Source organism: Parambassis ranga, unplaced genomic scaffold (genome assembly GCF_900634625.1).
Source record: "Parambassis ranga unplaced genomic scaffold, fParRan2.1 scaffold_24_arrow_ctg1, whole genome shotgun sequence".
In the NCBI taxonomy this organism is placed as follows: Eukaryota; Metazoa; Chordata; class Actinopteri; family Ambassidae; genus Parambassis; species Parambassis ranga.
The window spans coordinates 851623-923711 of NW_021144797.1; the positions used below are offsets into that span (position 1 = coordinate 851623).

General features: G+C 43.3%; 1 long non-coding RNA gene and 5 other non-coding genes across 6 annotated transcripts; 4 read left to right on the top strand and 2 right to left on the bottom strand.

Annotated features, from left to right (window-relative positions):
- Window positions 1-10169: 10169 nt before the first annotated feature.
- Window positions 10170-10240, bottom strand: trnag-gcc (transfer RNA glycine (anticodon GCC)). Its single transcript has one exon. It is a non-coding gene; the product is annotated as a tRNA-Gly (tRNA).
- Window positions 10241-30048: 19808 nt separating this feature from the next.
- trnap-cgg (transfer RNA proline (anticodon CGG)) lies at window positions 30049-30120 on the bottom strand. The gene has a single exon. It is a non-coding gene; the product is annotated as a tRNA-Pro (tRNA).
- Window positions 30121-33322: 3202 nt separating this feature from the next.
- On the top strand, window positions 33323-33414 carry trnar-ucu (transfer RNA arginine (anticodon UCU)). The gene is given in 2 exon segments: window positions 33323-33359; window positions 33379-33414. It is a non-coding gene; the product is annotated as a tRNA-Arg (tRNA).
- A 432-nt stretch (window positions 33415-33846) lies between these two features.
- trnas-gcu (transfer RNA serine (anticodon GCU)) lies at window positions 33847-33928 on the top strand. The gene has a single exon. It is a non-coding gene; the product is annotated as a tRNA-Ser (tRNA).
- Window positions 33929-39446: 5518 nt separating this feature from the next.
- trnat-cgu (transfer RNA threonine (anticodon CGU)) lies at window positions 39447-39518 on the top strand. Its single transcript has one exon. It is a non-coding gene; the product is annotated as a tRNA-Thr (tRNA).
- Window positions 39519-63766: 24248 nt separating this feature from the next.
- Window positions 63767-64222, top strand: LOC114430580 (uncharacterized). Its single transcript, XR_003670003.1, has 3 exons — window positions 63767-63815; window positions 63900-64043; window positions 64165-64222. It is a non-coding gene; the product is annotated as an uncharacterized LOC114430580 (long non-coding RNA).
- Window positions 64223-72089: the final 7867 nt, after the last annotated feature.

Here is a 72089-nt window from a genome sequence, read left to right on the forward strand (position 1 = left end):
TTGGACTCCCTAGATTTGCCATCAATTGGCATAATACAAAACAAACAGATAACTGCAGATATAACAATAGCAGAGCTTAATAAGACTATTTCTAACCTGAAATCAAACAAAGCGGCTGGGGGAGACGGACTACCTACAGAGTGGTACAAGGTTTTTAGGGACCCTTTGACCCCATTGTTATTAAATTGTTTTAATTACGTGCTAAAAGGGGGCGAGACCCCACCATCTTGGAAACAAGCTATAATATCGGTGATTCCGAAACCAGGAAAAGATAAGTTGATGTGCAGCTCGTATAGACCTATTTCTGTGTTAAATGCCGACTATAAAATTTTCACCTCAATTATCGTCAGTAGGCTGGAAAGGATTATCCCCGACCTGATCGATACTGACCAGACGGGATTTATTAAGAACAGACGCACCCAAGATAATGTCAGACGAGCAATACATTTGATAGATATTATTAACCGACGTAATATTAAATCTTTAGCAATCAGCTTCGATGCAGAAAAAGCCTTCGATTCCGTGTGGTGGGAATTTTTATACTTGGTGCTACAACGCTTTGGCTTCAATGATACAGTTATAGGATGTCTTAAATCCATCTATGATTCACCAGTGGCTCGGGTTAAAATAAATGGCAGTCTTTCAGATACAATCTCTTTGGAACGGGGATGCCGTCAGGGCTGCCCATTGAGCCCTATTCTATTTGCTCTATTTATAGAGCCACTTGCTCAAAACATCAGAGACGATCCAGATATTACGGGAATTACATTTAAGGGAAGAGAATATAAGACATGTCTATACGCGGATGATATATTAGTGACTTTGTCCGACCCGGACACTAGTCTCCCGAAACTGATGTCCTGCCTTGACCTATATGGTCTCTATTCAGGATACAAACTGAATATAGAAAAAACTCAGACCCTCTGCTTTAACTACTCACCTCAGGAAAATATACGTAAAACCTTTAAATTTAAATGGAAAACTAAAATTATGAAATACTTAGGTGTTAATATTCCTAAATCCCTTGAAGATTTATATGCTGAAAAGTATGGCATCATCACAAATAAAATTAAAAGTGATTTGGACAGATGGACTCCCCTAACTCTTGATATGTACAACCGAATAGAAACCATAAAGATGATTATTTTACCTCAACTGCTATTTCTTTTCCAATCGCTACCCGTGGTAGTACCATCTAAACAGTTCGACGAATGGAACCGGATTATCTCTCGGTTTATATGGCAGAACAGGAAGCCAAGGGTACGCTATAAGACATTACACCTGCCAAAAGATAAAGGAGGGATGTCACTCCCATGTTTGGAGGACTATTACAAAGCAGCTCAACTGCAGTATGTGGTCTTCTGGTGTAGGGAGGACTATGATGCAGTGTGGAAGGAACTAGAGCTGAACCAGCTAGATATCCCTCTTCAATCTCTCCTGGGAGATAAAACCCTCAAGACTACATACTCAAGTAAATTAAGCGAATTTACTAAAATTCCCCTTAATATCTGGTTCAAAGAGGTCTGTATTTCGCACCTGGAGAGGAAAGCACGATTGTTAAGATGGGTGGAGTATGACAGTGATTTCAAACCGGCTCAGCTTGATTTGAGATTTAATGAACTGACACGGAAAGGTATTACTTCATATTGTGTAATTTCATCTGATACTGGCCTGGACAGCTTTCTTCATCTACAGGAAACCCATGACTTAGACAGGCAAGACTTTTACAGATATTTGCAGCTTAGGCATCATTTCAACAGAAATCTTAAAATCTTAAAATCAGGTAACACAGACCTTATCGATATCCTTATTGATGCATACAAAGGTAAATTCCATAGCAGAGTGGTTTCTAGAATATACCATTGCTTACAACTACATAAAAATATTTCAACATCATATATTAAATGTACTTGGGAGAAAGAAGCAAACATAACCTTGACAGAAGATGACTGGGTAAACATCTGTGAAATAAACTCCTCCGCCACCAGTTCAGGGCAATGGAGGGAATTTGCATGGAAGAATGTTATCAGATTTTTTATCACCCCAAAAAGAAAACATCTACAGGGTGGTGGTGCAGAATCTGGGCACTGCTGGAGACAATGTAATAACGTAATGGCTGACCACTACCACATCTTTTGGGGTTGCCCAGTTATTCAACCTTTCTGGCTGGCCATAGTTAAGGAAATTAATTCAATACTTGGTTTTGTCAGTGAGTATAATTTTCATTCTGTATATCTGTGTAATCTACCGGCTGACCTCAATCCACGAGATAAATATCTTCTTAAGATATTACTGACGGCTGGCAAGAACTCTATTACAAGGAGATGGCTTAAAAAGGAGCCACCGACGGTGGGGGAGTGGTCAGCCACGGTAGAGGAATTATATGAGATGGAGTTGTTGACTTTCTCTCTGAGATTGAACCGTTGTAAAGCCCAGAAGTACTGGTCGAGATGGCTTCTTTGTGTAAAAAAGGACACAATATAGGGATGCTTTTAATTTTAATTTTCTTTTTCTTGTAACCCTCATTATACAGAGCAATACCAGTGTATGTTGTGTATGTGTATGTTCTTTCCTCTCTGATGCACATTTACCCAGTGACCTGATTGTTCAAATTTTTTTGAGACTTTACCTGTTTTTGTAAAACTCTGAAACTGTGTTTAAAAATAAAGTTTAAAAAAAAAAAAAACAATAAAAACTGTGTATGCTGTTTTGTAATATGTTATATCTTACACAACAAACAAAATAACATCTTAGCATTCAGATGAACAGATCAGAAAATGTATATGAATATACAGCATAAATTTAAAACTTTCAGAAACTGTGTGGTTGTGATAACAGAGCAACAGGCAAGTTATTGACTCTACTGTGAAGGTGAGATCTGATCATATGTGGCAGGTCTGGTTTAGGAGCAGCAGACATCAGTAAAATGTCAGGTAGACTAGGTGGGAGTCATTTAGTGCTGATCTCAAAGGGTCTGCAGTGCATGGCAACGAGACGTAAAAACGTGATGACGTGCCTTACGACAGATGCGTACTGAATGACGGAGCCTTTTTGAGAGAAGTGCCGCGTCTCTCTGTACAGCTGACAGTTTAACAACAGAGAACGTTAACAAGCGAAGGGACTGATCTGCTGCTCCAGTAAAACATCACAGTTTATAACAGTCTGCGCACACGGCACAAACGAATTCATGATTTACAAATGTTCGCATTTCTGGGGAGTTGCTTTTATCCAGCCGCCGGTAAAAAGGCCCGAGCAGGCTGCTGGACAGGACGCAGCCTCCCCGTGCAGCAGGGAGCAACGAGCGTCCCTCTCCCTGTCCATCATGTCGCTTTAACTTCTCTAATGGCTCTAGCATCGCTCCCTGCTGCCCGACGCGGGCAGGAGCGGGCAGCAGGGAGCGACACGATGCACAGGGAGAGGGACGCTCCGCTCCACTCCCCTGCGCTCCTGGAGCCCCCCAGTACTCCGGCACGTTCCCCAGAGAGGGACGCTCAATGCTGCACGGGGAGGTTGCTCTCTGGCCGGGCAACCCGCTTCCATGAATTCTAATAGGGCTACTATACTACAACTAATAATAACAATATTTAGTGCGCACGTTATACATAATTCGTGGCCACAATTTATTTCTTTTACCATGTCACAGAGGGGCTCCGTAGTTTTGGAGAACGTCCCTTGTACAGACGCTCTCTGATAGCAGGTTGTATGCAGAAGCATGTTTAGTCTCGTAGTGAATTGTGTCGAAGTTCTGAACCGGTGTTTTGCACCTTCGGAGCCCTCTGCGTAGCTGGAACCAACAACCAAGCCCTGCAGCACCGCGTGACGCACCACGATGCAGAGAGAGGGATAATGTTCTGCTCAGAGAATCATGATGCAAACGTTACACAATGAGTTAAAAACAAAAATAAGAATTGCCTGTTGATTTTGTGTGATTTACTCTGTTTGGCTGGCGGGCCAAAAATAACACATTTTAAGATAGAAGCCGCGGGCCATAGAAAATCCGACCGTGGGCCGCAGTTGGCCCGCGGGCCGTAGTTTGGACACCCCTGGGTTACAGCATCATTTATTAGCTGAGTTTCCCCTCAGGGAAGCTGCTGTTTACAGAGAGAAGCAAGAAAACAACAGTCAGCCTCATCGTCCATAAAAACACATGACAATAACATGTGAGACAGAGAGTTTATGATCAGTGCTCCCCCTGCTGGTTAGGATATATGATGACATTTTAAATGTACCAGTCAAAAGTCACTCAGTGGTTTGTCTTTGTTTTTATGACTTTCTACATTGTAGATTCATCCTGAAGACATCAGAGCTATGAAGGAACACATGTGGAATGATGTAGTGAACAAACAGTGTTAAACCAAGCAGAATATGTTTGATGTTTGACATTCTTCCAAGCAGCCAGCTTTTGCTTTGTTGACAGCTTTGCACACTCTTTGCATTCTCTCAATCTGAACTGAACCACCAATGCTGTGCAATGCTGACATCTAGTGGTGGAATCGCAGGCTGCAGCCTCCTCATTCCAAAATCAATCCCTCCTCCACATAAAGTCAGAAGTTCTAAATGTGAGTCATTAAATGAGAGGTTCCAGCAGAAACGTCCAAACATCTGAAGAGAAGCTGAGAAGCCTGAGATACAGGGGCTGCAAGCTGTGCTTCAACTGTTCCTGTTTAGACAATAAGAACAGATCATCACTGTCTTTTAAAATGTTCTGATCAAATCACATTAGTTTGTATATTTATATTACACACAGAGCTGCTGTTTCAGTCACATTCATTTGTTATGTGTACAGTGGGTGCAGGAAGTATTCAGACCCCCTTAAATGTTTCACTTTGTTATATTGCAGCCATTTGCTAAAATCATTGAAGTTCATTTTTCCTCATTAATGTCCACAGAGCTCCCCATACTGACAGAAACACACAGAGTTGTTGACATGTTTGCAGATGTATTAAAAAGACAAAGTGAAATATGACATGGTCCTAAGTATCAGAGCCTTTGCTGTGACTCTCATATATTGAACTCAGGTGCGTCCATTTCTTCTGATCGTCCTTCAGATGGTTCTACACCTTCATCTGAGTCCAGCTGTCTTTGATGATACTGATTGGACTTGATGAGGACAGACACACACCTGTCTGTATAAGACCTTACAGCTCACAGTGCAGGTCACATACTGGGTGATGACGTCCTCCTGCAGGTGTTACTGTGGAACAACTGCTCTGGATTGGGATGAGTCTGAATAGAACTTTGTTAGCTTTGTAAAGCTGTGTGGTAGTTAGAGAGGAACTGAAAAGAGTCAACAACAAGGAGTTGTCTCCAATGAAATAAAGTTACACATCAGGGCTTGTCCGGGATTTGAACCCAGGACCTCTCGCACCCTAAGCGAGAATCTTACCCCTACACCAATGAGCCATGTGTGCCCTCTGATCTTCATGTGTCAGCAGCTGAAACTGAAATGTAAATGAATAAAAGACTACTGTGTGCTATAGCTGTCTGGAATTAGCGACCTATCTACCACGCGTGTCACATGTGCTCGGAAAGCTCGGAAAGTGTGGACAAGCTGGAGGTGGAAGAGAACCGTCAGGAGAGGGATGAACAGCTGCCATGATATTTGTAATGGGACGTCAGGACTTTGTTTTGGTTTTCTTTCCAGAACAATAAAGGATCTGAAATGAAATGTGTGAAATGTTTGTTCCACCATTTTGAAGACTTGGATTAAATTACGCATTCTGGGAAATTTGTTTACATTTTTTTTTTATTTTAGGTACTTTAGTAATCCCAGAGGGAAATTGTTCAAGGCCCCTAAACAAAAGACAGGTCCTTTGGCCAGTAGGTGGCGCAGTGTCTGTAGCATTTCAGCATATCAATCTGTGCAGAGTCAAATGTTCAGCAAACCCTGTGGGGGTCTCAGCAGGGGTTAATTGTCTAGTTGTTGAATCTAGAATCTTCTAATACGTCAGACAAAAAGACATTTCCTGGGACACATCAGCTGAGTGTGTGTTTGTGCAGTGAAATACACTTGTTGTGAGGACTTGATCCTCAAATGGTCGGACTGTCTTCCGATGTTATCCACCCGCTTCCAGCCCTCTCCGGAGCGGGCTGAAATGTTGCAGATCCCTTCCCTCCCTTCCATCCGGTCCATCTACTGATGTAATTCTGAGATCCGAGGTCCCATGAGCCCAGGGTCTTGTTTTGTGTCCATGCTTAGTGGTAGTGCCAATTTGCCAGCAGCGGCTTTTCCAACTTTTCGGTACAGCAGGACAGCTCCCACGCAATTCAGAAGTATGCCTACTACCAATGTCCAATAGATGAATAGATCCTCCACATCTTCTAGGGTCCCTTCAGGGCAGAGGGGTTCTCCTGGTGATGTCTTTCTTTGTGAGAAAATGTTTTCCAATGCACTGAGCGACCAATTTATTAGCTCCATGTCAAAAAAATTATCCCAAGGATAGCAAAGCAGGGTGTTCAGGGAATAAAAAGTCACAAAAATCACAGGACAGGACAAGAGAGAACAGAGCTGAGCAGAGCAGAGTGGGAGCAGTCAGAAACACGTCTGCACTCCTTGAAGGACAGATAAGAACATGAACATGTAAGAACTAATTAGCTAACCAGGTCTAAATGCATTCACTAGTTAACTAGTGCAATGTTTTGCCATACTAGTGCAAGAAAAAATATTTATATATTAAGAAATGTAACAAATGATGAACTGGCTTTCCATACAACACTGACATGAGGTCCACATTGTCCTGTAATGTATGACTTATGCAACAAATAACAATTTCACTTTGTAGATTAAAGCAACATGTGCTTACACCAGAATCAGTCCCGTCAGGTGATATGAACAGGCCCCCCCCCCTCCTCAGGTTCGGACAATATGTATATAATAAGTCCTCTATAAAAACACATAAATTCAAGTATGTATTCTTTATGTGTATAGGACCACTGTCCTCTGTGGACTAGCAGATACTGATAGAGACTGATACCATCAAGGCCACAGCAACAGTAACTGTAATGTGAGGAACTGGAACCACTTCTTCATCTGAACCATGGGGATGCCAATTTATAACACCTGAAACCACCTCCACTGTCTGCACACACAGGAAGTTCACCCTTAATCAATGCTCTCTGTTTCAGTTAACCTGTCTGCACAGAATTATTCTCTATAACAACATGTGGAGCCCGGATAGCTCAGTCAGTAGTAGCTCAGTTAGTAGTAGTTATCCAAACACAGTTTTCATTTATGTCCAATGTTGAGCTAATATAATGAAACATCAATGTAATATCTGTTGATATATGATAACCACTACACTACATTAAACAATCATTAATCATTAACATCACATTAAAGATTCATTTTCAGAAAATAGCAGCAGCAGCCTGTCCAGTTAGGATCAACACTGATTGTGAATCAGTTTCAGCTGCTGTTGTGCAAATGGAACAGACAACAGGTGGAAATGAGAGGCAGTTATCAAGACAGCCCCTATAAAGGAGAGGTTCTGCTTCTCAGGAGGGTCACACCATAATACAAGACCACTTCCTGTTATGCAACAAATAGACTTTAAGATTCAATGTTGAGCTAATGCCACAGCCACAAAAAGACATTTCTCCCAGCTGCTAGACAGCAAGCCTTATCTAGACATGGAGGACAGTCTCCTCATGGAGGACAGTGATATGCAAAGTGCTCAATCTTTGTTGACACAATTAGAAGAAATCTTTGTTCATATCTTTACCAATGTCAAACTGCTGACAGTCGGCCGTGTGAAGCGCTGTGTGAATTCCTGGGGCTGCTGATCCTGGGCGGCGTGTACTGGTCCAGACACGAGTCCATGAAGAGCCTCTGGGATGAAACAACAGGGAGGGTCATTTTTGCAGCCAAGACGTCCCAAAAAAGTGGTCCTCCTCAGTACAAAACACGGGGAGCCAGTATTCCAGGAGTCTGGTAATTTAAAGCCCCAGATCATCCTGGACTACAGCAAAGCCAAAGGAGCTGTGGACCACCTGGACCAGGTAAGCAACATATCAATTATTACCCAAGTTATTTACTTATGTACATGTTAAGTAAATACATTTGTATGTAGTATTATTATGTATTGTTGTGATTGTCTGATATAGCCATACTATTTATTCAATTGTATTCCATATTTACATATTATTGGAAGATTTCAGACTCTTTTTCATAATAAGAAGGTTGTGTGTAAATGTATTCAAACCATCTGAGCATTTCTTTTTCAGATGTGTGGTACATACTCGTGCCGGCGCAAGACACCGAGAGGGCCAATGTGCATTTTATATCACATGCTGGACATGTCTTAATGGCTTCAATGCTTTTGTACTCTTTGTGGCTGTCGATCCTGCATGGAACAGCCAGAAAACCTGGTCCTTCAAGAAGAAGGAAGAAGGAAAAGAAAAAGAAGAAGAGGAAGAAAAAGAAGGGCCAGGGCCATCTAAAAGCTGCAAGCAGTGCACTTTGTGCTTCCAGCGCAGACGTGTGTGGAGCCACTGTGCCAAATGTGGGGCCCATGTCTGCAAAATGCGTCATGATGTCATCTGCAGTGATTGCCTTAAAATGTTAAAAAATATTTCAAAAGAAGAAAAAAAAATGTTCAATGTCTAATTACGTCTGAAGTTATTTTAAAAACAATTTGATGCAGTGAAATTAAAAAATATTTATATATGACATTGTTATTGTACTTGTGATTTTTTTTTTAAAGTTTATGGGGGACAAGGTTCCCATTGATGATCTGATAGTGAGAGAACTTGATGCTCTCCTTCATATCTGCATCCTTGACTCTTGGTAATGGCAGGTATATGGTTTCACACAAAATATGTGATACAAATTAGATTCATTTTTAACAATGATAAAAAAACATAACACAACACATCCACACCATCTCACTGTATAATGCTAAGCTATTGTTTCCTTGACAGCTATTATGTAGAAGAAGTCGAGCAGTTCAGGATCGTTGACGAGGGAGAAACGTGCGATCTCATGGATGGAAAAATGTGCAGTGGATACAGATCATATGAGCCCCAGTGGCCTAATGGGTAAGGCACTGGCCTCCTAAGCCAGGGATTGTGGGTTCGAGTCTGGGGTTTACAGCAGAGTGTGCTGTGTCCACAGGTCAGTGGACCAAACCAACCTGTGTGAAAATGCATTTCAATGTTTTCCCTAAACTCCATGTGTCAGCAGCTCACTTTTCATGAGCACTATGCTGCACAGTGAACTGATATACACTCTAAAAACAATAAGCAGGCTCTACTCAACGTCTTTGGTGAAACATTTTTACACTTCAAAATATTAAGTAAACATGAAACTAATTATTTAAATATACTATACAGTTAACAACCAGAAAGTGTGTCTGGGCCATGTGCAGGACTAGTTGACGGCCCATCGTTAGAGATTGAATGTGAGTGAAGTCTGCTAGGAAGGGATGAAGGGACAGAGCTGTAAACAGGTGAGAGCTGATGCAGCATCACTTATTACCCGAGTTTCCCCACAGGGAAGCTGCTGTTTACAAGCTGTTTAAAGAGAGAAGCAAGAAAACAACAGCCAACAGAGTGAAGGAGCTCCATGCCATCTGATTCACATGAAATAGGCATATTTTATAAATGCTGTTGCCCAGAACATATACATTGGTTTGTGGTGAAACGGTACCCTAGCTTCTATATCGTATGCTCACTCAGCTGTAGTTCCTCCTCTCAGTTCCATTGCAGTGTATTACTTTGTCTGTCTCCTTCATATTTCATTTCCACTGTGTTTGGGGACTGCCAGGTGAATGCCTGTTTTTTCCATCTGCTGGTGTCGTATGTTACTAACAGTGTTGGGAAGAATACTTTAAACAGCTTGTAAACAGCAGCTTCCCTGAGGGGAAACTCAGCTAATAAATGATGCTGTAACCTCTGGGACTTGATCTGCTGGGTGGGAGTCCACTACATCATCCATCCATCCTCATCCATCCAGCTACACCCTCCCTCTAAAAAAGCAGGCTGGAGCGCTCTACCATTTGAGCTAATCCCCCTTGTATAAAGGGTCAATCGCAAGTCAATCAGGACTCACTGCTCTACATGAAGTGTACTAGTGAAGTATTGGAAGCATCACAAATCTGAGGGTCCAGCAACAGTATAGATGTGAAGGTGAATATATGTCCCCTCACATGTTCCTCGGTTAAAAGGGTCATTGCATTGGCCGGGAATCGAACCCGGGCCTCCCGCGTGGCAGGCGAGAATTCTACCACTGAACCACCAATGCTGTGAAAAGCTGACATCTAGTGGTGCCATCGCAGGTTGCAGCCTCCTCATTCCAAAATCAATCCCTCCTCCACATAAAGTCAAAAGTTATAAATTCACCTCATTACATGAGCGGTTGTGTGTAATGACGCGGCTCACCAGCAGAGGGTGTGTGACGGAGCAACAAGCAGGAAACTACAGGGGAGAAGAGACACAAGCATCCACAGATCAGAACAGACACACTCAGCTCTTCTCTCTAAGACCATGATGATACCGTCACATATCATCACTGCACATGTTTTTTGCTGCACGTCTGGAAATGAGAGGAGACAGAACATTATCATACATGTTGCATAAGTAAAGTCACATGACTTGCACGACTGTAAACAAAGGAAACCACAGAAAAAGTCAAAGGATTCAATCTAGGCCACCTGCATTGCTGCATTAATTTCAGATTGCAGCCTTTCTCCCAGTTTTTGTCTGATGTCAACAGGCATCAAGTAGAAGCAGACATATGAGCTATGTTAATGATGATAATATATGATGATAGATATATTAATGCTGAATCAATCTTGAACCCCTTTTTCTTTCAGATGACAAAGCCAAAGCAGATGCTGACGTGTCCTGTATGTGGTGGGATCTTCTGGTACGTGTCCAGGCACCTGATGAAGGCCCACCACATACTAAACCCACAGGAGCGCACCTTGCTCAATGGCCTGGCCACAGGCCACATAGCAATAGGCTGTGTGCAGTGTCCCGTGGCTGGCTGCACACAGCTGGTGAAAGATGTGAAAACACACCTTTCCAGGCAGCACACGGACAAGATTTCGCTGCATGAAGCCCTGATATACAGGCTGGTGAGGACAAAGGTGTTGGAGAAGGTACTGAGATGCTTGATTCTATTCTTAGTTGTTTTTTTTCATGCCTATTCTGCCATGCATAATACCCCCCCCCCCCCCCCCCCCCCCCCACACACACACACACACACACACACACACACACTTCCCCCGGGATAAATAAAGTTGGCCAGAGACAGGATTCCCTCACTGCTGGGTAATGCTAGACTCCACACACACAATCCCAGCTTCACATACTACACATACTTCATCAGTCTAATCGTATGAACTGAAAGTTAGCCTTACTAATGCATCTCTCTCTCTCTTCTTTTCACAGACAACGTGGAGAAGGCCGCACCCAAAGATCCGGTGACAAGATACCGGTTCTTTGAGTACATGGCCGCTTCCTGACCTGCATCTAAGGGCACAGGACCGGGGTCCTCACCCGTATGCGGGTCAGGGAGGTGGAAAGGGCAGTGGGGGATGATAGTACGGGCTACCTCGTCAGTGTAAGTTCAAGATGCCCGCAAAAGAATTTACCATGAGTTTAAAGCCTCAGAAAGAACTAATGGTCTGTCTTTGTGTGTCTGCTCTTCTTGCAGGTCCTGGACCACAAAACATGCCGTAAATTCGGCCAGGGCCAGGTTTTTCTGAAACCTGACGAAATTCAGTGGTTCAGGAGGCAGTGTCCTCCTTCATGTGTCATAACATTGATACACAGGAGCGTTTTTACGCCTTACACAAAAACCTCGGCCGGGCAAAGTCCCTCAGGGAGGTATTTGTGCGAACTAAAAGACAGAGATGACTCCCCATCCACCTCTGGACTGAAGAGGGCCAGGGAATCATCTCCTGAGGCAGAAGAGCGCCCAGCCACTTTATCTATTGTTATGCTGCTCAGGACCTTGTTTTCATGCTGCTGTAATGGAATGGAAGGAACGCTGACAACCAACATAGGTCATAGCAGCAGTCACCTGGTGCGGTCATGTATCAGCTGGGGTATGACGCAGTGGCTCCGTCAGTAACTATGGGCAGCGTGTACGCACCCAGACACACATCATTGGAAACCAGCTTTAATGAGAGGTGAGGGTTGCAAAAGTCCGAACAAGAGCCTGTTGACAGAAATCAAAACTCTAAAGGAGAAGGTTGCCATGTTAGAAAACAAACGAGACTTTCTGCAGAAAACCATGACCATGACATCCACTGGTAGGTCATCGGTTCTTTGAACTCAAACGTTTGAACTAGTGCCGTCACATGATTACAATTTTTTTTTTTTTTTTTTTCTCCCAAGTATTTTTTATTATTTTAAGATATCCTCGTACAATACAACAGGAAAGTACAACATAACCAACTTTTACATTTTAACACCCACCCCACCCACCCCCAAACATCCACGCCAGGGTGCAAAAAATAAAAATAAATAAATAAATAAATAAGTAAATAAATAAATAAAAATAATAAAAAAAAAAAAAAAAAATTAACTAAAGGCTCATTTATTGCAACCAAGACTATTACTGACTACTACACTTTGTACCACCTAATTACTGGGAAGGTAGCGTTGTTAGCTTTTCAAAATAAGACAGTAGAGGGCCCCAGGTTCTATAAAATTTTTGGGTGCTAGATCCTTTAAGGAAATGTTTTATCTTCTCCAGTTTTAGATACATCATTGTATCTGAAAGCCATACAGATGCCTTTGGAGGATTCACTGCTTTCCATTCCATAAGTATTCTCCTTCGTGCTATAAGAGTTGAAAAAGCAATCACATTCTCTCTACTGCTGGAGACTGCAGCTCCTTTACTTTGAATGCCAAATATGGCTGTTATAGGGTCGGTTGTAAATCCAAGCCGAAAGCCTCATTCAAAATTTCAAAAATTGATGCCCAGAAATCCTTCAGCTTAGGACATGCCCAGAACATGTGCGTTAGGTCTCCTTTGGCCATCCTACAGCGGTCGCATGTGTCATCCATATTGGAGTATATTTTGGCCAGTCTCACCTTACTATAGTGTATACGATGAATGATTTTAAACTGAATTAAATTTAAGCGTGCACAGGAGGAAATTCTATTCACCCAACTCAGGGCCTTATTCCAGACAGCTTCAGAGATATCGGTACCGAGTTCCTCTTCCCACTTTGCTTTAATAGTATCCATTAGTGATTCTTTGGACGACATAATTAACTTATATATAATAGAAATCTGGCCTCTAGGGGCATAAGGGGTTTTGAGTATATCAACCAAAAGTGAGTGTTCAGGTAGTTGAGGGAATGATGAAATATGGGTTTGAAGAAAATCACGAATCTGAAGGTACCTGAAGAAGCTAGATTTAGAAATTGAAAACGTGCTGGAAAAGTCAATGAAGGTAGGGAAGACATTGTCTATAAAAAGGTCTTTACATGTAATTAGTCCTTTATATGTCCACTGTCTAAAGGAGACATCTAGTTGTGCAGGGGGGAAAAGGTGATTATTACAGATTGGACTATATATGGACAAGTCTGTTAACTTAAATGTTTGCCTGAATTGTACCCAGATCCTCAGTGTGGAGCTCACCACTGGGCTGGAAGAAAAACGTGAGGGGGAGAGGGGAAGTTTAGAGGTAATTAGTGCCGCCAGAGATGATTGTGTACAGGTCCTCGCTTCTGCACTACACCAGTCTGCTTCAGGAGTTTGGAACCAATACACAATTTTTTGCAAATTTGCTGCCCAATAATAACTCATTAGGTTCGGAAGTGCTAGGCCACCCTCCTTTCTTTGTCTCTCTAGAAATGCTCTACGCAGTCTGGGTATTTTATTTCCCCACAGAAAATGTGAAAATTGTTCGTCTATCAAACGGAAGAATGATTTTGGGAGAAAAACTAGTAGACATTGAAATAAATACAAAAATCTGGGGGCCACGTTAATTTTTATACAATTCACTCGCCCAGCTAAAGTTAAGTGCAGAGTTTTCCAGTGCTGGAGATCTAATTTCAATTTATCAAGTACAGGAGTAAAGTTGGCTGCAACTAGCTCAGAGAAAGAGGGGGTCACCCTCACACCTAAATACTTAAATCCTGCTTTGGATATGCAAAAGGGCAGGTCCGCATCCCCCAGTTTCGACGCCTCATCATTTATTGGAAAGCAAGTACTCTTGGAGTAATTGATTTTATACCCAGAAAAGCTACTAAAGTTATTCAAAATGTTCAAAATTACCGGAGTGCATATCAGGGGGTCTGTAATGTAAATTAAAAGGTCGTCGGCATATAAAGAAACTTTAAATTCCCTGCCCATCCTGTGGATCCCATGTATGGATTGTGCGGTTCTAAGCTTTATTGCCAGGGGTTCTATTGCTATTATAAATAACAATGGGCTAAGGGGACATCCTTGACGCGTTCCTCTAGATAAAGAGAAATATTCTGAGCGTAGCTTATTTGTGATTACCACAGCTTTTGGGGAAGAATACAGTAAGTGAATCCATGAAATAAAATTTGGACCGAACCCAAACTTGTGTAAGACTGAGAATAAATATCCCCATTCGACTCTATCAAATGCTTTCTCTGCGTCCAGGGACACCACCACTTCCGGCATGTCCCTGGACACCGGAGAGTGCACCACATTTAAAAGCCTCCGAATGTTGGTGAAGGAGTGACGGCCTTTGACGAAGCCTGTTTGGTCCTCTGAAATTATATCAGATATTACACTGTTTATTCTAGTAGCCAAAACTTTGGAAAGAATCTTTACATCTACATTCAGCAATGATATAGGCCTATAAGAGGCACAATGCTCTGCATCTTTGCCTGGCTTTAATAACACTGTAATGAGGGCTTCAGTGAGACTTTGTGGCAGGCATGACTGTTCAAAAGAATTATTAAACATATTTAGAATCAAAGGAGTCAATTGTGAAGCAAACTTTTTATAAAATTCTACAGGATACCCATCAGGCCCAGGGGTTTTCCCACTCTGCATGTCTTTAATTGCCTTCTCTATTTCCTGTATGTCAAGGGGTTTTTCCAAACCCTCGCGACCATCTTGTGTCAAGGACGGAGTGTCTAGATTCTCCAGAAAGTCTGTCATTTGAGAAGTATCTTGGGGGAGCTCTGATGTATATAGCTTTGAATAAAAATTTGTAAATACATTATTAATGTCTTGTGGATCTATTGTCAGGTCCTGATTAGTTGTTCTAATAGATGGGATTAACCTGGATGCGGTCCTGCTCTTCAGCTGGTGGGCGAGAAGGCGACCCGCCTTCTCCCCATTTTCGTAAAAGTATGCACGCGATCGCAGCAGGTTTTGCTCTACCTTCTCTGTAGATAATAAGTCATATTGCGCCTTTAAATTCAATTTCTGTTTGTATAATTCAGGAGTTGGGGTATTCGCATACTGCTGATCAGTTTTTAATATAGAGTCAATTAACATTTCCTGAGTTTGTTTCCGTATTTTATTTCGTGATGCTACGAATGATATTATATATCCTCTGAGAACAACCTTCAAGGTTTCCCACAGTGTAGATGGGGAGACAGAATCTGACTGATTAGTTAAAAGAAAATCATCTATTGCTTTTGATATATATTGACAAAAGGTTACATCTAAAAGTAGCGCTGGGTCTAATCTCCAATTTGGTTTGGTAGAATACTTGAATGTGATGTTAATATCAAGAGTAAGGGGTGCATGGTCAGACTCTACTATTGCAGAATATTCTATAGTTTTTACAGCTGGAAGGAGACGCTTGTCAATGAAAAAATAATCTATTCTGGAATAAGTCTGATGTACATGAGAAAAGCAGGAAAACTCTTTTTTACTTGGATTCAAAAATCTCCATGGATCAACACCACCTATATGGTTCATTACACTGGAAAGTGCTCTAGACATCCTTGAAGTTTGTATAATTTTAGGATTGGAACGATCTAGGGCTGTATCTATTACACAGTTCATATCTCCTCCAAATATTAAGTGGTGCATGTTTAGGTCTGGTAGCAGTGTCAGAATTTTTTTGAAAAAATCTGGGTCATCCCAATTGGGGGCGTACACATTAACTAATACAACAGGGGTATGGAAAAGGCGGCCTGATACAATAATGTAGCGCCCCTGGGGATCTGAAAGAATTTCCGCAGCTGTGAATAAGACTTTCTTATGGATTAGTATTGCCGTTCCTCTTGTTCTGCAATTAAAATTTGAGTGGTACACCTGACCTACCCAAGCTTTTCTTAACAAAGTATGGTCTTGAACACGTAGATGCGTTTCTTGCAGAAACACAATTTCAGAACGCAGCCTTTTCAAATGAGTAAATATTCTAGCTCTCTTTACAGGGCCATTCATTCCTCTAACATTCCAACTAATAAAATGTACAGCAGAATCTCCTGCCATATTTTTACTCTCTATGTTAATCTAGTGGTTGTAATGTGATGGACTGTTTGTGAGCAGTAACGTTTGCAATAGTATGTTGTGGCCATAAAAAAAACAAACAAACAAACAAACAAACAAACAAAAAAACAAAAAAAAAAAAACACACACGAAAGGAAAAAGAAAAGGAAAGAGCCCCGGCGTCATCCCCTTATCTACCATACAGAACATCAACAACATTATGCTTAGGTCGTCCTCAGAACACTGGCCAACCGCAGCTCTACTGTACAATAACTTCCAGTAGTCCGTTCCCATATCCATCCCCCACTTTGCTCCCACTTTATGCAAAACGGGCTAACAAAAATCGGCAAGTCTCTGCCTCTAGGAAAAAGAAACTAATTTACTCATTCCATGGCATAACTAATGTGACATATTGAACTGTATATGCAATAACATGCATGTAGCAGGCTAGTCTGGGGGAAAAAAAAGGAAATGTACATAGTACATCCATATATACACAATAAAATAACTTAAATACAACCACCTCACATAGCCCACACACGCATTTCAGACGGTGCAACTCACGAACTCTTGAACCAGTCCAGCATACTCAAAGTGTTTATCACAAGGCACAGCCTCATCCTAGTTATTCTGGTCTCCATGTCTCTCCAGAGTAGGTTGGTGTGTAGCAACTCGTTGATCATAAAACTCCTGGGCTTCCTCGGGTGAAGAAAAGACGAACGTCTGCTTGTCGTATTCCACTCGAAGACGTGCTGGGTGCATTAACGTGAAACGCACATTTTTCTGGTACAGGAGTTGTTTGACATCCTTAAACGCAGCACGTTTTTTTGCCAGGGCTGCGGTCATATCCGGGTAGATCCGCAGCTTAGTTCCATTAAAGATTACATCATGTGTTCGGGCCCATCTTAATGCCAGTTCCTTTTCCTGGAACTTGTGAAAACAAACCACAAAAGGCCGAGGTGGTTGTCCTTTTGCAGGCTTATAGCCGAGAGAGCGATGTGCTCGTTCCAGCTCAGGTGGTTTGTCAAAAACGTCCGGCATCAACTCCTTTAGCATAGCGGACACAAACTTCACTGTAGACTGGCCCTTCTCGCTGTCTTCTGGGACGTTAATTATCCTAAGATTAGCCCGTCTAGAGCGGTTTTCCAAGTCTTCCAGGCGGTCAAACAGAGCCGTGTTTTGTTCTTCAAGACGCTTTATCTTCTTTTCTGCTATGTGCAGCGCAGCAAAGTTGTCCCCAGCTAAGGCCTCCGTAGCGCTTAGCCTTGTCTGGAAGCCGGTTACCACCTCTGTTAATGCGTTCACGGATGCTTGAAGAGGGCCCATTGACTCTTGGATTAGAGTGGATATGTCCTCTGTCAGTGAGGTTCGTTGCTTTCCCAACTCGCCGATTAGTTGACTCATGGAAACTCCATCAGAGTTTGTATCAGCACCAGAAGCATTGCTAGCCATGGCGGCTAGTTTCCCAGCAACAGTTTTGGGCGTAGCCGCTGTAGATCTGTGTTTGCTCATACCTCCGGTAGGTACCTTCAATATTCTCGATTTGAAAGCAGTTCTGTCAACACGAGTTAACTGTTAACGGATGAAAATTGCCGTAGTAATGACTTTAGAGGCTAAGTTGAAAAGTTATGCAGGGAGCTCTACTTTCTTGCGACCTATCCCCTCATGGGATAGTCCTCACATGATTACAATTTTAATCACATTAATCACTGTTGCTGTATATTTATTGTGATTAACCTATACTCATTGGATGAACTCAATTAAATTGAGTTTTTCCATCCAATAAATACTGGTAGCCCTGACTCAAAACAGGTACGTTAATGCAATATAATGTATTTGAATTGGACCAACATGATTTTTTCATGTTGGTCCAACTCAACCTAAACATATCTATTAAATATATTTGATTGAGTTAGTTCATCTTATTTGTGTCAAATAGAGCTAAAATAAAGTACATTCGTTTATTAGTAATTAAATTATTATTTGTTTGTCCAACCTAAAGATATAATACAATTATTATTATGAAATTACCTTTAAATGAACCTACCACCCCTTAAGAAAAACATGACACCTGGTTGAGGTCCTTTTATTTAAATGCAGCAGAAATAGAAACAGTAAGGTGCATAACATTCCTCCAGGACATAAACCTTTGCATTTCAATATACCAAATTAAGTTGGATGAAACCCCCACATCCCTGGGCTCCTGTCTTCAGAACGTGTAAGCTGCCCTCCTATAGGGTTGAAAAACACAAACACACAACACTCATGTTGATCCTGAGCATCACATAAACATGTGAATCTTTCATTATTGAAGTTCCTCCTTTGTTCTGGGAAACTTACAAAAGCTTCTTTGAGAAGTGGTTCAGCTGGGCCATGAACTTCAATGCAGCGGCTTTGTGGTGAACCGCAAGAAGTCATCATTCACCTGGAAAACAGTAGTAGTACAAACAGTATTGTTAGTTGTAGTTACTCTCACACAGACTTAAATAGCTATAAAGAAATGTGAGTTTTCATTTTACATTCATTAATTACCATGGACAAATAAAAATGTGATTTAGTAGTAGCATAATCCATGTATTAAAGTACATCTGCATGTAGGCGGTGTATGGTGTATGATAAGCTGCAGATGCAAAGTACCTGGTTCCAAACTGCACTCTGCACACATCCACATACAGCATCGTGTAAAATAAAAGAAGTCAGAAAAGAGTCAGATCACATTGACCAAATAACAAGATGCTGTAATTGATTACCAAGTATATAATTAGCTACAGTCATTAAGAGCATAAGATGAGATTATATATTAGAGGTATGCATGTAATAAATATGTTAAAGGTGTTATGCTGCAGCAGCCACTCCCAAATTTCACAATGAAATTTCAAATCTGAAAATCCTCTGAGGTCCACCCAAAACTTTAATCTGAAATCTCAACTCGTTTTAATCAAATATCATTTAATAGGTATTTTTTAGGTTGAGTTGGACCAACATGGAAAAATCATGTTGGTCCAACTCAAATACATCACATTGAGTTGGGGCTACCCATATTTATTGGATGGAAAAGTCTCCCACAATTTAACTGAGTTCTTTTTTATTTTATTTTTATCTATAGCGCCAGATCACAACAGAAGTCATTTAATGGTCCCTTACTATAGAACACATTTATACCTTTTCCTTTTACTAAACAAAGTCATTTCAGCACGTTCATGTACGGCGCAGTTCCAGCCCGATGCGCAGGGGAGCAGGCACCCACCAGCAGACAAAAAATATATAAAAATAAAATATATCGCGACAATATGCCGACTGCTTCACTTCAATAAATCACGACTGTATTGTTTCACATTAACTACACTTAAGCACTGGCTGTACCCCTGCGTACAAGTGCTGCTTAGGCTAACACAGAGCGTTAGCTCTGGGCTAACGTTAGCCTGTCAGCTACACTACAAAAGTAAAGCAAAGCACTTTTGGATTGCGTTAGCTAGCGGCGAGCTGCGCTCTCAGTGTGTTAAGGATGAATTCAACGTGCCTGTGTAGAAAACTCCAAGTACTAACCGTGTTTACCACTTACCTCTGACAGCTATATGACGGGACCATAGACGTTAGCTACAACGAATGCTAACTAATCTTAGCTGCTTGTAGCCTGTCTACCCCAATGTGAACAATGACTGACATTTCTTCTTAAACCCAAGGTCCATTTATCTTAAGGCATGCACATTGTTTCACATAAAGATAATAAACTTATTGAATAGAAGACAGAAAACTTACCAACAGTAGTTTAGTAGTAGTAGCAGAGGCAGATGACGGGTAGGACAGAGGCTGATCTCCTGATCTCCTTATTCAGTAGTGAGTTGACATTCCTTATTATTGCCGAGGGGATCGCTGGCTTAAAATGTCTACGTGCAGCCTCTACTTTCACTCCTGCCTTACAGCCCCTGTACTTCTTCCTCAGCTCTCCCTGGACCTTGTGCTGCATTCTGACTTTAGTCCTGTTGTGACCTAATCTGGTCACCCCGGATTCCCAGACTCCGTCCCCGATGCACAGAACATTGAATGAAAACCAGTACTGATCAGTTTCAGTTTCGCCTTTATAAAGGGAGAATGCACAGCTCAATACAGACCCCTCGATCTGCTCCTGCAGCTGACCATTTGCATTCTGTCTGTCCCATGCATTAGGCTCGTTTTATTAATCTCACAACAAGGTGTGGTTACATTTACATAGAAAGGCATAAAAGGTAATGTTTTTCAGTGAAACATGCATATTCAATAATCACAAGGTGGAGGGCGTATACGAAACTAAAAGACATTGAAGTTCTCCCACTCACATCAAAGATGTGAGTGTGTGTGTGTATTCTCACAGGTCCTCCTGTTACGGCCTTGAGTATATCTTATCTCTTTGGCAAGCTTGTGTTTTCATCTTTGGGTCAACTAAGGGGTTTGCAGTTCGAATTTCTAAACTAACCATTAAACATCAGAATGCTTTATGACCTCAGCCAGAGGTCTCGATCTATGCACAACCATACACATTTACCATATGTGCAAACAAACATATATTTTGACCATATATTTCCACAATTCCCCCTTTTGGACTCTACTAAGAGTCCAACACAATATAAGGAAAAAGAAACAATAAACGGTCACATCAGCAAATAGGAAAACACTGTGTGTAATCAAACAAAACTATGGGTAAAAGTGACATCTATATGTAACAACACTGTGAGTAAATGTCCAAACACCCGGTGTGTGCGTATGTGTGTCAAAACCATAAATGAAGGTGCAAAAAAAGAAAAACTCTGTGAAAAATGTAGTGTATTAAAAAAAACATATCATGTGTGTGCATAAAACGAAACGTGATGGCAAAGTTTAAATCCCTGCATCGAAAATCAGATCGTCCTCCAAGTCCTCCAAGTTCTCTGCTAACAATGGGAACATATAAGAATAATATAAGTAACAAGTAGAACAGTATAAAGATTAATATAAAAATGAATATGTAGTATTACACCTCTGTCCAGGGAACTCGCAGTGTAACCAATAGATCAAAAAAATTATGAACAACCCTAATATGGTTATCCTAACAAGAAAACAAATACATGTTATACATCATAGTATGTGGGGGTATTTTAATCGGTCGGTCTTTCACCGTTCCCGCCCCCAGATACTCCTAACAGCTCAAATATAATGAAAATTATCCTACAGTAAGAATGTTCAAAAGTGTGTCATTCAGCCGTCCACGGGTGGGTCTCTGTCCGTCTGCCTCGTCCATCCAGCCCCCGTCAGGTTCTCTGGTCCTCTCGTCCTGATGTGTCTTCTTTCTTCGGATCCCTGGGGTTAGACTACCCGGGATCCTTGATCTCTGTCAGGGGATTATTCTGCCCCTTTTGTGACAGGATCTGTGTCTGAATCAGCCGATTCAGACTTCTGTGCCCTCAGATCAGTTTGGACGTCCTGTAGAGAGCGTTGAGGCTCCTCTGCGCCTGCGCACTGGCTCCAGTGGAACCAGGTGTCCCCCTTTCCTCTCAGCCAAACCGCGTGAGAGGTGCGTTCCGTCACTTGGTAGGGACCTGTCCACCTTGGTTCCGACCACTTCCGTTTATCACCTTCAGGAGGAGCCACTCGGCTGTGTGTGGCTCCTTCTGGACTCACCATCTCTCCTTTCTCCTGTAATACAAATTCTAACACCAAAGCTTCAAATTCATTATATTATGGTTTATATTAATACCATACTGCATGCTTCTTCAGTCTCAGCCGGCCAGCTGGTCCAGGAAACTGTCGACCTGTAAGAAGCTCATAGGGTGTGGATTATATGGCGTTATTACCAGAACATCAATACAATAGATAATACTTGAACCCATATAAATTTGGTCTGTGCACAGATTTTAGCCAATTTTTGTTTTAGGTTTGATTCATCCTTTCCACCTTTCCTTGAGACTGTGAATGATAAACAGTACCAAAAGCATGCTTCTTTTTTTTTTTTTTTTTCGGAAAACCATGTCTAGGGATGTAGGTGTTAATCAGAAATTTAATGACTGTTTTACTGTCCTCTCTTTTTGCAGGACAGGCTTCTGGCCATCCTGAGTATGCATCAACACACATCAAAATGTATCTGTATCCTCTCACAGAGTCAACCATGTCAGTGTAGTCAATGATTATTTCTCTACCTGTCTTGGTCTCTAGAGGATATTTTCCAATTTCTGGTTTGATAGTCGGTCTGGGGTTGTATTTACAACATTGGTCACATGTTCTGATCAAATACTGAGCCATGTCTTTCATGTAGGGGTGCCACCAGTGCTCAAGATTTTTCATCATCTGTGCCACTCCCACATGGCCTACCCCATGCGCTTCCTCCATGGCAGTCTGTCTCAGTCCAGGTGGCAGTATGGGGCGTCCGTCAGGCCCTCTCCATACTCCTCCTGTGTCAGTCGCCCCTCTAGCTTTCCACAGTGTTTTTTCCTGTGGAGAGGCTTTGTTTTGCAATTGCATCAAATCAGTCCAATCAACAGGGGGAGGCAAGTCTGTTTCTGAACACATAAAAATCATTCGCTCAACAGCCTGCTGCCTGTTTTGCTGCCTGATCTGCTGCATTGTTTCCTCTTGTGACCCTGTCAGTTCCTGCTCCATGACCTTTGCACTTAATCACAGCCACTTTGCTAGGCAACAACAGAGCTTCAGCAAGCTCTCTCATTTCAGCCTCATGCCGTATAGGTTTGTTAGTTGCAGTGAGAAACCCTGCTCTCAGCCATTGCCCTAATTCCACATGCACTGCTCCTGCCGCATATGCTGAGTCAGTAAAAACATTGATGTCCTGTCCTTGACCTATCTTTAGTGCCTCAATCACTGCCCTCACCTCGGCTCTCTGCGCTGACTGCTGTCCCTCTAATCTTTCTGCTTTCAGTGTTCTCATTTCTTCCCCTGTGTCTTCAACAACTGCGTATGCTGCTCTGAGTCCTTCTGTGTCATGTCTAAAACAGCACCCATCTGTGAACAGATTTCTGGCCTGTGAAAGAGGTGTGGCCTGTAAATCCATTCTGACTTTTTCTTCTCTAATCACCCTCTCTGTGCATGTGTGTGGCTCTCCTGTTCCTATCTGGTCTGCCATGTTGATGCCCTCATGTGTGAAGGTGATGTTTGGTGCTTCTAAAATCTTGCTCAACCTCCTCTGTCTCAATGAGGTGAGTGTGAATGTCTCTGAGTTCACGTATGCCACTACACTATGTGTTGTCAGTACATACAGCTGGTGTCCCATGACCATGTGTGCGGTTTTTTGAATTAGCTTAGCTATTCCTGCTGCGTGTTGTGTGCACTGAGGGTGTCTTTTCTCCATGTTGTCCAGGGGAGCACCGATGTACATCAGTATTACTCTCTCTCCCCCTTTTCTCTGGAACAGGATGCCATTGATGCAGGCATCCGTTCCAGAGACATCCAAATAGAAAGGTAAAGTGTAGTCAGGTGTGGCTAGTTCTGCTGCAGTGGCCAAAGATTGTTCAAGAGTAATGAATGCTTGTTCCGCGGCCTGCGTCCAATTTAGGCGAGCTGACACATTACGCATGCCATGTTCTTTGACAAGGTCTCTGAGAGGTTGTGTGAGGCCAGTGTAGTTCGCAACAAAGTTTCTACTGTAGCCAGTCAGACCGAGAAATGAGAGCATGTCCTTCACTTTATCAGGACGCGGATGATGCAAAATGGTAGATTTGTGTGAAGGCGATATGCTGACTCCCTTTTGTGAAACAATGCGTCCTAAGAAAGCAACTTGTTTCCTGACTAATTGGAGTTTAGATTTGCTGACCTTAAAACCAGCTGTGGCCAGATGTTGCAAAACAGCCTGCGTGGCATGCAGGCAGATTGCTGCCGTTGGAGCTGCGATAAGAAGGTCATCAACGTACTGAATGAGTGTAGTGTTTTCTGGGAGGGTGCAGTGACTGAGTATCTGTTTCAAAACCTGATTAAAAATACCGGGGGAGAGCGCAAAACCTTGAGGTAGCCTGGTGTAGCGATACTGCATTCCCTGATATGTGAATGAGAAAATGTCTCTGCATTCAGGTGCCAGAGGGAGACAAAAGAAAGCATTAGCTAAATCTATGCAGGTGAACCAGCTCTGTGAAGGATCCAGTTGGGCCAATGCCACGTATGGATTCGGAACTGGTACCGTGGGGGTTGACAGTGCAGCGTTAATGTCCCTCAGATCATGTGCCATGCGATATTTACCTGTCCCTTTCTTTTCTACAGGTAGGATGGGAGTATTCCAATCTGAGTGAGAGAGTTCCAGCACGCCATTTTCAAAGAGTCCATGAATAGTATCTGCAATGCCAGCTCCGGCTGCTGGCTTGTGTGGATACTGTGGTATCCATAAAGGGCCTGGTGTGTTAATCTGAAACGTCACAGGTTCACAGTCCACCAGACCCACATCAGTGGGACCGTCTGCCCATAAATGTGGTGGCAAGCTGTCAATCACAGCCTGTGCCAGAGGATGATCAGTTTTCTCTCTACCATGATGTCTAGCAAGCAGTTCATGTGCCAGAGTGACAGTGTTCATAGTTGAAACAGTTATTTTGTATGCTTTAGCAGATGGAGAATACATGATTTGAGGTAAAGGTGTGGGTTGCCAGTCTGATTGCCCCATGGCACGTTTAACCATGCCACCCAGTTCTTTGGCCTGGTGGTTTGGATGTACAGCTAATGAGACGTGGGGATGCCCTTCGTCACTCATCATGTACCAAGACATTTGTTCTGGAGTGAGGTCCACACCGGCTGCCACGCCCTCAGGTGCCACAAAAATGTCTCGGACTGTAATAGACCAGTCCTGTCCCTCTAGGGAGTGCGCAAACTTCTCATGGTACCAATCAGTTTGCTGCCTGTCATAAAATAGAGTCACATGAGGGGGGTCAGGGGGAGAAACATATGGTTCGACCTGCGCTATCCAGGGCTTCCACTGCAGGTAGGCAGAAAGGATTCCTGGGTTCTGGGGAGTTTCAGGATGTAACATGCCCCAGTAGATGTCAGCACATGGGTCAGTCACAGGTCTCATCAGATATTGTCCGCCTGTGTCTGCAACATTACAGTGGAACATGGTGCCGTCCGGCAGTGTCACTGTCAGCCCGTCTGGGCCGCACAAAATAGATGCTCCAAACTTAATCAGCAAGTCTCTCCCCAGTATATTCAGAGGCAGAAGAGGTGAGTGTACAAAACAGTGTGAAACAGTCTGATGTCCCAACTGAGCAGTCATGGGAGTGGTTATAGGCAGAGTCTGTTTATCCCCAGAGAAGCCCATCACAGTGATAGAGTTGCTGGACAATTCCATAGAAGATGAGTGAAACAATGTAGAACAGGTGGCGCCAGTATCCACCAGAAAAGGCAGTGTCTCATCCTCTACTTGCATAGATAACATCGGATCTGCCGTAACGATGTAATCTGAGCTGCTCTGTGGGGTGTGTCATTGTTGTGAGAAGTCACAATCCCACTGTTCCCAGCCGGAAACAGGAAACTGTCCAGTGAATGTAGGTCCTGGGGGGCGGGCGGAAGCCCTCCGTGGACCAGACGCTGCACGTCCTCGGGCATACTGTCCCTGTCATACTGTCCCTGTCAGCCCTGGACAGTCTTTGGCCCAGTGTCCCAACTCCTCACAGTAATAGCAGCGGTCACGACTTGGGTCTCCCCTCGGCTGTCCCCTAAGTGTTCCACCCCTTCCGCGCCTGCCTCTCCATCTGCCCCTCCCTGATCCGTACCCCCTGTAGGACCCCGTAGCCTGCTGATAATCAGGAGAATAAGGTGGTGGAGGCACCCAAGGTGTGACAGGAGGTGCGTCAGAGCTTTCAGTGACAACCATGACTTTATTATTTTTATCTTTCTTTTTTTTCATTGGCCTTCTGTCTGGCCTCAGTCAATTGCATTTTCAATAATTGTGTCTGCAAATCCTGGACATCCTTACTGTCAGCTTGTGCTGCGTCTTGGGCACGTGCCAAATGATGTACTAGATGTCTCTCCCACACACTGGAATCACACCCTGCCATGTCTGGGTTATTATCCATGGCAGTTTTTACGGTCTCAGGAACCCCGTTTAGGACGGCGGTCCTGTACCACACCCTCTGAATGCCTGGGTTACCAGGGTGGCACCCGGTGTGTTTGATCCATGTGTCTTTGCTTTGATTAAGATATTCTCTTGGACTCTGTTTGGGGTCCCATTTCAAAGTGGGAACGGCGGCTCCAGCAGGCAGAGGATATTTATTTCTTAGTGCTCTGCCAATTCAGTGCTGACCTGAGTGAAAGGTGTGTCATCTCTCTGTCTAGTAGTGACGGCGTCCTCCTCTATGTCCCTCACTTCTGAAGCTGTAAGACACCTAGAAATAACGGCCCGAAAATCACCTAGAGCGAGTCTGTGGCCTGCTGTCAGACTGTCAAGTTGACTCAGCCACATTGCTCCACCTTCGGCCACTGGAGGTAATTTATCCACTAGTGCCTGTACATCACCTAGTGGGAATGGACGATATTTGATCTGGTGTTCAGTTTGAATCAGTGGTAACTGATGGTTGAGTGTCTGTGTATTATCATGTCCTTGAGATCTAGTTGTCATGTGGTGTGTTTTGCTTCTGTGTGCTAAGTGTTCAGCTTCATGTGTTTTCAACCACTCCTCAGTAGCCTTGGCCTGTCTCTGTAATAGATCAAACATGTCTCCCTGCTCCGCGGACCAAACACCCTCGACCTGCATCTGAACTCCAGCTGTCCTCCCTTCCTGTGATCCGTCTTTCCACACGCCTCCCACCTGAAGTGTAGCGTCTCCAAATTGGGAGTTAGCGTGTGCGTATGTGTGTGGTGTTAAGTCCTGAGCTATAGCAGCCCGCAACTCCTTTAATTCTTCCTGCAACTGTTGCACCTTGTCTATTTCTCCCTGCTTTGTGTTCACAATGTCTGGTGTCTGTATTCTGTGTGACAGCGGGGCTTCAGCTGCAACACGTAGTGCTCTGTCGCAGCTCGGTTCTCTGTCCTTTCGCAGCTGGAAAGGTGAAAGGTCAGGGGCCTCTGGAGGCCCTTCACGGGTGCTAACTCCCGAGGGTAAAGCAGACACACTACTCACTTGGGACGTGTGAGAGCTGTCATCAGACCACGCCTCAGGGGAATCAGGCATGTCTGTTATGGCCAGTGTGCCTTGAGTTATTTGTAAAACTGGATATAATCCAGCAGATGAGTGAGAGGATGGTGGTGCAGTAGGAGGGGGTGGTGTATACGGTGGGGGATCCTTATGTTTTTCTGCTTTGGCATCCTGTGTTTTGGGCTTCTCAGTCATGAGGTGAGTTACACCCTGACCTATCAAAGCCCATCGCGCCCACTGAGCTCTCTTCTCCTCTGCTTTTTCCTGCTCCCTCTTAAATCTCCCTTTCTTAGACCAACCACACTGCTCTGCACTCTTCCTGGCCTTCTCCCTCTCTGCCTTCGCTTCACCCTCCTTTCTCCAAAACTCCTTCTGTAAACAACCTCTATCTTTCATGCCACGGCCTATTTCTCCCAACAAATTAATGACTGCCTCCCTCATCTGAGTCATCTCTTCAGATGCGGTTTTAGAGTCAAAAGCCTGATGCAGCGCTTTCTCTAAAATAATCAGTTGAGCTTCTACTGTTTTTAGTGGGCTGTTCGGACCCCACCCATCATCAACAGTGTCTCTGTTAAAATCTCCGTCCATGTCGTCAGTCATCAAAGTCTCAGTCATGTGATTACGTGAAAATTAAAAACTAAAGCTTAATAAGTTTGTGTTATTTGCAAAACTGTGCTCAGAAGAATTAACAAAACTATGTTGTTAGAAAAGTTCACAAACTATGTTCACATCAGAAATATATACAAAAGTATGTGCACAACAAAAACACTAATCCAGTCCGTGAGTGAACCTACTTCAACAGGCCACTGCTTTACGTTTACACCAATTAAGGTTTCCAGCAGTGCTGCTGCTTCAGTTCACCTCGTCTCTGGCATTCATACACATTCCACACTCATGCTTTACCCATTTATACTGCGAGCTCTGTGTGTGTGTCAGTACTGTATCTTCACTTCTCTTTGTTTCTCTTTAGGGGTGCTTCATGAACTCACAGGACTTATTCTCTGGTCTTGCCGTCCAGTGTAAGAACGGCTCACAGTTATTTCATTATTTATTCTCTACTCTCTGGTCTTGTCGTCTTTATCTCAGACGACTCACAGTTATGAGTCTCAGAGTTCCTTTCTTTTCTAGATTCTGGCCGACTGAGAAATATGGCACGCTGTGTCCCTGGTACTCAGTCCAATGGATTCGAGACTAGCCTCTGTCCGTGACACCAGAATCTTATATATCTGTAATTTGGAAGCCTGTAGACTTACTACAACTCCCGCCTAATTAGTGCGGTCATTGTTTCAGTTTCCAGTCTGTCCAACATTCATACCATGTGTTTTTGCCTGGTCTTGTTCCTTTTTCTCTCTTTTTTGTAGTGATTTAGGGTTCCTCAAGCCCCGGGCCTCAAACCCAGCTTTTCCGGCCCCTCGTCAGAGCACCGGTGGAGTCGCCACACTCAGGATTTTCTGCTACCCCTTTTTCTCTTAAATTCTCTTAATCCTCTGCAGGCATCATTTACTTATCTCTTAAACAGCTGTAGTCATTACTCATTCACCGTAGCCATAATTCATTCACTTACGGTTATTTCACTGTAGTCATATTCATTCACTTACAGTTATTCTCTTAAATTCATTCAGTCAATGTTCTTTTTTGCTTTTACAGACAGATTACTACTAAGACTCGGGACACGTTACATTTTAGAGTAGTCAATGCAGATATAAAAGGTCTGCTTACCTTATTGTTGCCGGCACGTGTCCTCTGTCTGTTCGTAATCGGCCCCTGTGTTCAATTGACGGATCTGAGGATGATTTTTGCCCTTTGATCCCCTGGACGAGCCCCCAAATTGTTGTGACCTAATCTGGTCACCCCGGATTCCCAGACTCCGTCCCCGATGCACAGAACATTGAATGAAAACCAGTACTGATCAGTTTCAGTTTCGCCTTTATAAAGGGAGAATGCACAGCTCAATACAGACCCCTCGATCTGCTCCTGCAGCTGACCATTTGCATTCTGTCTGTCCCATGCATTAGGCTCGTTTTATTAATCTCACAACAAGGTGTGGTTACATTTACATAGAAAGGCATAAAAGGTAATGTTTTTCAGTGAAACATGCATATTCAATAATCACAAGGTGGAGGGCGTATACGAAACTAAAAGACATTGAAGTTCTCCCACTCACATCAAAGATGTGAGTGTGTGTGTGTATTCTCACAGGTCCTCCTGTTACGGCCTTGAGTATATCTTATCTCTTTGGCAAGCTTGTGTTTTCATCTTTGGGTCAACTAAGGGGTTTGCAGTTCGAATTTCTAAACTAACCATTAAACATCAGAATGCTTTATGACCTCAGCCAGAGGTCTCGATCTATGCACAACCATACACATTTACCATATGTGCAAACAAACATATATTTTGACCATATATTTCCACAGTCCTCAGTGCAAAGACTTCTTCTCTTGAATAAACAATATCAGTTGTAGATTGCTTCTAGGAGTTTGAGCAGACTGCTGTTTACTGGGTCTAAGTTGGAATATGAACTTGTTTGGGTTAAAGATAATTGCTATAAATGTAAACATAAGACAGACCTTCAATCTACTGAAGCTGAAAGAAGAGGGCTCGTCCGGGAATTGAACCCGGGACCTCTCGCACCCGAAGCGAGAATCATACCCCTAGACCAACGAGCCACATATGACCTCTTGCTTTTCATGTTTCAGTCGGTGCAAGAACAACACAAAGCACATGTTCTTCTTAGTTTGACATTGGTAAAGATATGTACAAAGATTTCTGGTTAGGAATATATAGTGTTGAACAGGGACTTGAATCCTGGGCCCTCAGATTAAAAGTCTGAGTTCCTTCAAGATCCACCCACAGAGATCCTGAAAACATATAACTCAGATTCCCAACCAGAATAGTAGCAGAACTGAAGACACCACTTGGAGGAGTGTCTTCAAAACCAATCCTTGAGTCCAATGTACCAACCAGCACACAGTAAGTGAAACAGGCATGTCCACGCTTCAACAATGAAAACACAGATTGGCCGTACGGGGATTGAGCTAACCGGCCCTATTGACTTACTTGACTGTTATTCTGGAATTCTGCCTATCATTCCGGAATACTGATGTCTATACTGGAATGCTACTGTTTATTCTGGATTTCTGCATTTCATTCCAAAATTTTGACTTTCATTATGGACTGCTTTTCATTCTGGAATGGTGTCTTTCATTCCACAAATCTGCTTTTCATTCTGTTATGCTGACTTTTGTCCTGGAATGTTGCCTTCCATTTTGGAACACACACTTCCATGACATCACAGGCCACTGTCAGGTTAGGGGTTTAATTCCAGAATTTTGTCTACCATTCCTGAATCCTGCCTATCATTCTGGAGTGGGTGGATGGATGTCTATTCCAGGATGCTCTCATTCTAGATTTCTGCCTTTCATTTGGGAATGCTTTCTTCCATTCTGGGATGCTTTTCATTCCAGTATGATGTCATGCTGACTTCTGTTCCACTATACAGAGTGTTATTCGGGAATTCTGCCTATCATTCCGGAATACTGATGTCTATTCTGGAATGCTGCCACTTATTCTGGATTACTGCCTTTCATTCCGGAAATTTGAATTTCATTCTGGAATGCTTTTCATTCCGAAATGCTGCCTTTCATTCTGCAAGTCTGCTTTTCGTCCAAGGCGCTGTGTTAAGGTTGCAGTCTCCGCTGGAGGACAATCCTGAGACAGAAACTGGTACACCCAAAGGATAAAACTCCCAGGGAGAAACACAGCAATATCATATATGCAGTCCAGTGCAGTGAGGAATGCTCTGATCTGTACATTGGAGAAACTAAACAACCACTCCACAGGAGAATGGCTCAGCACAGGAGAGCCACCTCCTCAGGACAAAACTCAGCTGTTCACCTCCACCTCAAAGACAAAGGACACTCCTTTGAGGACAACAATGTTCACATTTTAGACAGAGAGGAAGTCAAGGAAGCCATTTATGTTAAGCTGGAAAAACCTTCTCGAGGTGGTGGCCTCATCTTTTTACCACATACAAAGCAGTTATTTCATCCATTCCCAGGAAGTTTCACTCCAAGTCACATGCTAACAGCAAGAACAATGGGCTGTCTACCAGCAGTCTGTCGTGACCTTCCCTGGTCACCCCGGATTGTCAGATTCCGTCTCCTGTATTCAGAACATTGAGTGAAAGAAAATACCCTGGGTTTTGTAGTTTCGCCTTTTTCAAAAGGGAGAACACAGTGAACACAGGCCTTTCAGTCTGCTTCACTCCCGTCCATACGTGTTCTGCCCCTCCCTGTACACAGGCTAGTTTTATTGAAAGTTGAGGTACATTTGCATAACAGATAAACAGTTCTTCAAGACCCTCGTAGGTATTTCCATATTGGGACATGTTGCCCTTTTATCTCCACCTACTAATTATCATAATTGGTCTAACATATTTATGACTGTGAAAACACTCTGTCCCTTCTATGTTGGTTGATTTATCTTAGGTCCGTGGCTCCTAGTGCTTCGGCCTTCACCTCATCAAAGAGTTCCTCCCTAACTCTCTGTAAGAGTTATAGATGTGTTTTTCTCTAAGTGTAAGCTTATATAATCAAATACATACGTGGTCTGTATCATGTCATTGCGTAAATAACCTTGTATACTTCACAAGTCTCCTAGTCGTTAGCCAGTCATTAGACACACCTGGCACAGGCAGCCAGATCATCACAGGTAATTATGGAAACATTTAGTGCTATTGTTTGTGAGTTTTATCCAGACCACCCACTGAGGTCTGCAACCACAAAACCATGTTTCCCCACCAACAGATCAACAACTGATGAAGCTGCTTGGATGAGCAGCGAAACCTCTTCAGGAAAACTCTACAAGTCCAGACGCCTTGCTTCAATCTTCTCTACAAACATGCCAAAGCAAACAGTTTTTACCAACAATGTTACACACTGAGTTTTGAAGGTCTTAACCACTAGTCTTAAGTTGGAATGTTTACGACGTGTGAAAAATTGTAATTCACGCGTGTTATTACCCATAGACTCCCATGTTAAAATGTCCAACTTCACAGCAGAAATGAACATGTTTACAGCCTGGTACAAAAAAACATTCTGGTCTCAAATGATAGGTTCTCTTCTAGTGTCAATTGTAGGGGGGGTGAATTTTTTTTTACAACTCACTCGTTTTAATTCAAAGTCAGCTTTATTGTCAAATCTGCTATATGTGCTGGACATACAGAGAATCGAAATTGCATTACTCTTCACTCCATATATAACATATAATTAAAAACTTGTGTAAGTGTAAAAAAATGTACCTACAATGAGGCACACACAAAATTCAAGGCACAAAATGAAGGCACAATGCAGTAAGAGTGCAAATGATGTATAGTGCAAGACAGTGCAGTTGGCATAATGTAAACAGTCCAGGAATGGTTTAAGTTATAGCAGCTTATATGAGACTGGATGACATGACTAGGGTGCAAGAGAATGCACAGGGTAAAGTGGCTGGTGCACAGAGTTCCTAACTTGGGGGGGGGGTTCTTTTGTAGAGGGAAGGGGGAGAAAGTGGGGCAGGGAGAGTGTTCAGCTTCCTGACAGCCTGGTGGATGAAGCTGTCCCTCAGTCTGCTGGTCCTGGCAGTGTCCAAGCAGTGTCATACAATGACCAGCACTGGAGGCAATGTGGGTCAAGGACACACAACCCTGCTCTACCACTGAGCCACTGCTGATGTTGCCTTCCCTTCTGGACTGCTGACTTGCCAGAATACTGACTGTTACTCCTGAATTCTACGTATAATTCCGGAATTCTGTTGACTATTCTGGAATGCTGCTGCTTATTCCGGATTTCTGCCTTTCATTCTAGGACAAACAAATGACTGCTCTGTGGCTCTGTGGCGCAATGGATAGCGCATTGGACTTCTAGTTAAACACAGGAGAAGTGATTCAAAGGTTGTGGGTTCGAGTCCCACCAGAGTCAAAGTGCTTTTTAACTTCCTGTGGCGCCGTCCTTCAGGGTGGATACACCTCCTGTCCTGAGAGCTAGAAAAAAAGGACTGTACTAAAAGTACTGGCTTAAAAATAAAGTACAAGTACCCAGAAAAACTACTTAATTACAGTAACTTGAGTATTTGTAATCAGTTACTGCCACCCTTGGATATTTGCAGTCCACCCCTGGACACATGCAGTCCACCCCTGGTCACATGCAGTCCACCCCTGGATATATGCAGTCCAGTGCAGTGAGGCATGCTCTGTTCTGTACAATGGAGAAACCAAACAACTACTCCAAAAACTGGCCTTCAATGTTTGTCAAAGTTTGTCAAGATGCTTATGTTTAAGGCAAAAGCTGTGACCTCTTTCAAGTTTTGCAGCGTATTTTTGCTCGAAGCCGTGAACACATGATAATCAGACAGACGAGGTGGCCGAGTGGTTAAGGCGATGGACTGCTAATCCATTGTGCTCTGCATGCGTGGGTTCGAATCCCATCCTTGTCGTTTCATATTTTAAGGTCCTGACACAGGATCATCACTTGATGGTGTCATAAACATTCCAACTTAAGACAGTAATACTGGTGTCCTATCTACACAGATCAGTCTATGGACAAGTCCACAGTCTGTGCATTGGTCCAGCTGTAGGTATTAATGGAAAACCCACATTCAGTAGGTCAGGAAATGAGAATATGTGAAAAGGTTCAATATTGAAGACACCTGGAGCCACTCTAACCAGATAATGAACTCAAAACACCTGCAAAGGCCTTTAAATGGTCTCAGTCTAGTTCTGTAGGCTGCACAACCACGGGAAAAACTGCTGACTTGACAGTTGCCCAAAAGACGACCATTGACACCTTGCACAAGGCACAAAGAGGCTGGCTGTTCACAGAGCTCTCTCCAAGCACATTAACAGAGAGGGAAGGGGTGTACAAGTAAGAGGGAGTACAAAGTGTTCTGCCCAAACAGGGACTTGAACCCTGGACCCTCAGATTAAAAGTCTGATGTTTGCAATACTTCACTAGTACACTTGTAGAGTAGTGAATCCTGATTGACTTGCGATTAACCCTTTATCCCATTCTCCAGCTGGCATTTTAGGGAGGGTGTAGCTGGATGGATGAGGATGGATGGATAATGTAGTGGACTCCCACCCAGCAGATCAAGTCCCAGAGGTTACAGCATCATTTATTAGCTGAGTTTCCCTCAGGGAAGCTGCTGTTTACAAGCTGTTTACAGAGAGAAACAAGAAAACAACAGTCAGCATCATCTTCCATAAAAACACATGACAATAACATGTGAGACAGAGAGTTTATGATCAGTGCTCCCCCTGCTGGTTAGGACATATGATGACATTTTAAATGTACCAGTCAAAAGTCACTCAGTGGTTTGTCTTTGTTTTTATGACTTTCTACATTGTAGGTTCATCCTGAAGACATCAGAGCTATGAAGGAACACATGTGGAATGATGCAGTGAACAAACAACAAACAACAAAGTGTTAAACCAAGCAGAATATGTTTGATGTTTGACATTCTTCCAAGCAGCCAGCTTTTGCTTTGATGACAGCTTTGCACACTCTTTGCATTCTCTCAATCTGAACTGAACCACCAATGCTGTGCAATGCTGACATCTAGTGGTGAAATCACAGGCTGCAGCCTCCTCATTCCAAAATCAATCCCTCCTCCACATAAAGTCAGAAGTTCTAAATGTGAGTCATTAAATGAGAGGTTCCAGCAGAAACGTCCAAACATCTGAAGAGAAGCTGAGAAGCCTGAGATACAGGGGCTGCAAGCTGTGCTTCAACTGTTCCTGTTTAGACAATAAGAACAGATCATCAATGTCTTTTAATGTGTACAGTGGGTGCAGGAAGTATTCAGACCCCCTTAAATGTTTCACTTTGTTATATTGCAGCCATTTGCTAAAATCATTGAAGTTCATTTTCATCATTAATGTCCACACAGCTCCCCATACTGACAGAAACACACAGAGTTGTTGACATGTTTGCAGATGTATCAAAGACAAAGTGAAATATGACATGGTCCTAAGTATCAGAGCCTTTGCTGTGACTCTCATATATTGAACTCAGGTGCGTCCATTTCTTCTGATCGTCCTTCAGATGGTTCTACACCTTCATCTGAGTCCAGCTTTCTTTGATGATACTGATTGGACTTGATGAGGACAGACACACACCTGTCTGTATAAGACCTTACAGCCCACAGTGCAGGTCACATACTGGGTGATGACGTCCTCCTGCAGGTGTTACTGTGGAACAACTGCTCTGGATTGGGATGAGTCTGAATAGAACTTTGTTAGCTTTGGAAAGCTGTGTGGTAGTTAGAGAGGAACTGAAAAGTGTCAACAACATATACGCTGTGTTGTCAGTGCCCACTGCTGGCTCTGTCTCGGTGAGCTTCCACTCAACTGCAACCACATAGCTGCTGCTTTCAAAAAAACAAGCTTCAAGGAAAGATTTGACATTTCTGAGCAGTTGTTGTAGTGAAGAACCATCATAGAAAACATGTCTGATCTCTCTCCAGACATTATCACGTTGTCTTCAGGTGCTGTGGAAATGAATGTTGTGATGAGCATCCAAAAGGAAAAGGTGGGATTTCTAACAATCCCCAGTTTGCCAGATTAAAGGTTAAGAGCATCAAGGTCCTGTCAGTGAGTGCTGCTAACAGTGATTAATACAACAACTACTGTTAAAAATAAACACATGCTGTTTGCATGCATCACGTTCTTACTCTGCAGTAAATGCTGTGTCTTTGATGTGTGGAATATAAGAGCTTTTGTAGAAGCTAGTTTGTGTATCTGCATCTCTCAGTCAATAGTGTACATTTACATTCTAGAAATGAAGGCTTGCTGGGTGACAATTGTTGTATTTATAATGAGTTCAGAATGTTTGAAGATGTGTGGCTCGTGACAGATACAGGAAGTGACTGTTCAGTGTGTTTTTCTTCTAACCCAAGTTTCAATACTTGTGTAATTGTACAAGTGTAAATGGTGTAAAGTGTAAAAACAGTCTACAGGCTCTTACGGGAAACAAGAACATCAGGGAAATTCTCTAGAAGTTTTATGCAACTATGCAGTGGTAACAGAAGTGTCAAAAACTGCAGTTTCCCCTGTGGCCTCTGGGTCTTACTCCAAAAAAATTTAATTTCCATAGATCTGAAAGAATAAGCCATTCAAATGGAGACATCATTATAACATATCCCTGGGATAGGTGTGTGCTTGCTGTTATGTATGTGTGTGATTGACAGCTGTGCTCAGCTCCACTGTTACTGTTACTGTGCCTGCATATAACTGTCAGAGTTGAACGGCAAACACTGATTTTGCTCATGCTTGTACTGCATGTGTTGATGTGAGAAATAGAGTGACATGGACAAGGGAGGTGTGCAGGTCAATACAGTCAGTCTGTAGATATTGTCCTCACCTCTTTGGCACACTTAGCACAGTATAAGAGATGATGTAGTCTTACTACAGAAAACCTGGCTCAACAGTAAGAATAAAAACCGGCCTCTGTTTATATGAAGTTTGTATCGAGCACTCCTGTGTCTGCATGTGGCCCAAAGTTTTCCTGTAAAATGTTTGTCATCCAACAGAAACTGGCTGGTGCAGACAGCAACTCCACCAAGTGTCCCTGTTCAGTACCAGGTACCATTGCTCACTAATTCCTCTGTGCTGTGTTATGCTCATGAAAGTAGCCCCTTTGACCCCAGTATGAGGTCTGTAGTTAGCATACGAACGTGCGAGTACAGACTCAACTGATGGATGAATGCAGAGCTCAGGGAGCACGTCACATGAAGAGCTGAGTGCACTGAAGTGGAAGGCTCCTCATGTGCACACAACTGTCAATAAAACACTTTCACTGGCACCAATGCAAGAATGACTGGACACATTTAAAGTTGTTTTCTTTTTAAAAATGACCACAAACACATTTTTACATTGGCTGCTATGATCTGTTGTTTTAGGTGGGCCTGGTTCTCTGTTTTATTTTCAAACTTCTTGTCTTCTGATCTTTGGTTTCTCTCCTTTCTTGTGTCACACTCCAGGGTTTCTGGTGGCCCTGCATGATTCTATCTTTTGTGTGTTAACCATCCGAGTTATACTTTCTGTTTCATTTTGGTGGTGGTCTTTGCTGCCGTCTCGGGGGTTGTTTCCTGTCTTTTTCTTCTTCTTCTTGATTAGCTGCCCGCTCTCATTGGTTCCACCTGTGTCTTATTATCTTTAGCTGCTGTATTTAGTCTGGCTGCCCCCCCCCCCTCTGTGTCTTTGACATGTGGTCTGCTAACCTCTGGGTTCCCCGTCTGACCTGTCCATGTCTTGTTTGGTTTGTATAGGTTTAGTCTTTTGGTGTCTTTCGTTTGCATGTGTTCATTCAGTTTACTCTGGTGGTTTCTTATGTTTTTGGATTTTGTAATTTTAGAAGCAGCTAGAAAAGTTTCTATTTTCCTAAGGAACCAATACCTTGTTGTATGTGTTAATACATAGTGATATAGACCAAGGAATAGGCTATTATTGGGTACACTGTGCAAAACAAATTATTTTTGCATTTTTAGTGTATAAATGTTACTCAAGATAACTAAAATGAAACTTCAAACCTGTTGGTCTATCTAACCAGTACATATTGAGATTTTTAACATCTCAACAACATGAGCCAGTAATGAGTTTCCATTGAGATGAGATAGTGACCAGTCGGCCCTTTTTTCCATGATCCTCTCCAGCCTGACCAACTTGCAATAATGCTGCTGCTGCTGCTGCTGCTGCTGCTGCAGCTTTTTAGGACCACGATTGATGCAGTTATTTCTGCATCAAGCGTCAGTTTTAGGACAGTTGTAGCTTGAGGACAGTGACAGGAAATGGCTTGACAGGAAGTGTCTGTGAGGTAAAAGCAGTTAGAATCTGAAAAAGGTAAAGTTCATGTACAGATAAAAGGAAATAACTCAGAATCACATTTGTGTGTCAGTATTTGTGTGTGTGTGTAGGAAGGCTGTGTGTGAGAGTTGAGCAGCAACCTTGCCAAAAGCAGGTTAAAGATTTTTGATTTGATCTGACTCACCGACCTACACACACACACACACACACAGCTTCTCCCTAGTCATTGTTGTGTGTGGGCACTTTACCCACACTGCCTCCAGTGGCGCTCCTTGCTGGTCATTGTATGACGCTGCTTGGCAGTAGCCTTAAGCAATTTACCTCTGGGATTATTAAAGTATCTAAAATAATTTAAAAAAAAATGAACCTCCACCAGAAAACACCAAGTGTCACCTCAGCCTCATCAATAATGCAGCGCTCTGCTCTTTATGGAGGCATACGGCTCTTTGGGCCTGTTGAAAGCCACGGCTTGTCAGTCTGAGTTGTTTGAGTAAGTGCTTAAAGAGCTCTCACTAGTGTGACAGTGAACACAACTTGTCACACATTCAGGTGCTTCAGTGTGGAAATGATAAGAAAAGAGAAGCCTGTGACTAAACTGCTGATTTACTTTGCAGAGCTGTTCAGTTCATGCTGACAGCGATGAGAAAATCAGTCATATCAGCTCATCAAATGAGGACGTGTAGCAGCTCCTGCACTGCTTTCAGCACACAAAACTGACTGCAAAGTGATGGAAATGGCCCTTTAGACACAAATAACACAATAATATGTAAATAAATAGACAGGAAGCAAGAGACGGAAACACAACAAAGAATAGTAAATGACAAAACAAAATGGACTCCACAGCAGATTGACTCAGGACTAATGATAGTGATCTCAGCACATTTGATGTGTGTGTTTATCTGGTTTTAGGGGTCAGTGTGTGTTCATCCACATGCGGTCGCCTGTGTGTGTTGATGTAAATGTGTGTGTCCTGTCAGCCATGATCATGCTGAGACAGAATAATGCTGGAAAAAGCTCCCAGCTGTTAGACCTGAAGGTAAAGCTGCATGCTGTTGTGGTTTCTCTGAGTGTAGGATCACCACAAGACTTCTGCTGTTTTGTGTTGTGTGTGTTGATCACGATCAGTGATCAATTCAGAAGTTAAAAGAAAAAGGCGTGGTGGCCAAGTGGTAAGGCGTTGGTCTCGTAAACCAAAGATCATGGGTACGATCCCCATTCATGCCTTCAAAGATCTGTAGGAGGTTCCTTTTAAAGAAAGACAAAACTCAACACCCATTGAGAGTAAAAACTATGGACAGAGCTTCCGTGACGTCACCCGTTCGTTTCTGAAGAGCGATTCTGAGGCTCGGTGGGAGCCGCCATGTTGGAAGCATCACGTCCGCCAAAACTCCAAATATGTACAAAGAGGGGGAGCGCGAGCAGAGTTTGGGGGGTGGGCGATCATGCAAGCGGGAAACTTATGCGTCAGCCGTCTGCCACTCAAGCGGCAACGTCTATAATTATGCATAATTGCCATTTTAACATGGGGGTCAATGGGAAATGACTCGCTTTTGGAGCCAGCCCCCAGTGGTTGCGGCATGAATTGCAAGTTTTGACACTTCCGCATGGGCTTCAAGTTTGAACCCCGAAGGTTGCCGCCTGACAACACCACACAAAACAAAGATGTGTTAAACTGTGTGATCGTTGGCTGGAAGCACTGCTTCATGAACCTGTGTTTACTGTTCATTAAGCTTAGAGAAGTTTCAGGAGTATGTTTGAGGAGTAAACTGATTCAAGTCCTCACAACAAGTGTATTTCACTGCACAAACACACACTCAGCTGATGTGTCCCAGGAAATGTCTTTTTGTCTGACGTATTAGAAGATTCTAGATTCAACAACTAGACAATTATCCCCTGCTGAGACCCCCACAGGGTTTCTGTGGCTGTGTCTCCCTCATTCTTCATCCTATGTGGATGAAACCTTACAGTCATGCTGAACATTTGACTCTGCACAGATTGATGACATGCTGAAATGCTACAGACACTGCGCCACCTACTGGCCAGGACCTGTCTTTTGTTTAGGGGCCTTAAACAATTTCCCTCTGGGATTACTAAAGTACCTAAAATTAAAAAAAAATTGGCCATGCGTCTTTTTCGCATGGCCAATTTAAGATGACGTAGCGGCAAGACACAGTGTTGCTGACGCTGTGTCTCTAGTTTGTGTTAAAAGTGGGGACTTAGTGGGGATTTAGTCGTTTTATTGTTTTGTGCGCCATGAGACGGCTTTTGAATGTGGAGCAGGCTCTTCTTGGAACTGGAAGGCGCAGAGGGAGACACGTGGACAGCGTCTGAGTTTGATGACGTCATGATCCGTCATGATCCGATGACACCCTGGAAGTGTCAGGCCTGTGATGTGCCCCTCTGTGTTGTGGTGGACAGGAACTGCTTTTTGAAGTGGCACAAATAATGTACACCTGTACCTGTACTGCATATAATACTTATAAATAGCTGTACAAAAAACGCCTGAGGCATTTACTGCATTCAAGGATAAATAGTTGTAAATAATTTTGTTTTTTGCTACATTTGTACATATCTTTTTTATTTATTTATTTATTTATTTATTTATTTATTTATTTTATTTTTTTATAATTTTATTTTATTGCAGGACAAACAGGTAGTACATAGCTAGACGTACATCAAATATCAAAACAGACACATAACATGATGAACATGAGCGACACAGAACAGTACAAAACAGACAGAACAAAAGATAATAATTGTAGATGACCGTAAGTGGTGAATGCTGAATTCTGTGTGTATGTTCTGGAAAGAAAACCAAAACAGTTTCCCAAACCTTGCTGTACGTGCATGTAAATATCTGGCCATACCTGCTTCCTCTATACCTGTTGAGAGGATTTAGTGTTGCTGGCAAGATGTTCAGACCAGATGCCGCCGCAATGATAAATCCTTTGAGGAACTGTTGACCATCAAATGCAACAATGTTACCCTGTGAAGTAAATGATAACTGCATTTACCTCAAGTTTGTGTTATTTGATTACTATAAAAATACTATACTATAAAAATATTGCTAATTATTCAACAAGAAGTTAATGTATGCGTAATGATAGTGTCTGTATTGGATTTATAGTGTTTCAGATGTAATTATTCTCATTTGGAAGAAAAAGACGTTTAAAGAATCACATTCTCACTGATGTGTGGTAAAAATTAATTTCTCTGAGTTGAATTCTGCCGGCCGGGCTTAGCCCGAAGCAGCGACGTGGGGCCGACCTCCCATGGGCCCACCACCGGTGGGAGGAACCGTAAGGGGCCGGTGCAGAGTGGATTGGGTGGCAGTCGAAGGCGGGGGCCTCGGCGACCTGATCACCGGACACAGAAACTGGCTCTGGGGACATGGAATGTCACCTCGCTGGGGGGGAAGGAGCCTGAGCTTGTGCGGGAGGCCGAGCGGTACCGACTAGATATAGTCGGGCTCGCCTCCACGCGCAGCTTGGGTTCTGGAACTCAACTCCTTGAGAGGGGTTGGACTCTCTTCTATTCTGGAGTTGCCCATGGTGAGAGGTGGCGGGCTGGTGTGGGCTTGCTTATAGCCCCACAGCTTAGCTGCCATGTGTTGGAGTTTTCCCCAGTATGTGAGAGGGTCGCCTCCCTGCGCCTCCGGGTTGGGGAGAGGTCTCTCACTGTGGTTTCGGCGTATGCGCCGAACAGCAGTGTAGAGTACTTGACCTTCTTACAGTCTCTGGGAGGGGTGCTGGATGGCACCCCAACCGGGGACTCTGTCATCTTGCTGGGAGACTTCAACGCCCACGTGGGCAGTGACAGTAACACCTGGAGAGGCGTGATTGGGAGGAACGGCCTCCCCGATCTGAACCCGAGTGGTGTTTTGTTATTGGACTTCTGTGCTGGGCATGGTTTGTCCATAACGAACACCATGTTCGAGCACAAGGTTGTCCATCGGTGCACCTGGCACCGGGACACCCTAGGCCGGAGGTCGATGATCGATTTTGTAATCGTGTCAGCCGACCTTCGACCTTGTGTTTTGGACACTCGGGTGAAGAGAGGGGCTGAGCTGTCAACTGATCACTACCTGGTGGTGAGTTGGATCCGTTGGCGGGGGAAGAGGCTGGACGGGCCCGGCAGGCCCAAACGTACTGTGCGGGTCTGCTGGGAGCGTTTGGCCGAACCCTCCGCTAGGGAGATCTTCAACTCCCACCTCCGGGAGAGCTTCACCCAGATTCCGAGGGAGGCTGGAGACATTGAGTCGGAGTGGACTATGTTTTCCACCTCCATTGTCGATGCAGCTGTCCGAAGCTGCGGCCGCAAGGCCTCTGGTGCCTGTCGTGGCTCGCCCAACCAGTCCACATGTGTTTTGTGGACTTGGAGAAGGCGTTCGACCGTGTCCCTCGCGGCATCTTGTGGGAGGTGCTCTGGGAGTATGGGGTCCGTGGCCCTCTGCTGAGGGCCGTTAGGTCCCTGTATGGCCGGAGCAGGAGTTTGGTTCGTATTGCCGGCAGTAAGTCAGACCTGTTCCCAGTGCATGTTGGACTCCGGCAGGGCTGCCCTTTGTCACCGGTTCTGTTCATAATTTTTATGGACAGAATTTCTAGGCGCAGCGAGGGACCGGAGGGGACCTGGTTCGGGAACCATAGGATTTCATCTCTGCTTTTTGCAGATGATGTTGTCCTGTTGGCTTCATCGAGCCGGGACCTCCAGTGTGCACTGGGACGGTTTGCAGCCGAGTGTGAAGCGGTTGGGATGAGAATCAGCACCTCCAAGTATCAGGCCATGGTTCTCGACCGGAAAAAGGTAGTCTGTCCTCTCTGGGTCGGAGGAGAGTTCCTGCCCCAAGTGGAGGAGTTTGTGTATCTCGGGGTCTCGTTCACGAGTGAGGGGAAAATGGAGCGGGAGATTGACAGACGGATCGGTGCAGCTTCCGCAGTAATGCGGTCGCTGTACCGGTCTGTTGTGGTGAAGAAGGAGCTGAGCCGGAAGGCGAAGCTCTCGATTTACCGGTCAATCTACGTTCCTACCCTCACCTATGGTCATGAGCTTTGGGTAGTGACCGAAAGAATGAGATCGCGAATACAGGCGGCCGAAATGAGTTTCCTTCGAAGGGTGGCTGGGCGCTCCCTTAGAGATAGGGTGAGAAGCTCAGTCACCCGAGAGGAGCTCGGAGTAGAGCCGCTGCTCCTCCACATCGAGAGGAGCCAGCTGAGGTGGCTCGGGCATCTGGTTCGGATGCCTCCTGGACGCCTCCCTGGGGAGGTGTTCCGGGCATGTCCCACTGGGAGGAGGCCCCGGGGAAGACCCAGGACGCGGTGGAGAGACTATGTCTCTCGGCTGGCCTGGGAACGCCTCGGGATTCCCCCAGAGGAGCTGGAAGAAGTGTCTGGTGAGAGGGAAGTTTGGGTGTCCCTGCTTAGACTGCTGCCCCCGCGACCCGGCCCCGGATAAGCGGTAGAAGATGGATGGATGGACATTCTCACTGATGTGTGGTAAAAATTAATTTCTCTGAGTTGAATTCTGAAATTCAGAACGCTGATAGAGATGCAATTTCATTTTCAATTGCAGAACTTGCAGGATGATCGGACACAGAGGGTAATGGAGAAGAGTCAGTGGGACCAAAGGAAGAAATGTAGAGACTAGATGAGTGTCAGCATGTACCAGAAGATGCATGATGCCATGCTGTTGGAGTATGCAGACACAGAGAGGACCACTAAGAAGGTAGGAATCACTTAATGTTGATTAGATCAAAACTAAGAATTATTGTAGCAAATGTAAATGTCAATCATACTCACTCTGTGTATGTATGTGTAGTCCTTCTGAGTACACAAGGAGAAACTTAAACAACAACAGAAGCTGAAAGGAGTCGATGTTTGAAAACCTTCCCAGCAAGGAATGTTTTCATTTTATTTACATTTCTATTGCAGATTATTATGATTCTAGATTGTACAGATACATTAACCTGCTTAGATTACATATAAAATGCATGTTGACCTCGTGCTGTGTATCTAAAGTCTCCCCGTCCACCTGCAGATCTTCCTATGAAACAACAGCATGTCAGCATCCAGGTAAAGTTTTCTAACAGGATGATTTGACTGTAGTTTTACTCAAGTGCACTGTTATTGTCATACATATGTACATATCATAATATTAAGTCATAGTGGTTGTAACTCATAAATATTACCGTATTTTCCGGACTATAAGTCGCACTTTTTTTCATCCTTTGGCTGGGTATGCGACTTATACTCAGGTGCGACTTATCTATTAAAAAATATACAACTAGTTAGCCTGTGTCCTGACGTCCCATTACAAATATCATGGCAGCTGTTCTGTCCCTCTCCTGACGGTTCTCTTCCACCTCCAGCTTGTCCACACTTTCCGCGCTTTCCAAGCACATGTGACACTCGTGGTAGATAGGTCGCTAATTCCAGACAGCTATAGCGCACAGTAGTCTTTTACTCATTTACAGGATGTTAATAGGAATTTCTGTGCAGTGAAGCTCATCATTTCTCTGCATGAGAACATGTTGAAATGCGTGTGTCTCACTCAATGCCCTGCAGCCACACCACTTAAGTTAAGAGGAATTCAAGAGGCAACATTACACTAAAAAAGTAGTGATTTATTTACACTGGCGCAACTAATAGTCAGGAAAATACTGTATTTTTTTTTTTTTGAAAGAACAAACCCGAACAAACTTATTATACTTTAACGTTATGATTCAATGTTGAGCTAATGCCACAGCCACAAAAAGACATTTCTCCCAGCTGCTAGACAGCAAGCCTTATCTAGACATGGAGGACAGTCTCCTCATGGAGGACAGTCTCCTCATGGAGGACAGTCTCCTCATGGAGGACAGTGATATGCAAAGTGTTCAATCTTTGTTGACACAGTTAGAAGAAATCTTTGTTCATATCTTTACCAATGTCAAACTAAGAAGAACATGTGCTTTGTGTTGTTCTTCCACCGACTGAAACATGAAAAATAAGAGGTCATACATGGCTCTAGGGGTATGATTCTCGCTTTGGGTGCAAGAGGTCCCGGGTTCAAATCCTGGACGAGCCCTGGTGTTTAACTTTATTACATTGGAGACCAACTCCTTGTTGTTGACTCTTTTCAGTTCCTCTCTAACTACCACACAGCTTTACAAAACTAACAAAGTTCTATTCAGACTCATCCCAATCAGTTGTTTGATCAGAGCAGTTGTTCCACATTAACACCTGCAGGAGGACGTCATCACCCAGTATGTGACCTGCACTGTGAGCTGTAAGGTCTTATACAGACAGGTGTGTGTCTTTCCTCATCAAGTCCAATCAGTATCATCAAAGACAGCTGGACTCAGATGAAGGTGTAGAACCATCTGAAGGACGATCAGAAGAAATGGACGCACAACAACTCTGTGTGTTTCTGTCAGTATGGGGAGCTGTGTGGACATTAATGAGGAAAAATGAACTTCAATGATTTTAGCAAATGGCTGCAATATAACAAAGTGAAACATTTAAGGGGGTCTGTACTTTCTGTACCCACTGTACATATTAGAAATATAGATTATTAAATTATGCGAGCAAGGGCTGAGCTGACAAACCTGTAGCATTGTAGTACACCAATTACTGACTCTGCGGGGGTGGGAGAAAACCCACAGTGCCGTCATAAGACGGTATTAATGGCCTGGTATGGAAAATGACATAACGGTTGTGTCTCAATTCAGGGTCTGCATCCTTCAGAGGATCTATGCGGTCTCGGAAGCCACGTCCTCCTGAGGATCCTCAACCATCGATAAATGCCCCAATAAAAAAATGCCCTAATAAAGGCGCTGATGGTCACTGCTATCGCAACTCTTTTCCTCCATTATATTGCAGGCAGTTTGTGACCATCAGGGCCGCTTCATTGAAACGCACGTGGGCTGTGCCGGGGTCGGTGCACGACTCCAGGGTACTCTGGCACAGCCCACTGTACAGGCGTGGCATCTACCCTCCTCCAGGGCACTTCATCTTTGCAGACGGTGGGTACCCATATCTCCAGCATCCACTCCCCCTCATCACTCCTTACAAGCGGCCTGTACAAGGTGTGGCAGCCATCATTCCAGGGCACGCTCCATCATAGAGCATGCCTTTGGAATGATGAAGACGAGGTGGCGATCCATCTTCCTCCAAGAGCTGGAGGTGCACCACACCCTTGTGCCTCAGGTATGTCACTACACAAGAGAAATATTGCTTATTGTTTAATGGTGAATAACTCCCAAAAAACTGAAAAAAAAGAAGAGAGAAACTTTAGCAGAGAAGAACAGATTGAAAAGGACGGTGTGGCCTGATACGCAAGCCGGATCTGGATTTGTCCTGTTTCAGATAGCGTGAAAAAAAGAAGAGAGAAACTTTAGCAGAGAAGAACAGAATTAGCAGGACAAGAAAGAAGAGAGAGGGAGTTGGGATGGGAGAAACAAGAGAAACAGGCCAGTCTTCTTCTTCAGGTAGTGATCTGTAAACAGATAAAGAAAATCATTATTGTGTTTGAAACATAGAACCTAAAAGCTACAAAGTTTGTACTATTACAATGTGAAGCTTCAGCACACTGAGCTGCTCAGGTAAGTATCTTACTTTAGCATGTTGTGTATTTAAATATTTATCATTATGGAAGTTGTTACATGAATCGACTGTATTTTCCTTTGTGAAACTTGTTACAACATGTTGGCTCTGAAACATAGTTCTATCAGTTAAATGTCAAATATACCTTATGTTTTTCACATTATAACCTCATATATATTTGCCTTGAGTTTGTGCACCCATTTACACTGTTTACAGATACTGAGAAGAATAAATTAAAGACAGTAGAACAACCACTTTGTTGTGGCAATTTTCACAGCTAAATGTAAGAGCTACTTTCAAATGACTCCTCACACACACACACACACAAATAGAGCCCTGGTCAAATCTTCTGCATTCATTTTGCCACAGAGGAATTAATGTAAATGTATCCCTCATACAACACAATGAAATAACTTTATGCATTTTAACATGTAAGGGAACACCCATAGTAACATTTTAGTGTGATGACAATTAAGCCAAATTTCCATTTACTCAGCAATCAAGTGCACAGCACAGCTTCTTCTGTTCTAGGTGAATATAAACAAAATGTTAATCACAGCTCTTTCTCCCTATAAAACTGTTTGTGTGTTTTCAAAGTGTAGCTTAATGTGCAAATGTCAAAAATAGACATATAAATCAGCCTTTACACAATGACTTACAAGTAACCACTAAAGCTCTAACACAGTGAAGGATTACAGCACGGAGCCTTAAATAATATGAACTTCAATCCAATGACAATACAACAGCAAATAATATTTTATAACCCAACAAAGGCTGTGACTTAAATAACTCTGACACTACTTCGTCCAGGAAAGCAGCTGTATTCAAATACAACAGTGAATACAGAGACTGACCGAGAACAGGACAAGCAAATATAAAAGTTACAAAATATATATATTTTCTTGGAAATGGCTTTGTGTGTGTCTGTCAGCATGAAGCCTGCATTTCAGTCATTTTAACCCACTGTCTGACAACAAACACTGATGGAGAATCAGGAACAGTAGTATCATGGACTTGGATGTTTGCGATACAGTTTATATGAGCAGTGAGCACGAGGGCCTGAAAGAAGCAGGGGCTGGCGACACAGAGAGGGAGAGACCGGACTTATAACTACTAAAACTTTGCTGGCTGCTTAACCTCATGAATGTGGCCACATTAACTCAGATAAGACACGCTTACATATCTTTGCTTGACAATGGTAGTAGTAAGTTAATGAAGTTAACAAGATACCAGCTATAGTCTGTTGAAACTAATGCTAACGCTAATGCTAGTGGCACAGATACAGGCATACTAATTCCCTTTGCAGCTGTAATTCCTATAACTGTAAATCATCTCAACTTATCATGACAATATTAAAAGACTGAAACTCAATGTCTGTTTATAAAGTAAAGGTTTATATTGATCATCCTTCAGGGACTCTTCCCAAACAGCTGGCTCCAGAGGCAAAACGGTTTGGTGTTGAGTTTTAAGAGTGACACCGTCAGAACCCAAACCATTTTTCCTTCTAACTGGTGGCATAATTATCTCAGCGAGATGGAAGGTGCAGACATTGCAGCAATGTTTAACCAACCAATGTTAAATTCAGAAACCACTGCAATTTGAGAGGCTAACATGCTCAAACTATTCGGAATTAGAAAATTCTGAATACAAGTTTGATAGAGCAGTTTAAAACTAAAAAGTAGCTTGAATCTGTAGCTTGAAATTTGTAGGAGAAGATACATTTGGCAGATGACCCTCGTTGAAGGGCTCTCTCATGAACTTCAATGTTAAATGGCTTTTGAATTTTTATTAATATTTTGAAAACAAAACATATTTGAACAAATCCGAATACAAGTTTAATAGCCATTGAAGAGCTGAACAGAATGATGTCTGAACAGTTTGTGTAGCTGAAAGCACGTGGAACTAGTTACATGTCAAAGTTGATGTCAAAGTTGAAAGTGGTTTTGAAAGCTCCTCCATAGACTCCCATGTTAAAAATATTGGTATTGATATTGGTTAATATTTGAAAATTTATAATTTTGTGAAAAAATCTTGAAGTTGACCCGGAATGTCCTCTGTGAGATGAACATTTTGATAGTTAAATGGTTGAAATCGGTGAATGTATGCTGAAGATACGCTGCGCCAAAAAACGTACGGAAGAATAAGAAAGAAGAAAGAGGGTGAAAAACAATAGTTTGATTGTTGCCTAGCAACAGCAATCATACTAATCAACTAAAAACAAATGCAATGCATGATGGGTAGTTTTTAAATGTCAACATGTTTACATGTCTCCATGGTGATGTGAAGTGCTTTGATGACAAGAGTTCCATTCACAGTGTGTCTTTGAGCTTCTGTTACATACTGAGAGGAGACAAAACACAGAGAAAATATAAAGTCTGCAAAGTCAACATGACTCAAAAAGATGGGGAATTAGTTTACAAGGATCTCCTTGACCAGGAGCTTTTCTGTGACGCCGTCATCAGAGTGGAGGAGGTTGACTTTAATATCCACAAAGTCATCTTGGCGAACTGCACCCCTTACTTCAGGTGAACTGATTATCTCAATTTTAAATGAATGTGTTAGTAACCTTTACATAGGGAGACAAAAACAAGGATTTATTGTAGTTTATGATGTGAGTGTTGGAGATTATTCACTGCAGTCTTGTTTTTATAGCTCACAGTGTTTCAGTATGTTTGCTGATATTGTTGTGATGACTAGTCAACTGCTGGGAAAATGTTGTCAGCCTGACCTCATAAAGAAAGCAACAGCAGTCCTTAATGTTTGAACATGACAAAAACAACCGGTAAACAATTGTGTGTTAATCTGCTGGCCCCAGGTGGGACTTGGATGATAGGACATGTTTGACATGTTGACATTAAAGCATCTAATAGTGATTTCTCCCTCTATAGGCTCAAACTTATTTTATCTTAAACTTAAACTTGATGTATAATTTAGAAGTCATAAGTGAATTAGATAATGTTACAGCAAGCAGATTTAGACCTTTAACTAGACTGTTGAATAAAGTTACCCGTAAATCCACCAGTTACTTGTGACTAATTTTAGTATCTATTTTAAAAACTGAAATGCATCAAAGTGGTGTATAATGTTGTGGAACTTTTTCTGTGTCTTTCAGAGCTCTCTTCACACGCTGGTCTGAACCTGACAAGAAAGTCTACATTATTCCTGACCTATCCTCAGACATGATGGAGCTCATCATTGAGTTTGCATACACCGGCTCTGTTAACGTGACAGAGTCCAATGCACGGAGGATTTTCATGGCAGCTGATTACCTCAATATAGTGAAGCTGGTGCAAATATGCTGCAACTTTTTTGAAAAGACGCTCTGCCCAGACAACTGCATCGGCATCTGGCAGTTCACAAAAACCTACCACGCCCCTGAACTGCACCTCAAGGCTTTCCACTATGTCCTCAGTCACTTTGAGGATGTGGCTTTCAGCGAAGAGTTCCTGCAGCTCTCGGCCCAGGATGTCAGTGACATCATCAGCTATGACAACCTCAATGTGAGACAGGAGGCAGCTGTGTTTGAGGCCATCATTCGGTGGATCACACATGAACCTCAGGAACGAGAAGGATACGCAGATCTTCTCTTGTCAGAGGTACTTTATATTATACATTATAATTTTCACTTTATAGGTTAATCTATTTCAAGACAGTGACTGAAGCCAACCTCAGCCCAATAGAGGGTTATCAGTTATTAGATGTCATGATGATGGTCAGTACAGCCATCCTTTACCATTTTATTGGCCAGAAGGTGCAATATCATCTATTCTCATGAGTGATAATAGAAAGCACCACAGACTACCTGAGTGACGCATTGTGCTCATGTGCATGCTGGTCTTCTGGGTGACTCTGAAAATGGAGAATTTATACAAATCATCCTGGAGGCCGGGGAAGACCCAGGACGCAGTGGAGAGACTATGTCTCTCGGCTGGCCTGGGAACGCCTCGGGATTCCCCCCAGAGAAGCTAGAGGAAGTGTCTGGTGAGAACGAAGTCTGGGTGTCCCTGCTTAGACTGCTGCCCCCTCGACCCGGCCCCGGATAAGTGGTTGAAGATGGATGGATGGATTATTATTAGTACAAGTACATAAACCAATAAGGAACATATACATGTAATGCTGGCTATTTGCATAAGCTTTGTGTGCAGGTTAATGCAACTCAGAAAATCAATAAGCTGATAATGATACTATGATAGATGAAGGGAGGAGAGTAATGAGAGTAATGAAAAACATATATTAAAGATAAGACTTTTAAGATGGCTCAGTCCATCCTGACCAGTGGTGGAGGAAGTACTGAAGCTTTGTACTCAAGTAAATGTACAAATACCCAGCAATATATATACTCAAGTAAAAGTAGAAGTGCTCCATTAACAATCCTACTTAAGTAAAAGTCTTAAGTACTTTTAAATGTACTTAAATTATCAAATGTAAAAGTACTCACAACTGAATATATATTATTGATTTCCACTGCGAAGGATCTGAACAGGTTAAAATAATCAAACAAATCATCTTCAAATTAAAATGGACCATGTGTAGTTAATGTACATGTTCAGTCCAGAAACAGCTATGGACAGGTCTGTGTGTCATGAGGCAGGCTGTGGGCATCAAGTGAACAGAGAGGCTGCTGATAACAAACAGGCATTCAGCATGTTTACTGTGTCAGTGTTCCTGCTGTAGATTCATGTTATAATTTATGTTAATCAGACATTAATGGATGGACCTGTGTTAGCAGACAGCAGCAGACAGCAATGTAACTAGTTAGCTAACTGAGCCAGAGCACCGGCATCATGACTGAGGCTCATTATAGAAACACAGCTGGCAGCGTGACACCACCTTCATGCAGAGTCTGACCTCACATCAGTCCAGCACTGTGTTCATCACATGGAACAAGTAACTACAGACACTGTAGAAATGTAGTGGAGGAGAAAGTACAGGTAACAGCTGCAACATGGAGTAAAAGTATAAAGTATGTAATATTATTTTTACTTTAGTAAAGTATAAATACTTAAAAATGTACTTAAGTACAGTAACGAAGTACAAATACTTAGTTACTTTCCACCACTGATTCTGACTGACTGCCACAATGTAGAACAAAGAGAATGAAGGCCTCGTTTGTTCCGGTTGCTAATAGCATTTCAAATAACTGACCATTATTTTATTGTTTTACTTGTATTTATTGTGATGTTCTTTATTAGGAACCATGATTTTTTTTTTATGTATTTTTATTTATTCGGACACAGTCTGTTAAGTTATATCCTCTTTATTCTCTGTATTGTTGTAGGTCAGGCTGAGCATGATCCCTACAGAGTACATACAGAGTCACGTGCTGTCCAATAAGCTGGTGACAGACAACTTGAGGTGCCAGGCCATGGTATCTGAGGTCATCAAATGCAAAGACAGAATCCTCGGTCGGCCTCGTCTGCCATCTGCCATCATATTGGCCATTGGAGGCTGGAACAGCAGCATGGATCTAACTAATGTAATCGAGGCATTTGACGTCCGTGCAAATCACTGGATGAACATAACAAAACTTTCTGAGCCTCCTCGTGCCTGTCATGGTGCAGCCTACCTCGGTGGGTATGTCTACTGTGTTGGTGGCTTTGCCCGGATTTTGATGCCCACCAATAGTGTGTGCAGGTTTGACCTGAGCACACGGACATGGCAAGAGGTGGCACCGATGCACTATCGCCGCAATTATGTGAGTGTGACTGTGTTGAACGGGTGCATCTACGCCATGGGAGGCTATGATGGGCACACAAGTCTCAGCAGTGCTGAGTTCTACCAGCCAGAAACCAACCAGTGGCTAGAAACTGCACCCATGCATAAGCAGAGGAGCGACGCCAGCTGCACAGCACTCTACGGCAGGGTGGGTGGAACACAGTGGAACATACCAGAGAACAGAAAGATCTGTTTACAAAACACTGCTGCCAGTTTGAGCCAACAAAAATGGCAATTTCTTATTGTTCCCCCCCCACCCCCCCTTTTTGTATTCAGATCTACATATGTGGTGGATCTGACAGAAATGAGTTCCTGCAAACAGCAGAGTGCTACAACCCAGAGACCAACCAGTGGACCCTGATCTCTCCCATGAGCAGCCGGCGCAGTGGAGTAGGAGTCATTGCATACAACAACCATGTTTATGCAGTAAGTGCATGAAAGAAATGTGTGACCAGCTTTCATCAGCGCTTTAAAGCGGCTAGTTTTTTATGTGACAATTGAATTGATAAGTGATGCATCTTCTTCTCATCTTTGACTCCAAAGGTTGGTGGCTTCGATGGAAGAGACTGTCTGCAGACCGCTGAGGTCTACAACCCTCACACCAACAACTGGCACAACGTGTCCTCCATGATGACCCCCCGCTGCAACTTTGGCATCGAAGTAGTTGAGGACCGGCTCTTTGTTGTCGGGGGCAACAATGGCTTCAACACCACCACCTCTAATGTTGAGTACTATGACAGTGAGACGAATGAGTGGTCTCAGGCCTGTGACATGAACGTCGGCCGCAGCGAGCTGAGCTGCTGTGTGCTTTCTGGTCTTCCCAACATGGCCGACTACACCATCCCTCGTGATTCGTGATTTCTGTAAATCTTGTATAAATAGGAATGAATGAATAAATGTATAAAGTGATGTAACAATACTGTCACAGTACCTGGCTGTAAATGTATATCATCTGTTTATTCCACTCTTATGCAATCTGTATGTATGTTTTAGGCTTGCAGTTATGATGTACACATCTGGATTACTAGACCTGTCCCATCCACCATACAGTATGGTACTGTTTGGGACCATGAGCTCTCTCTCACTTAGTGTCAATTACCTTTGAATTATAAAATGAAGCACTTTCTCCTTGGTAAAAGGAGTGTACCATTAAAACACTACTATTTATGTGCGGATCGGTTATCTGATTGAACATCATGAAACAATTTTCAAAGTTTGACAGGCTGAGTTTATTTTTTACCTAATGGTCGCTCACATCAAGCAGCTGTGGTAGACATTTTTTAAAATAACAGTGTACGACTTTACAGTTTTGACTTACTCTTGCCGATTTCACCGTGTTATGTTGAACCACAGTTCAATCATGAGAGACTCAGCGAACTGAATGAGAAAGATTTATTAAGTACAAATTTTGAATGTGCATTGGCGTCCTAGACCCCATCGTGAAGACCACATCCGGAAAGGGGGGAAAACGCAAGAGGAGAGGCTGCTGGATCATAAGATCCCCCCGGGGTCTAGACCTGGTGGTGGTGGAGAGCTGGAGGGCAGGAAATAGGAGGCCTTACTGGCGTGGATCTGGTGGTGCTTGGGGTGGAGGAGGGTTGCCGGGTTCGATCAGAAGACAGCTGGAGAAGAGACGAAGACTTTTAAATTTCGTGCTAAGCTGTGATTGATCAGGAGAGGGATGGAAAGCGACAGCTGATTGGTGAGGGAGGTGCTTTCTATTAAGCACCTGACTAAGAGAGCGGAAGAGAGGGGGAGCAGAGGAGTGAGGGATAGAGGGAGAAAGATTAGGAAGCGGATAGGGATAAATGGTGAATGATGGGAAATAGAGTCTTCCTGATTGAACTTACGCTGAGAGCTACATTTCAATCAGGAGAGACTAGATGTTTAGATGAGAAATACAATGAATGAATGAATTGTGCTTTGGCTCTCTAGACCATGACCGACATCCGAAGGGGGAAAGGACAGGAGATGAGGCCGCTTAGACAGGAATCCCCCCAAAAGAAATAGAAAGCGAGACAGAGAAAAGGACTTGATACTTACAATAATCGTCGCAACACAAGGAGGATGGTTAAACCTGCTAGCTAAGCTGGAGACAGCTGTGTGAACATGAGTAGAGTATGGAATGTTGGAGAGGTTGAGCATCTGCTGAGAGGTATGAACGAAGCTCGCTGGCTGTCAGATGGGGAATATGATCTGCATGAAACAAAGCCCATTGGCTGGGAAAATAGGGATATGAACTGCATGATTATGTCCTGTCTCCCTCTTCTTCTCCTCTCTCTCCCTCCTTCATCCTCTGTCCTGTCTCTCTCTTCTCCTCTCCTTCATCCTCTCTGTCCTGTCTCCCTCTTCTTCTTCTCTCTCTCTCCTTCATCCTCTGTCCTGTCTCCCTCTTCTTCTCCTCTGTCTGTCCTTCATCCTCTCTGTCCTGTCTCACTCTTCTTCTCCTCTCTCTCTCCTTCATCCTCTCTGTCCTGTCTCCCTCTTCTTCTCCTCTCTCTCCTTTATCCTCTCTGTCCTGTCTCCCTGTTCTCCTCTCTCTCCTTTATCCTCTCTGTCCTGTCTCCCTGTTCTCCTCTCTCTCCTTTATCCCGGCCGACTGGCAGCAGGAAAGTTCTTCCTTATGAGCTGGATCCTACTGAAGGTTATTTCCTGTTAAAAGGGAGTGTTTCCTGACACTGTTGCTCTTAAGCGGACAATTTCTGATTGTAAAACATGCTATATTAATAAAACTGGGGGGGGGGGGGGGTTGGTTGGGGGGCTCGCCCGGGGAGTAATTCATTGTAGAACCGCCACTGACTCCGTGCTTACACTCGGTATTTCTGGTTCTTTCTATAGCAAGCTAGCCTGAAGAAGGTCCACTATAGGGGCCAAAACATTGCGATTAGCTTTCTTTACTGTGAATAAATACCAAGTGTTAATGGCAGAAGCGTCCTCTCTTCCTTAACATTTTGAGTATTATAGCATTTTTGACGCTGCATATCAGCAGTACTTTTAGTTCCATCCACAACACTCCACTTCTGAGACGATCCTACGCCTCCGTGACCAGAAGTAATCCACACGAGAGCTATCCATCCCGTGCCACGGGTGACCGCCGAGCCACCTACTACCGGAAACAGCAAGCCCCGGAGTACCGGACTTCAACACACTCCCCCTTCCGCCAGGAGCACCAGCAGGTAACCATTGGTTCAGCATACAACATCCACATACCCGCTACAGAGAGGGATGGCAGCATTATCATCCAAGGCAGAACCAGAGGCCTAACTTCCAGACACATAACTCAAATGCCCCATCCCAACACAGAATTCAATCCGAGGACCCAGACTTTTCCCACAAGGTCCGTATCATTCATAGAATTATTAAATCGGCGCACCATCTCAAAAATACTGCAGGTCCAGACTCACCCCCTATCATAAAAAAAGACCACACTGAATTTGGCCAGCTTTATCAAACCAGCATCACCCACTGATGCTACAAAGGCTGTTATTGGAGGGCAGTGGCAAAAACTGAGAATACACTGCACTCCTGATACTAAAACAACATTATCTTTCAGAGTTCCAGAACCTGGACTGGGAGGGTCCATTTGAGGTGGCCACTGCTTGGGCCAAAAAAAACTTGGGCCACAGACTAAAGCCCCCAGACTGAGACCAAATCTTTCCTGAGGTCTAACTTAACAACACATATGAGAAAAAAATAATTAATGCAAAACAAAGAAATTATCTAATTGGAGACTCAGAACCTAGACCCAGACGTTTTTACTTGCTCCCAAAAATTCATAAAAATCCGGCCAGTTGGACTAAACCCTTTGTAATCCCTCCAGGACCCCAGAATTTATTGATATTTATTTAAACCCACTTGCAAAAAAAAAACACAAGAGTTATATCCAAGATACGTATGATTTTATTAACAAAATTAAAGATTTAAACATTCCTAAAAAAAACAAATCTTGTTTACAATAGATGTTGACTGTCTATATACCAATATTGACACTGCTGAGGGCATACAAGCAGTGAAGGACATCTTTTTCAAGTTCCAAGACAAAAAAAGACCAGATAATGATTTATTGAAATTATTGGGAATTAATTTGACCAGAAACGACTTTGAATTTGATGGGAAATACTTCTTACAAATCAAGGGCACAGCCATGGGTAAGAAATTTGCACCTGCCTATGCAGATATTATTATGGCAGCATGGGAGACTACAGCATTGCAAAACCATTACACTACTACAGATACTTGGATGATATTTGGGGTGTATGGACTTACTCTGAGGAAGATTTCACAGTGTTTCTGGAGACCCTCAATAACCACAATGCCTCAATCAAATTAAAGGCCACAACAGATAACAATTTGGTGAATTTATTGGACACGACATTTAAAGGCCCTAAATTTACAATTAATAACAAATTGGATATTAAAGTTTATTTCAAAGACACCGACACACATGCACTCCTTCATAAAAACAGTTACCATCGAAAACTCACATTTGCAGGACTAATTAAATGTCAATTATTATGATTTTACAGAATCTGCACACAGCCTGAGGATTTTAAACAGGCCACCAAGGTGCTGTTCTTGGCTCTGTCCACTAGAGGGTATTCAAGGACTTTCCTCAGGAGCATCTACAAGTCCTTTTCTCAGAGTAAACCCATCCAGATTTCTACTTCTCTGCCTCTCATCACCACCTTCTCGCCATCCACTACAAAATTGGTTTGGAAAATTAAGAATTGTAATTATATTATGGCAGCTAATCAACCGAATAACAACATAAGAATCATTGCAGCATTTAGAAAAAACAAAAATCTAAAGGACTACCTTGTAAGGTCAAAGGTCAAATCTTCCTATCCGCACAAAACTGGTCCACAGGATTCCTTCTTCAAACAGGAGAGATGGGTCTATGACTCCTACAACAGAAATGTTTACAAAACAGCCACATTTGGTAATATTATTTCAAAGAACTTTGAAAGAAGAAGAAATTTGAAATAGCATATTGTTAGGGACATAAAAATCTTCTGGATCCTTTCGTTCCTCTTCCCCGGTTCTTTGATTAAGAAGAAGTTGACAATATCTGGTCTCAAAATTACAATTTATTCTAACAGTAAAGTTAGTTCTGAGTAACACAGACAGAGATCTCTGTGGTTGCCTGGCCTCACAGCCAGAGAACAATATGCCATTCTTTGGAAACACCTTTTATCCTATCTTGAGATCCCATAAAATCATGTCCTCCCCTAACTCTGCACCAATGGGGTCAGCTCAACTGATATTTAGTTTACCTTATTTGGTAATGGTTAAACCTGAGAGTCAGGAGAAAACAAACAAACAAACCTAAATTGAAGATAAGTTCTCCAGGAGAATGATCACTGTCCCATACGAGTGACTTTGTGACGCCCCATAAAAGCTTACATCTTCCCCCATGTACGTTTACTTTAAGTCCTAAAATCTCATAGGCTGTGGGTCAGATCTGGAGGTGACCAGGAAAACGAACTCACAGGAAGGGTGGGTCGTAAAATGGGGTCTTGGAGATGAACACATTCTTTCAATCAAGATCTGGATTTACAACCTTAGCTTGATATCAACCAGAGCTGTCTCCAAAGAGCAGAAGCAGTGAAGCAGTCACGTGGCAAAACAAAGTCTTTATTACAGGCCAGCAGGGCAAATGAAGCAAACTAAAAATCACACTTGCCGCGGATCAAAAGGCAAAAATTAACTAACTAAAAATCACACGTAACATGGAAAAGCCACTACAGGGCAAAAACAAGGCTAAATCTAAGCATGGCAAACAAAAAGCATGGCATGCATAAACCTGGTCATAGCGTCGAGGCATGGACACACAATCCCCTAGAGTAACTACGAGACAAACTGGCAGAGAGTGCAGGGAAGACAAAGACTAAATACACAAGGGCCAGGGAAGACAGGTGACACACATGAGGGCAGGGCAGGTAATCAACAAGGAGGGAAAATCTTAATCTTAATCTTAATGGTCTTACAAATGACCAGTTGTTGCTGTATTTTAAGATAAGATAAGATAAGAGATAAGATAAAACTTTATTAATCCCGAAGGAAATTCTTGTGCCAGAGGTATCAAGTTACATTAAATGCAGTTAGGTACAGAGTATAAGAGTATAAATGTCACTATAATCCAAAATAAGAGTACAGTACGCAGTATAAGCACAATATGATACATGGATACAAATATGGAGATGTAAGGTGCTAAGTAAACATAAACATAGACCAGTGGAGGGAATGACAGTGATGCCTGACATGATTATCTAGCGCTTCTCCCTACTGAAAGGGGAGGAGTTATACAGTCTGATGGCCACTGGCAGGAAGGACCTCCTGTGACGTTCTGTGCTGCTCCTCGGTAGTCTCAGTCTACCGCTGAATGTGCTCCTGTAGGACAGCAGTGTGTCCTGCAGGGGGTGAGACGTGTTGTTACGAATACTGAGGAGTTTCCTCAGTATCCTCCTCTCTGTCACCTCCACCACAGACTCTAGCTCCACTCCCAGCACCGAGCCAGCCTTCCTAATGAGCTTGTTGAGTCTGTTGGTGTCGGCCGTCTTCATCCTGCTGCCCCAGCACACTACAGCGTAGAAGATGACGCTGGAGACCACCGAGTGGTAAAACATCTGCAGCATGGTCTGGCAGACGTTAAAGGACCTGAGTCTCCTCAGTAGATACAGGCGACTCTGTCCCTTCTTGTATATTGCCTCTGCGTTTGTGGACCAGTCCAGTTTGTGGTCAATGTGGACACCCAGGTATTTGTAGCTGTCCACAATGTCCACGTTGGTAACCTTGATGCTCAGTGTTTACAGTCCTTGACATTGAGAGAATGGCCCCACAGCTCAATGAGACATAAGCTATTACTAGATTAGCCCGTTTTATGTGTTTTAGCTGCTAAACTTTAGCCGTGAATCCACAACTTGTTAAGCTAGGCTAACTACATTAAATCACCATTAACACCAGCACAACATCAAAGTAACCCTTGTAGCATACCTCTGACTGTGGCAGGTGTAACCTCGTCCAGTTTGTCCATTTTATGAGTCTGACATCCACAGTTTGTTGAGAATTATGATTTCACAGCAGCAGCAGGTAACCTCTAGCTTAAAGTTTAGCTTAACGGACTCCAAGTGGAAAAAAACACGCGACAGGTGGAATGTACCATATTCCAAGAGGGAGCGGGGAGGGGCACTAAGCCTAAATACCTTTAATTTGCATTTTTACAAACTATATTTGCGTAAATAAGGTCAAATTGCTTTATCCCAAACTGGGAAATGTTTTCTATTGCAGCAGCAATGTACAGGGTCAGTATCATCCTATCTGCTGGTAAAAGTCTTTCTCCCCATCGGGGAATCAAACCCCGGTCTTCCGCGTGACAGGCGGAGATACTATCCACTATACTAACGAGGAACGTTGACAACCACCATCTGTCATAGCAGCAGCCACCTGGTGCGGTCATGTGTCAGCTGGGGTGTGAGTGGCTATGTCAGTAACTGTGGGCAGACTGCAGGTGTGTGTGCACCCAGACACACACAGGTCCCAGCTGAGAGCAGCCGGACCTTCCTGTCCTCCTGTCCATCGCTGTCCAAGGTGAACCGACACCACCAGACCACAGGGCCATTATTTATTTAGCAGGAAAGAAGAAGATGCTCTGCAGCATTCAGGTGTGTTAACACAGTGCAGAGAGAGGAAGACATGAACAATGGTGTCAGAGCAGCAGCTGTTGCTGCATCAACCTGGAAATCAAACTGTTTATATATATGCACAAACTGTACGTTCATAAGTCACATGACATGCACACTAAATAAAAAGGAAACCACATATTTTTAAGACTCTTAGAACACAGACAGAAGTATGAATTATATATGGTTACAATCAAAAATAATTGAATGCAAATAAATGATTTTGTGGAATTTAAATCAAAACCTAAAAACACCAGAATCAGCAAATCACATGTTTGCATTACAGTGGTCCCTCCTATAACCAGTTCACCTCTCACCTTGTTTTTCTCTTACAGCTCATTGAGTTCTGGTCCGGATAGTCCGTAGACCAGTGTCAGTCCATCTCCAGAATGCAGAATGCTGCTGAAACAGGTTTGATCTTTGGTTTCATTCTGTAATACTGGACTTATTTCCTACGAAGGTTTGAACTCTGACAGTGTTTAAACAGAGAGAATGGAGTTTAAAGTGTGCAGTGAGGGGTTCACAGCCTTAAAGCATCTAGAATAATCAAACATGGAGCTGACTACTTCCAGAGCTCCGCTGTCATGGCTCTGCAGGAGGCCAGCACCTGGTCGGCCTGTTCGAGGACACCAACTTGTGCGCCATCCACGCCAAGAGGCTCACCATCACGCCCAAAGACATCCAGCTGGCCCGCTGCATCCACGGAGAGAGAGCTTGAAGTGTCCGCGGCTCCTCAAACCACAGCGGCTCTTTAAGAGCCACCTCAGTGTCCTCTAAAGAGCGGCTCCTCATCCTCTGCCTCTGCTGCTCATCACTCTGTCTGATGCACAGAATAATCAGTCTCTTCTGAAATAAATATCATCTTTTATCTTTTGTAAGATGCAGTGTAATAATACACATGATGAACTCTTCAAGATGAATAATGGTCCGTCTCAGGGACATTTATTTATTGGTTGGTTCAAGGATGTAATATCAAACTGACACCGAGGAATATTTAACAGGAAACTATAATAAATGTTTTACAATAAATACATAATATCATTTATAAATAGCTTTAATAAGTATAGGTTTATTATGTGTAAAAGCATGATGACCTATGGAATGATAACACTAAAAAACTCTGCTGCTCCAGGAACGGTACAGGCGGTGACTCCTGCAGTCGCCATCAGACTCATCATGTAATTTAACCACAGGGATTAATAAAGTCATTCTTGAAAATATTCATGTATTGTTTCTGTATTGCCATGTTCAGTTCGTAGCTGCAACACAAGCACAGTCAGAGTGTAGTTATGATCAGCTGAGAGCGGGAGGCGGTCCTTGAACACACCATGAGAACCGCGGAGACTCAATCCAAGGCAGCTCCTCTGCAGGCTGAATGTTCCGCTCGTGTTTTCTGTGTGTGGATGAAAGAGTCCAGATGAGTGTGGGAGCAGCGCTGCAGGCCGACAGTGAAGGAGCTGCTAGCGGACTGTGTCTCTTCATGTTCAGCTCATGTGGAGCTCTGATGATCTCTGCACTTTGCTGCTGGAGAGAGTCCGCGCGCTGCGCAGCGGCTTCTCCCTCTTCTTCCTCTCAGAGATGAAGTCAGACTATCAGAGCTCCATCAGAAGCTGTGATGAGCCGCATGTTGCTTCAGAGACTCAGAGGACAACCCGACACCTGCTGACGTCACTTTGTCCCAGAGTCCGGCTGTTGCAGCAGCATCAGACCCTGATGATGGTGCAGACAGACTTCTATCAGAGCTGCTCGCTGCTTCTCTCGCTGAGCAGGTTGAATAAAGTCCATCACTGTTCTGTTTGTGTCACAGCTGTTATCATGTAAACAGACACAGACAGAGCAACAACAGGGAGGCTGCTGTACATGGAGCAGCAGACCGTTAATGAGCAGATCACTGCTGAATAACAGAAGCTCTAGTTCAGCTCCACACTTCAGAGCTGCAGCCTCAGCACTCTGTTGTTTCATCATGTGACTGTTTACAGTCATGATAACCTGCGGCCGCTTTCTGACGTCATGTGATCGTTGTTCCTTCCTGCAGCGTCACACAACAGGGGACTCAACAAAGTCTGCACAGTGACAGAGAGCTGTGCGCACATGTTGTATGAGTCACATGTCCTGATCAAGTCAAACATTTCAACCATCTTCAGCAGTTTTAATTACATTTTATTGATGGAATGCAGGCAGTGAGATTCAGGGTATATAAATACAGTTTATTTTATTTCTTATATTTTATGAGCTCACACAGACATGAATAAACTCCATGAACTCCACAGTCCTCCTGAACAGATGCGTGTTATCTTAAGAATAACATGCAAAGAATATTGGAGAATACAGACCATAAATCCACAATATCCATCCATTGTGAGCGCGCCCCCTGCTGGAGACGTGTCCTGGTTTAAAGGCGTGGCTTCTGTGGACTTACTTTCGTTTTTGAGCTCCTGTCAGACAGACTGCAGCAGAACCAGCAGCTCCACACACGAAGGTGGAAACTTCTGGAAGTCAGGACTGATTCAGCAGGTGAGTCTGTCGATATCTGATCAATCATCAGTGTGATCACCTCATTGATCTTTACTGCCTGTAACTGATGGATCTTTATTGTAGTAAGTCCCTGAAACGCGGAACCAACAATAAGCGTCTCTGTTGATCGTTCTCTCTGTAAGGTTCAGCAGCTTCATTTGCTCTGAAACTCAGATCGACTCGTTCAAAGCTTCAAGCGGAGAAAAGGTCGCTTTATTCTGACTTTATCAGATCAGTCTGTTTCCGGTTTGACGCGCCTGTGCTGCGCAACAGCCGCGCGCCACGTTACGTAAGTTTGGTTGGTTTAAAGTTCATGGTGCGTTCAGGTGCATCTGGTTGAATTGAGTTCAGATGATTCTTATGACTAAAACTAAAACATTTATAAATGCATCAATTTGTCATGTTTTATTTTTCATGAATTCATATCGATGATTGAAACTCATCAGAAGAAACATTTTCTCTTCAAGGGTTCATAAATATGTGAATCTAATATTTGCCATGAGGAGAAGTGTGTCAGTCCTCAGAGCTCAGACAGTAGCTGCTCATGTGTTTGTCCTTTCTATAGAAAACAGTCCACAGACTGTTACAGAGGAAGGTCTCAGTGCTTCACTCAGTCTGTTCACACTGTGACAGAAACACACATGAACACATGTTCATTTATTCACATGTTCACACATGGAGAGAAGTGACAGAATTCTGAAGCAAACACTGAATGTGTGTGAGCACTTACAGCATGTGACATCAATAATAACAGCATCAGAGATGTTGGTGTGTTTACAGACTCACCAAAATAAAAGCCTGAGAACCAAACCTGGTCTGAGGCTCTGATGCTAAGCTAACAGCATGATTAGCCTGTTAGCATCTACATGAAGGATCAATAACAACATGCTGACTGTGTGTTTCTGTGTCATGTTGCTGTGTTTGTGTGAAGGTGTGAGCTCTGCTATGAGTCAGTGTGAGGACAGAGAGGAGGGAGTCCCTCCCTCTAAAAGCCCTCTGTGTGGGGACCATGAGAGCCGGACCAAAGCTCAGAGGTAAGAGGACCGTCTCTGACTGTCCATGACTCTTCTCCATGTCAGAGCTCACACTCACATTATTCACACATCTGTGTGTTCAAGAACAAAGCAGCAGCACACTGCACACTCTGCTGGACCTGGACCTGGACCTGGACCTGGACCTGCCAGCTGTGTGTCCATGAAGAGTGATCGGTCAAAGGATCAGCCCCCTCTTTTCAAAGCTGTTGATCCATCTGAGGGTCAAAGGTCAGAGTTAATGTCACAGCTGCAGTTTGTTTCCATCATTATTAAACATTTAAAGTGTAACATGATGTTCAGCATCATTTTTCCAGAAGAAGCTCAGAGTCAGTGTTTGTGATTCTATCAGGATCCAGGATGTGAGAGCAGACTCTGCTGGACCTGGACCCAGCTGTGTGTCCATGAAAAGTGATTGGTCGATGATTGAGCCCATTAGTTTCAAAGCTGATCAGCCATCTGATGATCAAAGGTAAGAATCACTCTGGAAGTGTCTCCATGCTGTGATGAGCTCTGCTGGACTCTTGGGGTTGTATGTGTCTGTTTGCTCTGCAGGTGGTTGATGGTTTGGAGCATCTGTAGCACAGAGTAATGCATATTTACAGTGCTGCTTCAAAGTGTATGAATCATTTAAAATCTTCTATGTCTGCATAAATATGACTTAAACATCTGCCTCACTGTACTAGAAAGGCAGCCCACTGAAACAAAGTATGGAAAGACATTTCAGTAATAAAACATTTAAATAAATGATAGATTCATACACTGTATGTAAATATTATACTAACAGACGATGCTCCGCTAGTACATTAGGCTAATACAGCAATACTGTGTATTTGAACTCTTAAAACTAGCTGACGGCGAGTAAAGGATCCATACTTCAGTTCAATGTGAATCAGTCTGTCATTAACAGATTCATTTTAGCAGACCGTAGCTAAAACTGACATCATGACTGACACACAGTATGCAGCATGACACCTTCACTCTTCATCTCCATCTGGACTCATCTGAACCACATGCAGTCCAGCAGTAAAGTTTATTTGTCGACCTGCAGAATTCAGCATTGATCGTGTTTCGGGTCATATTTATGCAGAAATATAGAAAGTTTGACCAACTTCCCAAAACTACTGTAGCTGTCAGCCTATATGTAGCTAGGAGCTAGTCTCCTCCTCCTCAGATTCCCAGGGTCCTGGTTTGGATTTTTGCACGTACCTCACACTGCTGATTATTCTGACTTGAACACAGCCTGTGCAGAACTTTAAGGTGGCTTCTGTTCTTCGGTATTTCTGGTTGAATTTGGTCAAATTGTGATCAAATAAATTGTGTGATAACAGTCTTTCAGTCTCTTGTAGTGGCCATCATGGACACTGATCCAGCTCTGTGTCCATGAAAAGTGAACATTTCAAAAATGTTGATACCACTTTAAGTCCTGTTTCTGTAACTTAGCAGAGTTCTTCAATGATCATGTGGGTCTGCTTGGCTCTGTAAAAGACCCATAAGCAGGTCTGTGTTTGTAGATGTATAATAGAAAGTATCAGTATGTATTTATGTTGTCATGTTATCATCTCATGGTGGTTTCTGAAGGCTTTAAGTAAAGGAAATAACAAAGGTCTGCAGTGTGATGATATAGACTCTATATCATCACACTGCAACATTGTCTGACTGCATTCATTACAAACCCATCCTGCTGCACATCGTTTAATGTTAAAGAAAGAGAAACGTGGTGAGTGTTGCCCCAGGTGAACATTTCCTGCATTGAAAACTGACAATAGATATTACTGAAACATATGAACATGTGGACATAGGGGAAGCTAATAAGACACAAGCTAGACATCAGTTCAGACCTTTGACTTGGAGCAAATGTGAACAGCTGGACCTCAGGGACTTTAATTGAACCCCCCTGGTCTAAATCAATGTAAACATATGATGACAGTGGAAGTGGAATGGAACTCTTAAAGCTGTGCTTCAGTCATTAAAGCAGCAGCAACAGGTTCAACATGAGCTGGATGTGTGGAGTTGGGATAGTTTTCATTTTTTAATACAACAATGCTTGTTTGTCACCAGTCTGTTGACTGTTGTGTATCTGTTTAAAGTGAAAACACATCAAAACACTTAGTGAAGTGATTGTGTTGTTAAATGCTGATGTTTCTGTCACAGACTGCAGCAACCCAGTGTTCAGACTCCTGCTCAGGACGCCATATTTATGGTGAGTGAAAACAGCTTCTAACTACAGTAGAACACAACAGTCCTGGTGCTCTACAGAGACCCAGAGCCTGACCCCTGAGCAAGCATTCACAGAGACAGAACTGTGGTAGTAATACTTATAACTACAGCAGCTGTGCATACACAACGCTTCATATCTAATGTTGTAGATTCAAGTAATACATGTATGAACAAAAGCTGTAATATCATGAAACACTAAACTGTTATTCTGCTCCTCAAAGTCTGAGAGTTTATACTCTGTTGTTCTGTTCCAGCTGCTGGAGGAGAACATTGTCAGGTTTGTGAAGGATGAGCTGAAGAAGATCCAGAAGCTCCTGAGTCCAGATTACCCAGAATGCTCAGAGAGTCAGAGGGAGGATGAGGAGGATGAAGAGCAGAGGAGCAGCAGAGAGTCATTAGTGCAGATCACAGTGCACTTCCTGAGGAGGATGAAGCAGGAGGAGCTGGCTGAGCGTCTGCAGAGCAGTAAGAGGATTTGAAGAGCTTTAACATGATGGAAAGAGGAAATGAAGTTTACGTTTACACACTCTGCTGTTAATATGATGCAGACATCTGTGAATTCTTCTGACTGAAAACACAAACTGTTTGTCTACAACTGATGAACAGATTTCATGGAGACAGAAAATATTTGACACATTTATTGTAGCGTTCACTTATTAATGACAGTTATTGTTTGTTTAGGAACTCCTGCTGCAGAGTGTGGACGTAAACTCAAGTCTAACCTGAGGAAGAAGTTCCAGTGTGTGTTTGAGGGGATCGCTAAAGCAGGAGAGCCGACCCTTCTGAACCAGATCTACACAGAGCTCTACATCACAGAGGGGGGGACTGCAGAGGTCAATGAGGAACATGAGGTCAGACAGATTGAAGCAGCATCCAGGAAAGCACACAGACCAGAAACCCCCATCAGACCAGAAGGCATCTTTAAAGGCTCACCTGGAAGACAGGAACCAATCAGAACAGTGATGACACAGGGAGTGGCTGGCATTGGGAAAACAGTCTTAACACAGAAGTTCACTCTGGACTGGGCTGAAGACAAAGCCAACCAGGACATCCAGTTCACATTTCCATTGACTTTCAGAGAGCTGAATGTGCTGAGAGAGAGAAAGTTCAGCTTGGTGGAGCTTGTTCATCACTTCTTCACTGAAACCAAAGAGGCAGGAATCTGCAGCTTTCAGCACCTCCAGGTGGTCTTCATCTTTGATGGTCTGGATGAGTGTCGACTTCCTCTGGACTTCCACAACAATGAGACCCTGACTGATGTCACAGAGTCCACCTCAGTGGATGTGCTGCTGACAAACCTCATCAGGGGGAAGCTGCTTCCCTCTGCTCTCCTCTGGATAACCACACGACCTGCAGCAGCCAATCAGATCCCTTCTGACTGTGTGGACGTGGTGACAGAGGTCAGAGGGTTCACTGACCCACAGAAGGAGGAGTACTTCAGGAAGAGGTTCAGAGAGGAGGAGCAGGCCAGCAGGATCATCTCCCACATCAAGACATCACGAAGCCTCCACATCATGTGCCACATCCCAGTCTTCTGCTGGATCACTGCTACAGTTCTGGAGGACATGTTGGAAACCAGAGAGGGAGCAGAGCTGCCCAAGACCCTGACTGAGATGTACATCCACTTCCTGGTAGTTCAGACCAAATTGAAGGAGGTCAAGTATGATGGAGGAGCTCAGACAGATCCACAGTGGAACAAAAACAACAGGAAGATGATCCAGTCTCTGGGAAAACTGGCATTTGATCAGCTGCAGAAAGGAAACCTGATCTTCTATGAGTCAGACCGGACAGAGTGTGGCATCGATATCAGAGCAGCCTCAGTGTACTCAGGAGTGTTCACACAGGTCTTTAAAGAGGAGAGAGGCCTGTACCAGGACAAGGTGTTCTGCTTCATCCATCTGAGTGTTCAGGAGTTTCTGGCTGCTCTTCATGTCCATCTGACCTTCATCAGCTCTGCTGTCAACCTGCTGGAACAACAACAAACAACATCTGTGGAGTCTGAGGGCTTTAGAGACAAACGTAAACTAAGACACCTCCACCAGAGTGCTGTGGACAAGTCCTTACAGAGTCCAACTGGGCACCTGGACTTGTTCCTCCGCTTCCTCCTGGGTCTTTCACAGGAGACCAATCAGACTCTTCTACGGGGCCTGCTGACACAGACAGGAAGTAGCTCACAGACCAATCAGGAAACAGTCCAGTACATCAAGGAGAAGATCAGTGAGAATGTGTCTGCAGAGAGAAGCATCAATCTGTTCCACTGTCTGAATGAACTGAATGATCGTTCTCTAGTGGAGGAGATCCAACAGGCCCTGAGATCAGGACGTCTCTCCACAGATAAACTGTCTCCTGCTCAGTGGTCAGCTCTGGTCTTCATCTTACTGTCATTAGAAGAAGATCTGGAGGTGTTTGACCTGAAGAAATACTCTGCTTCAGAGGAGGCTCTTCTGAGGCTGCTGCCAGTGGTCAAAGCCTCCAACAAAGTTCTGTAGGTGGATTTATGAACCATTTCAAACATGGTTGATTTTTATATGAACAACAAAACATTGACTTTGTGTTCAATCTTTTTTTTCTCAGACTGAGCAGCTGTAACCTCTCAGAGAGAAGCTGTGAAGCTCTGTCCTCAGTCCTCAGCTCCCAGTCCTCTAGTCTGAGAGAGCTGGATCTGAATAATAATGACCTGCAGGATTCAGGAGTGGAGCTTCTTTGTGCTGGACTGGAGAGTGCTCACTGTGGTCTGAAATCACTGAGGTCAGGTTCTGGTTGTTGATCATTTAAATGCATACCTTAACATTATGTTTGAAGCTTTTCTACATGCAGTTCAAGTGTTGACATGTGGAGGCTTTCAGATTGACACTAATGTGCACTGAATTCTACACAAGTAAAAAGATCTTTATTGTCATTATTTACAACAAAATGTGTAATTGGTTTGTATTCAGTCATTCATTCATTAATAACAACTAATTTGCATTTCTTTCAGACTGAGCAGCTGTAACCTCTCAGAGAGAAGCTGTGAAGCTCTGTCCTCAGTTCTCAGCTCCAAGTCCTCTAGTCTGAGAGAGCTGGATCTGAATAATAATGACCTGCAGGATTCAGGAGTGAAGCAGCTGTCTTGTGGACTAGAGAGACTGGAGGCTCTCAGGTGAGGATACAGCTTTTTGATCATCAGTTAAATTCTGCTTCATGTTCATGTTGACACTAACGTGCACTGAATTCTACACAAGTAAAAAGTAGGGGTGGGCGAATCGATCTAAATATCGATAATATCAATGTCTAGGTAGCTTATTTAAAGAAGTGAAAGTTTAGATTGAGTAATCTGCAGCATTATTTAATGGTGTCTTTCTGAGTGTGGTGATAAGATTTTAGCAAAATGAGTAAACTGTGACCATATATTACTCAAATTCCAAAATATATCTAATAACAAATTATATAAGTTTATATATGTATTTCAATATTGTTGTAAAAGTAAACCAGAGTCACTGCGTGCTGTTAGTTTGCTGTTGTTGCTGTAATGCCGGTGGTTTCTTCCTGACACGTCAGTGCAGTGTGAAGTGCATATTTATTCTAACACCGTCATGTCCGACGTACACGCTGAATAAAATCAAATACATCATGACGCGCTACCTGACGGTCGAAAAACTGTGTGCTTCCTCCAGCCAACTGCAGCTTGATTTACTTAACAAATGTTTCTTGTGTGTTATTCTCCTAATTATGATCAACTGATTAAACTTCTAATTAAAAGAAACTGTACTGGTATCAGCAATACTGGCCCTGTATTTACTAGATATCAGATAGATGCTGGAATTTTCAGGATCGCCCATCTCTAGTAAAACACCTTGATTTTCATTATTTAGAACAAATTTTGTAACTGGTTATTGATGCATTTATTCATTCGCTCATTCAGTCATTCACTAATGTGTCAGTAAGGATTCATTTGCATTTCTTTCAGGCTGAGCAGCTGTAACCTCTCAGAGAGAAGCTGTGAAGCTCTGTCCTCAGTCCTCAGCTCCCAGTCCTCTAGTCTGAGAGAGCTGGACCTGGATAATAATGACCTGCAGGATTCAGGAGTGAAGCAGCTGTCTCGTGGACTGGAGAATACAGACTGTGGACTGAAGACTCTCAGGTCAGGATCCAGCTTTTTGATGATCTGTGTTACGTTAATGACTGTTATGTGTGTCTCTTTGTTTTCTGTGCAGGTTCCCATGTGCACTTCTGGTGAACCAAGTGGATCATCAACAGCTGAGTCCACTTGGTTCACCAGAAGTGCACATGGGAACCTGCACAGAAAACAAAGAGACACACACAACAGACATACACACACAACAAACGAGTACCAGCACGTACCAATCAGTTAAATTCTGCTTCATGTTCATGTTGAAGATCTGTTGGATTTTCCTTCTTTCTTCTTGAGTTCATGACATGTTTTGTACCTCCAGTCTGTCAGGTTGTCTGATCACACAGGAGGGCTGTGCTTCTCTGGCCTCGGCTCTGACCTCCAACCCCTCCTATCTGAGAGAGCTGGACCTGAGCTACAATCATCCAGGAGACTCAGGAGTGAAGCTGCTGTCTGCTTTACTCAACAGTCCAGATTGTAGTCTGGACACTCTCAGGTACACAGAGACCACAGAGCATGAGTCCTCCTCAGTCTGTCAGTTTAGCTCATATATCCACAGCTGTTGATGGATGGACTGAAACTGCAGAGAAGAAATAATCACTGATCCCTGATGTTCATCTTCCTCCATCATTAAGTGTCCATCATTTTAACTTCACTTTTCTTTATACACGTTCTTCATGTCAAAATACAAACAGACTGATTTTCAGTCACACTTAGTGCAGATCAAATACAAAATGATGCCCTACTTATTAATGTCCTCAGCTGTAAGAACCACTGAATTATTTCCACAAACAAATGTTCCTGAAACAATCCATATGTGAAGCTTCAGAGGAGACAACAACACAATGGTAGAAGGAGGAGTTCCTTCAGTCAGAGACAGAGAGCAGGGAGACACTACAATATTATCACTGTAAAAACTACACACAGACATGAGTGAATGTATTTGAAGTGTGTCAGAAACTCTTCCATCCATGACACATGTGAACCAGGCTTGTGTTTGCATATAGAGTGAAAGGAACAAACAGTCAGAGACAGTGTGGCTTGTTTGCTGCTTTGGATAAATGCACAATGCTGAGATCAAACCTACACTGTTGCTGCATGAAGAGGATTTTACAGTAAAGCACTGACAGAGAGCAATATTTCACAGAATGGAGGACATGAATAAACACAGAGCAGATCAGGAGAGACTCTTCTGGAGTCGACACAGATGAGTTTCAGTCTGTTTGTGTGTCTCTGACAAACTGAGGAACTCTGCTTCATGTTGATCAGCAGTTTGGACTCATGTTGGTTAGAAAATCATTCTGACTATGTTTCTTCCTGCAGGGTGGAGCATGGTGGAGAGCAGTGGTTAAAACCTGGGCTGAGGAAGTGTAAGTTTGACTCAGTCTTTCCTCATGTTATTGTGCATGAGTCAGTGTTCTATCAGTCCATCAGAGCTGTTGTAGCGCAGCCTCGGCGGTTGGATTTCTTTGGTGTTTACTGGAGTTTATTACTCCCCAGCAGGAGTTTTAGGTTCCAGCTTTGTCATTGGTTTTCCTTTTTTCTCTTGTTAGGGAGCTTTAGTGTGTTGTAGTGTCTCTGTGTTTGTTTGGGCACTGCTCAGCTCTGAGTTCAGGACCTGCAGCCTAACACTGAAACCAGCCTGTGTAGCTGCCGATCTGAGAGTACGAGTGGGGAGGTGCAGACATGCTGTGTGTGGGTTTCCCCTCAGCCTGGGACATAACAGAGACAACCAAAGCAGACAAAAGACAAAATCCAATAAGAGACCACAAAGGGTTGAAAAGGTCCAAACACAGGAATAAACAGCTCCACAGTCCAAAAATAGGCAGGACTCAGACACAAAGAATCTCATCCAAAGGGTCAGACTGGACTGATGGACTGAAGAGTGAAGACACTGAGACACTGAGCTGTGAGCAGCATTATTAGGGTTAGGGTTAGGGCGATAA